This window comes from Myzus persicae, unplaced genomic scaffold (assembly GCF_001856785.1).
Source record: "Myzus persicae strain clone G006 unplaced genomic scaffold, MPER_G0061.0, whole genome shotgun sequence".
In the NCBI taxonomy this organism is placed as follows: Eukaryota; Metazoa; Arthropoda; class Insecta; order Hemiptera; family Aphididae; genus Myzus; species Myzus persicae.
This window is the reverse complement of record NW_019104033.1, coordinates 782,691-854,779: the sequence shown is the minus strand read 5'-3', so window position 1 is coordinate 854,779 and position 72,089 is coordinate 782,691. Positions and strand designations below refer to the sequence as shown.

Sequence of the window (72,089 nt, the reverse complement as noted above, 5' to 3'; positions counted from 1 at the left end):
AAGTTGCGGGAGTTATAATTGAAAACTAGAGGGGGACTTATGGGATGGATTAAGGGTATAAGTGAATAATTGCTAAATATAGAATCAATCTCAATTGAATACTTTAGAAATATATTAAGTTAGTTTACTTTACTCATGACATGACCCGAAAATGATTTTAAATATCTTTGGATGTGTGTCTGAGAGAGAAAACAAATAACATGTTATTAAATGAACTTCAAGAGTATAATCTATATTCCTATAATGTTACAGTAGAAAAAGTTGTTAAAAAAACACGAGAAGAAATATCAGATATCGAAGAAGTTGTTATGTCCCTGTTAGATATGCCCGTAGAATATTCTCTTGGACATTGTGTAGCGAAAGATATGCATATGAGCGCGGGCATCGCCATAGAGTTTAAGTTACTGAACAAACATTTTAAACGTAAAATATACAGTGATATTTATTTTTAGCTAATCTGTTGATTAATTATGATTTAGGAGGATCTACGGGTGTGTTGGACAGCTGATGGACCAAAGACCAAATGTTGGCACAGTTGCGTATTTGCAACACAAAAATCGATTTATTTATTATTTAATTACAAAGGAATATAGCAACAATAAACCAACATATAATAGTTTAACTGCTGCCATTAAAAAACTACGTGATTTAATTATAAAACACAATGTTAAAAAATTAGCTATCCCACGCATTGGTTGTGGTCTTGACAAATTAGACTGGCCAATAGTAAGAGGCATCATTCAAAATGTTTTTCAATACGTAGGATGTACTATCAAAATTTGTCATTTTACACATGTAAGTCTATTTAATTCAGCCTTAATAGAATACAATACTATGAAATAAAGTAACTAATGTTTTATTTTTTTACAGTATACGTCAAAAGAGTCAGAATTACTTAGAGTTCGACACCCAAGAATTGTAAAAGTCCGTACAGATATCAATGATATTCAAAAACGAGAATTTGAAAAATTGAACATAATATTGTACTCTCGGAAAACTTCGTTACCAGTGTATTGGGATCAACATTTTCAATCAGTTGATGAAAAATACTGCTTTAAGTCTCAATACTATAAGGACTATCAGATGGATCTTGAAGTTGGCCAGTGTTTGTTTTATAGCACATTAGAAGCTGCTATATTTATTATAATCACTAACAACGATATAACTGATCATTTTTCATACGAAAACCTAGAAAATGGGCTTAAAAGGGTTAAGATGTTCATTAAGAATGAGAGGCAGTTGCACCCAACATTCATACTTCATGAATTCCAGAATAATCATAATTTTGAAATTATTGTAAATAAAAAAATTGTATCTCTAATGAGTACTTCTTTCTTAGAACTAACTCCATGTGTAATTTTTGTAATACAAAACTAAAAAGGCAATATTCAGTTTTTCTCACTTTATTTATGCTTAGTTACCTACAATACATTTACATTAAGTTAGTTAATATAATTACATACTTTGATTTCATATTATATCTACAATCTACATAATATGAAGGACTTATGGGATTCATCTACATTTTCAAAATTAATGTTTTTTTTTTTGTAAAACTGTTCCAATGTAAATAAGTTTAATTTTTGAAAATAATGTGTTATTTTCAGAATTATAAACATTTGTCATTAGGTATAAGTTGTAACTCTGATAAGGGTCCTATGTGTGACATTAAGTGGTTTCAGTAGAATTTTATATGCAGATCCCCATACAAGGATGCCATATAAAAAATTTAAAAGACAGACTGGACAAATGCAAATTAAACTTTTTAGACTTTGGACGTCTAAGATATTACGTAGTTCTTAAAAAATAAAAAAGCATTACCTTAAACCTATTATAAGCATGTCATGAGGTTTCTGTTTTAATTTTTCATCAAATATCACACCTAAATATTTGGTTAAGCTAACGTTATAGATATATAATCACAGTTTTTATTGCATTCTTTAATTTTAATAATAATAATATATTTTTATTTTATTTAAACTTAGTTATAGGTACAATTAGTTTTGGCAGTTAGGTGACATGAAATATAAATAAATTACTTATACAAACAGAGAATAATAAAAAAAAATAAAATAAGAATAAAAATTTATGATTAAAATAGAAAAACCGGTATGGTTGTATGGTTAAAGAAAGATAACATTGGTATAATATGTTTTTGGTATCTTATATATTTTATTATAATTTGTGACTATCTGGTGAGTCTTGGCTAGATATTAGATAATGCAAAAGGAACAAGAACTGATTTTTTTACTAAACATTTAACTTTTTTTTATTATTATTATTATTATAAAGTGTTCCTGATATACATTAGCATTTAATGTGTCATCTGCACAGGCCTATATATCTAAATTTAATTAACATATTATATTGGGAATGATACAGGACATAGGTCCTAGCACTGTACCTTGAAGGATGCCATATTTAGTAGTACACGAATCATGTTATACACTATAATTTCTCTTTTACCTTCCGATGATTTACAGTCATTACCTTGTATGAACCTCTTAAAAGTGAACAAAATCGCAATTCTTATATAGGAATCTAGTTGGTAGAATACCTGCCTCCCAATAATTTTGAGTCATAGAACCTTGCAGGGAGTTTATATTTTATATTATGTAAGTATAATTCATATTAATGTAGATTTTATCAAAACTACACTGATTCATCTAATTATCTAACAATAAACTAAAAACATTTAACATATTGATAGAACATACTATTGATGTTAAATATTACCTGAAAATATATGAATAAGCAGCTAGATGCAGATGGAAATACCTATTGAATTATTCAATAAATTGTACACACAAAGCTACAAATAAAGTTTTTAAAGTTATTTATCAGTTCGGTCGTATCGCTCAACATGACCACACGCAGGTCGTTTCGTTACGCTCCGTTATCACTGTAGCGCGCTCGTTAATTTTATCGTCAATTAAATAGGTCGATATCGATACCAACAATTAATGTTATAATGAACAAAAATGGTCAGACTTCCAAACGGAATCTTTCAAATTCATCCATGTCACCTATTCACGAGGATAAAAAAACCAAAAAATTTATTTCACCAAATAGATACGCCGCTCTCTACCTCGAAGACACCGACTCAAAAGTAACTACCTCTCCATCCGATTGTTTTTCCGACGATCATATTGAACTAACTATTACCGATAACGATCAAGTAGACGACTTGCCGGCTCCTCCGCTCTATATCAAAAACATCAAAAACTACGCATCCTTCAACAATACATTAATAAATCTCACCGGCCCAAACGGCTTCACCTGTAAATCGTCGTCCCAATTCCTCATTGTTCAGCCTTCTGGGCGAGTCAACTTTAATAAAATTACTGAACATTTAAATGATACCAACGCTGAATTTCATTCTTTTCAACCTCGCGTTTATCGCTCATACAAGATCGCTATCAGAAATCTGCATTTCACCACCACAAGTACCGATATCGTTTCCGTTCTATCCAAACTTGGGCACTCAGTCGTGCGGGTGCAAAACGTCATAGACAAATTCAAACGCCCCCTCCCATTATTTTTCGTAGAGGTCTCTCCGAACGAAAATAATGCAGATATTCATAAAATCACGTCGTTACTAAACACTAAGGTAATAATTGAAAAACGGCACACAAAGTCAACGGGTCCACCACAATGCTTTAGATGTCAATCGTACGGTCACACTCGCAATTACTGCAACCACCCTGCTCGCTGCGTTAAATGTGGAGAGGGTCACCTTTCTGAGGAATGCACCAAAGAACGCTCCAGTCCTGCCAAATGCGCCCTCTGTTCAATGGACCACACAGCAAACTTCAGGGGCTGTCCAACTTTCAAAAAACTTTCAAAAAAATTACCTTCAAAGGCTGAGACTACCGACCATCCTAACAACTCTGTGCCTAAAACGTATGCAGAAGCAACTAAAACTCATAATACTCCCACAGAAAATATCTCCGTTATTTTCTCCCAATTCATATCTAATTTAAATACTCTTATCAGCCCACTCATCACACTCCTCTCCTCAGTCTTAAATGCACTTATTGCCAAAAATACTACCTAACATGTTTCTTATCGTTCTATTCATGATTTTCTTTCTTATCTTATCCAATTATACACTTTGCACTTTTCAGCAATATTATTCTTATATAATCGTTTTCATTATTAACTCACTATTTGCAATGATAATCAATTTTAATTGCTTACGTAATATTATATATTGTACAGTTCTTCGGAACTAATGTATCTTATTTATCTTGTAACTATTTGTATTTTATATTCTCAAATAATTGTTGAGCTATCATAGTTATACTAGAAGCTAATAAAAAAAATAAAAAAAAAATAAAAAAAAGTTATTTATTTAATAATTATTCTATGTTTTAAAATAAGTTAGTTAAAAAACAAAAAAATAATGAATGCAAAAGAGTTTCCAAGACAATTTGGAAATATTTAGAATAAGAGAGTTAACTCGAAAATGTGCATATCAGTGGCGTAAGTATTTAAAACAAATTAAAATGGTCTGCTGTTTTCCAGAAAATAAATGAACCGAACTCTATAAATTGACGTTTATACAAATTCCACAAAAGGTATACAATTATTGATAAATAAACTTATAAGCGACAAATAAATTTAGTCGTTAACCGAGTTATTCAACACTAGATTCATATTATAATTGTGTGAAACTACCCTTCTATACTAGGCCAACATTTAATTTATACATTATAGGTACATCATATCAATATAAATATTTATAAAAGCCAAGTGGGGTCACAAACATTTTATCCATAAGGGTTAATATTGAAGCTGCCCACCTAAACTTTCAAAACATTTTTAAAACCTGAATGCCCAAAAATAGTATTTTAGTGACACCACTGGGAAATCTGTGTAACACAAACCTCGTAATAATTATGATTATTCTTGATTAACTATTGACAAAATGTATCCATTTGTACTCTTTTATATACCAATGACATTATGACGCTGTTATAGACATACATTTCCCATAACAATATGTTGCAATATAATATGTTAAATATGATGTAATCCTATTTATTTTATGTTTAACAACAGTTATTACTTATTTGTAATATATATATTTTTTTTAATGCAGTTTCAAACATACATACAATCAGGCATATTAATATCAATGTAAATTCATCAGAATATAAGCAGTTTAAAAATTTAAAAATTGCATTTACCTGCCTAAACCTATGTATATAAATGTGAAAATGAAAACCTTTGAGGACTATATTCTCGGAAACTACTGAACCGATCTTTTTGGCATTTGATTGATTCTCTAACTTAATAAGCAAAGGAGTTATCAATTATTATAAATAATGGCCACGGACTTAAGATATATCTTAGTCCGTGATAATGGCCCGTTACGTAGACTAATATAACCTAAATATTGATTACATTTGAAATGGAAACCATTTAAAACTTAAACCGTGGTTATTGTAACTAATGATCCGTTATCACAATTTATAATCTGTGATTATTGATAAAGCGATTTTTGTATGGTTTTTTTTGGTTTTTTTACAGACTTTTAAAGCTCTCTATTAAACACTTAAAAATTCGTTATGTCGATCATTTAAATAGAATCTCCATAAAATTCTCTACCGATAAACTTTAGATTTCACAATTTCTCGTTCTCCTATGTGGGATTAATCTCATCCACAAACAGACAACCACAATAGTTCTGAAAAGAGTGCATACCTAATATTATAATATACATCTGTAATTTACTAATTTACTATGCGTTTATACCTATATTGTCCAACGTTAGTAAATTTCAAGGCATGTCATAATGTCATATACTCATTATAGTATTATAACAAAATACAATTAGTTATAATCATTTTTGAGACGTATACATCATTAATTTTGATGATTGAAATTTTAAGTTCATCAGTTGTATAAACAATTGGTCATGTTTAACTCTCTTAAATGGATTTACTATCGATGTGGTTATGTGAATAGGAAACTACTTCTAGGAAAACTACTGACATAGAAAGTTGCGTGTTGCCGGCGTAATTACCAACTAATGCATAAATATGTACCTAATAATTTTTAAAGTTAAATAAATCCATAAGATGTAGAATGTAGATGACGTTCACATAAGATAATATTATACTTTTAAGTTACCAAAATATCGGTTTAGGCCCTTCTAAAACGTACTCCCGGAATCGGGGGTCCTCGAATCCCCCCCTAGGTGTATTTTGGAAAAGGTTAAGTTTTTGTACGACGTTTCTGAAACTCGAGATTTGTATAGTTTGGAGGTCGGTGATCAAATTCGGCGTCCTGTGTCCTGAGATTGTGCGAGCAGTTTTTCTCCGTCTTTTGGGGGTTCAAAATTTTAAAATCTGCGTTCGTGTTTTTCAGCACGAAGTACTACGAACCCTTAGATTTTGGACGCTGCGAGCCGTTTGTGTAGTCGTACTTTATAGAGCACTTTACGCCTGAACGGTTGGCACCGAGATCGAGGTGTTCCGACTTTTGGTTCGGGAGTTATGATTTTTAAAGTGTTTTTTTGTACAAAGAAAATTATGAATTTACGTGTTTTTTAGATTTATTTTTTTCGTTTGATCACTACAAAAATCTAGAATCTGATTATTTGGCATACGAGGATTCAAAAAACCTCTATGGTCAAAGTACGTACGACCAATATTTCGCCCACAATCGTAGTAGCCAAAAGATAGAAAACAAATTATGCTATTTTACGTATTACCACGGCGTCTCCATGTGGAATACGTCTGTGTAACGTATAAAGTAATAAATGTCTTGAATTTTTTTTTCACACTTATTGTAGTAGGCGTGTAGCTCATTATTTATTAATGTAAATCGATAGGCATATAAGAATAAAATATTAATTAAAACCTATAAAATAATAGGCCAATTCACTCTATAACACATTATATTTGAGCTAATAAGTAATAACACAAAATGGGATGTAGGTATATATTTGGAAATAGGTGATAGCTCCTTAAATAATATGGGTTGTATTGTATTGAAATCTTTGAGGTTCAATGCAGTGACACCTCTATATCAAATTTCTGTTCTAAAAAATACAGCGTCTCGATTTTAAGTTTGAGAAATTAGCAAACCGAAATTTCCCACCATTTTTTTTTTTGAAAAATTTAAAATTTTGAACTCAACATTTACCCCCCAAATATTTGAGTTAATAAACGTTTAAAAACTGGAAACTGTTCTAGAGACACTTATGCTTCGACCCTTGAAGGTTTCATGAAGCTAGGAATTTTATTGAATGATTTAGGTTTTTAAATCGGTCTTTCAAATTAATATTATATCAAAAAAATAAAACCAGGACCGACTCGCCACGATCTGATTGCATATTCTGGTTGTCCAGTTCATTNTTTTGTTCTTCAAAAAATCTTCTAAAACCGGTTGTTCTAAAGAACTACCAGCATTATGCTTCAATGATCCATCATTGCATCTCATTAAAGTGTTTTTGTTCGCTGCATTATCAATGTGAATATGTGATCAATTTTCTTTAATATAGTTGAATGTTGTGTCTGAATAAAATGAAATAATATAACCTTTTACTTAACATTATAAGATTTGATAAATAATTTATTTAATTTTGGGCGCTGCGAGCCGTTTGTGTAGTCGTACTTTATAGAGCACTTTACGCCTGAACGATTGGCACCGAGATCGAGGTGATCCGACTTTTGGTTCGGGAGTTATGATTTTTAAAGTGTTTTTTTGTACTTAGAAAATTATGTATTTACGTGTTTTTTAAATTTATTTTTTTCGTTTGATCACTACAAAAATCTAGAATCTGATTATTTGGCGTACGAGGATTCAAAAAACCTCTATGGTCAAAGTACGTACGACCAATATTTCGCCCACAATCGTAGTAGCCAAAAGATAGAAAACAAATTATGCTATTTTACGTATTACCACGGCGTCTCCATGTGGTATACGTCTGTGTAACGTATAAAGTAATAAATGTTTTGAATTTTTTTTTCACACTTATTGTAGTAGGCGTGTAGCTCATTATTTATTAATGTAAATCGATAGGCATATAAGAATAAAATATTAATTAAAACCTATAAAATAATAGGCCAATTCACTCTATAACACATTATATTTGAGCTAATAAGTAATAACACAAAATGGGATGTAGGTATATATTTGGAAATAGGTGATAGCTCCTTAAATAATATGGGTTGTATTGTATTGAAATCTTTGAGGTTCAATGCAGTGACACCTCTATATCAAATTTCTGTTCTAAAAAATACAGCGTCTCGATTTTAAGTTTGAGAAATTAGCAAACCGAAATTTCCCACCATTTTTTTTTTTTTGAAAAATTTCAAATTTTGAACTCAACATTTACCCCCCTAATATTTGAGTTAATAAACGTTTAAAAACTGGAAACTGATCTAGAGACACTTCTGCTTCGATCCTTGAAAGTTTCATGAAGATAGGAATTTTATTGAATGATTTAGGTTTTTAAATCGGTTTTTCAAATTCCTATTATATCAAAAAAATAAAACCAGGACCGACTCGCCGCGATCTGATTGCATATTCTGGTTCTCCAGTTCATTACGAAAATTTGCATACTACTTAGAAAGTGGCGACGGACTTGTAAGTATTTTTAAAAAAATGTCTAAGTCCGTCGTTTTGTTCGCGTATTTTACGCGTATTTTACGCGTCTTACCGGGAGCTCCTGAAGTTTTCGCGGGCCGACTCGCTGCGATCGGATTGCATATTCTGGTTGTCCAGTTCATTACAAAAATTTGCATTCTACTTAGAAAGTGGCGACGGACTTGTAAGTATTTTTAAAAAAATGTCTAAGTCCGTCGTTCTGTTTGCGTATTTTACGCGTATTTTACGCGTCCTACCGGGAGCTCCGGAAGTTTTCGCGGGCCGACTTGTATGCCGTGACTACTACTGTGTTATGTAAAATGAATATTAATAAAACACGAATAAAACATTTTTAACCAATAGCAATCAATTACATATAAAAAAAATCATGTAATAATACTAATTATTAGGAATACTTTGTAATATTGCAACAAATGCTTTAATCCTTGTGACAACATTTCTTTGACAAAAGTTGTGTTAAAAATATTTATATGTCTTGTATTTATAGTTCAATTGTCTTGTAAGAATAATAAAAATATATTTATATTATTAAAACAAACTTTATGTTTTTCTTTAATTATAATTTCTTTCAATAACTATCAACTTTGTTGTTTCACATCTGCCAGGCATCCCACGACAAATTACTTTTTTTTGTTATGTATTTCTTGATATTTGAACAGTTTAAAAGTCTTGTAAACTTACTTCAGTTATCTCCTTCGCCAATTATTTAAAGAACAATTATTAACTATAATGGATTACCTGTATCTTCAATTAATATTTTTAAAGTTTGGGTTCAATTTTATTTTGTTTCAGGTTTAAATTACTTACACATAAATCTGATGTTATGGTATTTATTAAAGGCAACAAACAAGTTTCTTGCTGTGGATTTAGCAATCAGTTGATCCAAATATTAAATCAAATGGGGTAAGTATTAAAATCTAGTGTTATTTATAATTAGCATATTGAGGTTAGGTAATTATTTTTATACATTTTTCTTATATTTTTTATTTATTGTATTCATTATTATATATTTTCGATATTTTTAAGTACTTTTTGTAAATAATATATTCACTATCTTGTATAGTATGCTAGTTACAAATCTTAATAGTTCACCTTAGCCTTGTTTTTCTTAAATTTTTCATTAATTGTACATTTTATACGTTATTTGTTACATCTTACATACCTTCTATCTACATATTATGTAGATTTGATTTTATATAATTGCTTAATTGTTTCTAGGTACATTGTTTCGACAAACAATTAAAACCATTGAAAAAAACCAACTTAAACGGTAACTATAACAGTAACATTCAAACCACCAACTCAAATCATGTAAATCCTGTATAGTTTTAAAATTCCTATGATGTATTACATGCACTACTAATCAAAAACTTAACATTACATTAAAAAGATAATTATTCATCTTACAAAGGTACAGTCAGGTATGGATTGATTACCTCATTTTTGTAATTGTATACTGTTCAATTTTATAGTAATGATAAATGATGATAAAATTACTAATTCATACTATTTAAAAGTTTATTGCCGGGTCGTTTGAACAATTTATTAATTTAATGTCAATACAATTTAATGGGCTAAATAATGACCACGGCTAGGATTTGTATGTAATAACAAATTGTAAAACATGCATTTTATTTACCAAAATATGCATTTTAACTTTTATAAGATAAACACAAAAATATAGTTACAAAAAAAATATTTATTTATTGAAATACATCAGTAGTTGGCTATTTGTCTTAATATGATATTATTGAAAAATAAAATAAAAACATTTAGAAATAAAATTTATAATTCACATTCACTACGTGTGTTTTTTAAATTTTCAAAAATGAATGATCTTTCTCCGTCAAACTATTCAATCTTTTTNATTGATCCTGAGCCCGGCAACTGTGGCCATTAGCTATTAGTAGGTACTGTAGGTTTTTGTATTGATGGTTTGTAGGTTTTTGGAACGGTAGGGGGAACACGTGTGTGTTTGTTTTGGCAGAATTTCGAATGGGGCACCCGTAGGTTTCTGCCATGCCCCGGGGGTGGGGGATGGCAGCACTTGCTCTCCGGTCACCGCGACTTGTCCGGAGAAAAATGCCGCCCGGTGGCCGAGGATCGAACCGCGACCGGCTGCGTCGCAGCGGAAGAGTCAGACCACTCGGTCACCTCGTCCCCCATTCAATCTTTAATCGCATACCTATTGTACAATAGGATTAAATTTATAAAAATAAAATTTGTGTTTGACAAAAAAAACCAAGTTTTATACTTTTATCAGCAGAATTAGAATTAAATACTTAATATTAATATTAAATTATAAATATAAATTAGGAAATATACTATAAAACATGCATTTTTCCCCTCATTTTTCGCATTCTCATAATCAAAATATGCAATAATATTCATTTTATTCAATATATGCCTTAGTATGCATTTTTCCAAAATATGCAATAACATGCAAAATAAAAACACCACTATTTATCTCATCATGAGGTGATTCGTGGACATTATACTGACAAAATCAATAATCAGAAGTCGCAAAAAAAACATGCTGTTGCATACAAATCCTAGCCCTGATAATGACCTACTAAATCATGTAGAACTGTAGAAGGGACTATTAACTCACTATTTATTTATTAAATTTTTAGTAATTGTTCATGCAACTCGACACATATGTTTATATTATTTTTTTCTTCTCCGTAAGGCATAGTTTAATGATAAATAAGACAAATGTACACTAACGGTACACAACTAAAACAAGAATGTATACTAAATTATATTGAAACAAACTATGTGTTGAGCTCGAGACTATAAATAATATAAATTAGTTACTATTTCACATTGATTTTTAATATAATATTGAGTCATTAATAAAATTTTCAAAATAATTTGATTAATATTATAATAGTATTTATTTTTTCAATTTTAGTTAGCAAGATACACTAACTGATTTAAGCAGATGTATATCGAGATTTGAGGCCAATTAAGGGATTACTCTGTTTGGAAAACACTTTCTGAAAAACAATTCCTACTACCATTGTTTATCCGAGATAATCTAGAACAGTTCTTATTGTACTGAATCACTAGTGTGTCATTTTATTATTATAAAAGTTATTTTATCAATACTACCTATATTAATTTAGTCTATATATTATGGCCCTCAGCACAGGGAATCAATGCAAATAAATAATTATTTGATACTACTATTGTGTTCATAATTATTTAAGTTTTAATTTAATCAAAAAAAATTTTTTTGTTACATTGTTAAAACTTGAGATTAAAATAATACATTATATTTTACAATATTCTACTCTTTATTTTAAAGGACGGCAATAATATACATTTTTTATATTCAATTAATATTTAATTGGTTCCTTATTATATTATGTTACCCTAACATCCATTTACTTTGATGTACTTGCTCAAAGAGAGTATTTATTACTGTCTGGTTATGTATTCTGCTACTATTGAATTACTTTTTTCCTAATTTTTTTATTTTCATCACAATAGTTTCTCTATTTTAAAAAACAATTTATTGTGTAATTTATAATCTAAAGTGAAGTGTATTTTTAAATACTACATTGTACACTATCTTACCTTGGTCTTTAATTTCATATGGTTCACTATTTATTTTATTATTCATGTGTATACTGTTATCTATATTTGTATTGGCTTACTTTCTAAGACATCATAATTGATAAATAAATAATACTACATTGGTGATGGTTATTTTACACTTATATTAACAACATGTATGTTAATGCTTATGCTAATAATTTGTATGTGATATTTGTTTTTTGGTTAGGGTCTGCAAAAGAGAACTTCCAGATAAACGAGGATAATAGTGGCTACATGGACCACTCAATAGAGATATGTCGTCCTCAAATAAACTAGTTCAATTGAACGATTCACTTTATAGTACAATATTCAAAATTGAACTTAGGCACTGATTCATCAAAGACGGCATGCCGCGGCAGTTATGTTGATTGTGTATGCTTATAATAAGTTCTATGGAGTATGGTAATTAAGTAATAATCTCAGAGCTGTAGCAAGATTCATCAGCGTTCTTGGCCATTTAACATATTTCCTACTTAGTACATTTTTTATTTTTTTTTAAATATCTGATATTTAATTACTGTATTATCTGTATCATTAAATATTATATGACCCCGCTAAGTGTGTTATAATAATTCACAGTAATGAAAGGGTGGTAGGTGGTTTCATTTGAAAAGTAGAAGTTTGTATCCTTGCAGCAGGGCACTCCTAAGTAGGTAGAACAAAAAATATCACTATCAGGCATTTAAAAATATGGTTTTTATGTATACTTGAAAATTTTAAAAATCGAAATCAAATTGTTTGTACAGTAATTTTGAGTTCAAATTTGGACGATACTTTTGGATCTTATTTGAGCTATAAAAATAAAATATATTTTAAGTCATTGACTTAATTTAGCTTCTTTTTCATTTACGTATAACATTTTATTTGTGATTAAAAAGGATGAAAAATTTACTTATTTAAAATAATTCATATATTGTTGTCATGAATATATTAAAAAATTTATTTTCTTTATTTATTTTTGTAATTTATGTTAAGTCAAGATGTTGGTTTATAAATAAGTGTATAATGGGTTGCTTTAAATTTTATTTATTTACTTAAGATGAAATTGAAAATTAAATTTAATTTAATATTGTAAATTGAATTATTTAATTAATATTAAGAAAGATCTGAAATATGTACATATTGCCCATCATTCTTATTAAAAATAAGACAAGTCGTAACCAGTGGTCGAAGTGGGGGGAGGGGGATGACATCTCTCTACTTTTTTGTATTTACATTTTTCATCAAATACTATACAAGGTATGAAGAATGTTATGATGATATCAGGAAATCTGAATTGTAAGGCATCCCTCCACTTATCTTGAGCCATTTCGACCACTAATCGTAACGAAGTAAACGTACTGGAAAGTGTATTTAGAAAGATATTTTAGAAAGATATTAATACATACAATTTTCTCTGAATATTTGTGTTAGCATTTTCTATTCACCATATTATCAAAATATTTTTACTCATGTTGAACTCTTTACAAGCATATGAAATTTTTAATTATTATTTTTTTTTTCAATTTCAAAACCTTTTTAAAATATAACATATGGTTCCTCATAAGTTGTAGTTAGTGGAAATAAAAAAAAAGTTGAGCGTAAATCCACAATAACTTTTTATGAGCATCTGAATTTAAAATTTTGACAAAATACTTAAAAATCACGAAAATTAGCAAATTCTGTTGAATTGGAAATTTATAAAAAATTTCTTTTTAAATTTAATTCAAGATTTATTATAAGTTGGTCTACCTTAATCAAAAAAAAAATTCTCCCATAAAGTCAAATTAAATTTTTATGACAGTTAGAAGTTCAAGTTTTTACAACATTGGATATTCACTCGATTTCTCATGTAGCGATTTTCATATTTTAGTGTACCTAATTCAAAAACGAATAACTGTAGATACTTGAAATTTACACCATATGTTTATTTTATCAATGTACATACTTTATTACATTTTCAAACTGTTTCGATTCGTTTTGAACAATTTATTTTAATTATCTATAGAATTAGACATTTTTATTTAAAAAAAAAATATTTATTAAACTTTAATTTATTATAAATATATATTTTTTTAAATTAAATTGTATTAATCAATAATTAATTAGTAGTAATAATACCACAGGGGAGCGAACGTATAATAATATAAATGCCATAAAATACGACAAAGAGCCGACAAAGCCACAAAGGCACACGGGCATGGTACTCGAAAAATACATGCAGCTAACACGTGCACGTTGCACTAACTCCCACAAAGTGCCAAAATTGGCACGACGAAACGTCGGAAAGCGTAAAAAAATCAAGCTCGGCGGGTAAAGATTACCACGACGTAAAGCTATAGTTGTCTACTCGAAATAAAGCAGGGATCCAACTGGCCCAGCGTACAACTAAAATAGGTCATTAACGACGACACGTCCGGATAAGCACCGCGTACTTTCAAACTGTTTGAAATACAAAAACGTGGTAAAGAGAACACAGTATGGCACGCGGTCTTGGTACTCCTCGATATATATGTGGCAAACGAATGCACTAACGGCCGCAGAGTGCGAAAATTGGCACGAAAAAAACGTCAGCGGGTATAGATTAACACGGCGCAAAGGGCTGGCTGGCGAACTCACACAATTCGGACGGAATGTCCGATATCTAAGGGATTACGGTGTGTCGACTGGCAGTGTACAGAGATGGTGTGGGGCGAACTAATTGGTCAGTGGTTGCAGGACCAGGGTTTGACAAGAGTGAGGACGACACGTTATAAACTATATGATATTATGGGCTATATTATCACGGTTAAAGATATGAGGGGCATAGTGCCACAGGCCACAGCAAAGCATTATAGCTGGACGAACCTCTTCGTACGGATAAAAAAATAACAGTTTCGTCTAGGACTAACCATGCAGGTTACCTACTGATCCGTTGTTGCATCACTGCAACCATCGTCGGTTGCTGGATCCCGGAAATTATCCGTCTCGTGGACGTTTCGTCGAGCCATCTACAAACTCGGGCAAATGTAAACTGGGCCCGAAGTTACCTTTTTTGTTGTAAACTCGGCCCGAGAATTTTAGGTAATAAAAATAGGTAGATTGTAAACTCGGCCCGGAAATTTCAGGTAGTAAAATAAATCGATTGTAAACTCGGCCCGAAAACATACATAGGAGAAGATTCTATGTTTCCGCCTGAAATGTGGGCCAGTGCATCAGTTGAAACGTATTTAACAACAAATGCATGTGAATCATTTCATGCGCATTTTAATTCAAGTTTTAATTCCACTCACCCCAATATATATTCCGTCATTTCAAAATTAAAAGAAGTACAAACAGAAACGTACATTAAAATCAACAGCCTAGATGCACCATTTAAATTCCAAAATATAAAAACTAAAAAAAAAAAGAACTCTTAGAAAGAACACTTACAAAATATAAAAATAAAGATATATCAGTGAGTGAATATGTAAAATACATGGCTTTTTACTTAAAAAAACTAGATTTATATATTATTATACTAAAATTTTTCACTCATTATTTACACTACAATTTTACTTATTTATTTTTTATTATATTTTTACACATTTTTACACTTATACATTTATATAAATACATTTATTATTATTTTATTATCAATATTATAACATTTTAATTACATTTTTCATTTAAATAACGAATTTCATACTATGAATAATAATATGAAAATGAAAATAATTTTTGGAGGATAATGAGAACCGCCTCCTCGTAATGTCCTCTGGGTAATGCTAAATGTTTCTCAAAAATATTATAAGAAAAATCATGGTTTTTACATCTAAATAATTTTTACCTGAAAAAAACTCGGGCCGAGCTTACATCTAAATAATATTGACCTGAAAAAAACCCGGGCCGAGTTTACCATCGACCTTTTGAAAATGTTTTTTCCTGAGTTTACAATCTCTCACAAACCCTACTGCACCGCATACTAGCTAGGTGTATAGCTTAGTATATTTTCTAATAATTTAAATGTAATTGTGTGATAAATGATAATTTTTAAATTTAGTCTCAAAGTCTAAAAAACAATTACTTAATAATATAGTACTATTTATTCTAATTGGTCTATTTATTAGGTACTAGGTATATTTTTTTTTTGAAAACGTATGCAATTAATGTGTGATAAGTTGTAGTACATAGTTTATACTACTCCCCTAATTCCTGACATTATTATTTCGGTTAATATATCCTTTTGCACTATTTGTTATAAACACCAGTATGATAAAAAAAAGATATATATTTAGTCAATGAGGTAAACGTTTAAGGAATTTATAAATCAAGTTTGTAACTGTTGAATTACTTGAATTCAATTTCATATTGAATTGTTGTTATGATGTCGTCAATTAAATTATTCTTGTGATTAGCAAAAAAAAAAATCAGAAAATGAGTACCTACTTAAAACTTGAGTGTAAAATGGTTTTTAATTTTATAATTCAATATTTACAAATCGATTTTCGCATAATATGTAGTACATTTTTCGATATATCTACACAGTATTGAGTATACATGCTTATAACTTATAAGGTGAAACTTGAGGAACTCTATAAGTACTCAGACGCTCTAAAATGCTAGAATCTAAAGTTTTATTTTTGTGTTCATATTATTATAAATTAGTTATAATTCACAAACGTTGTGAAAGGTATTGTGTACTTACTCTGCATACGTTTAACTAAACCAGAAAAAACATGCAAATGCACGAAAGTCCTTGCTCTAGTTATAAACAACGACCATTTTTATTAATACATTATATTATAAAACATTTGGTAGAGACTAGAAAGTGATATCCTTATAAACTGTTACTTACTATCTAGGGTAGTTGAATACAGGATTATAATTTTAGGTAGATTCAAGTATAATTTATTATATAAACCTAGGTAATATACATACTTTGTAAGTTTTTATAAACACTTAATTGTTCACTCAATATATACGCAAGGCACGAGACAGACACGGAAAACAATTTTTTTCCTGCATCATAGAATTGCAATAATCATGGAGACGACTGCCAAACGACGCTATCGATCCAAGACACGTAGTTGGATACTCTTGTGTAGACACCGGGTGCGTTTGGTTCACCACACAGTTTTCCGAACGACGTAATACCCACTTGCGTGTACATACACTCGAATTCGGGATGAACGATCTGTAATGGCCCACCAGAATCACCCTAGACACATGCAACAATTAAAAAACCAATTACAAAACGATTTTAAGATTTTCAAAGATTAAAATAGGGATTGATTTAGATGGAATGCCAGGTGGACTAAACACATATTTTGTGAATACAATAGAAGCACTAATGATGACGACGAAATAGTGTTATTAGAAGCTCAAACATACAAGTAGGTATTATAGTAAAAAAAGGCATTGCGTTTACTTTGAAACGGAACGTCAGATATTTACTATTTTTGGAGTGATCTTCTATGTAGGTTTCAAGCTCTCTCTTAAGGAGGGTGAGGAGGAAAGCTTTGTCTAAAGAGGAAAGTCAAGACTCAATACACTATAAATATAGGTACTATTCGACCAAGGATAACGTGAACTTTCAGAAGAGACTTAAATTACAATATAAGTGGTGTAACGTCAAATTGGTTAAATGTTACAAAATGTATAAGATTATAGGTGTATAATTAGGTGTTACTTTTTAGAATGTCAAAAAACATGGTCCAATGATTTAAACTTCACAAATATATGATAGTATTCTGCAGTAGTTACTATTTCAATTCGATAGTTTTTTAGGTTAAATTTAACTAAAAATAAGTCGCCTAGATTTAATAAAACTGTACTTACTCAAGCTATTTAGTATACTAGCTATGTATATTGTATAATGTATAGGTATAGTATACATAATACATATTAATACATATAGATACAGAATATAATAGTTAAGTAGATATTCCTAATTATTTAAATTGTATTTTCATACTTGACAAGTGTCCTTGCCACCTTCTAATTTTCCAGCGCAAATTTGATTATTTGGATTTATTCCAAATTCTAAATTTGGACTTTTGGAAGACGAATAACTACGATTACATTCATTTTGTTTCACAAAATCTAATGATACTTTCATTAAAACATTACTCGTTTGACCAGCTGAAATTAAGAAATTAAAATGAATTATTAATCTATTGATCTATAAATCACTAAACAGTTTTAACAAGTCTATGAAGCCAATCGGCAATCACGTAGAGCACTAGAGCAGTAATATGACTTCTCACTTGTGGTAAACAACTAAATTTAAATTCAAATCCAAAATGTAAAATAAAAAGTTGCTTTAATATTATCACGCTACAATGTTATACCAATAAAATAACTCAAATAAGTCGATTAGAAGAAACCATACCATATAATTACTAATTGAAATTAAAAGAACTATTTTTTTCTTTATTAGCCTTTATAAAAAATTCGGCTCAACAATTGAAGTATCTTACAGCTAAAAAAAATAAAAAAAAATTCTTTAATCATATATATTTATATAAAATTAATTTAAACGTATTAAGAATATATGGTTGTATCGTATACCTACAAGTAATATTATTGTTCACATTTCATTTCATAATAAATTAATTTTGTTTTTGAAGTCATACTTCTGTAATCTGTATGTAGGGTAACAGAAAAGAAAGATGTTCACGACAGATTTGAGAGTGACTGTTACTATTCTGTTGCTTAGTATTATAAACGAACCATATTGTACAATATGTCAATAATTGAAATTAATTTTTGATTTTTAATTAATGGCCACAGACCATTGGGTAATCAGGGTACCGGATACCAACTGATTTTAATGCCGAAAATATTTTATAATATATTTTAAAAACAATTTGTTTTCTAATTTGTTAAAAATATATCGTCGAAGAAGCATAATATTTATTATGAATTTATGAATATTTTACTATGGAACGCATTAATTTTTCATCAACACACAACTTCGAAAGAAGTATAACTTCATCTGCACGTACTTGCAACATGCACAATTTGTATTGAAATGTTGAGTTATTAAAATTTTTAGTAGGATGGACCTCAAATATATATCAGTAGGTATGTACCTAATCTAATGTAATACATTGTCTGCAATATAGTTTTTATACATTCAGTTTTTCAGCGGAATATGATGCGTAGGTATCAACAAATTAAAAATTTTTTGAACATTTTACATAATAATAATCTTAGAGCTGCAAAAAAATTCGTAAAAACCTGAACTAGTTCTTCCCCAACCAATGGCGATTGCTTGTTTAGCTGTTAATTGTTCTTCGTTGTTTATGCAAGCTGGAAAGATAAATCGATTGAATTGAACCGGTGTGCTTAGCCGGTATAGACCGATGTCGTTGTACATCGACGGAGGTTTATAATTTGGATGCAAGACGCGCTGTACGATTTCGCGAACCTGAGGGTCTGCAGCACCTTCGTTGGAACCTAAGTCGTTGTCCCCTAGTAAGGCCCATTTAACTGGGCTTCTGAAGTAAGAATAATTATTGTATATTAAACATTCGCATTAAGATATACATGTATTAGATAAAACTAAAAATATAGTAGGTATAGTAAATTAGAATAATACAAGTAAATAAAACACTGTGTAGGTAAATACATTTGAAAGACAATTTGGTTTACATTTAATGCAAAAAACTACGAATTTTTCTTTCTGAAGCTATCAACCATGTTCTAATGATTTATTACGGTGTACGTGTACAATGGATATAGGTAAATGTTGAGTTAAGAAGTTGCCTACACACTGTGCAGTGTGCAGTATTAATACTTACTTGTTTCCAACTTCGGAACAGTGTGCTGCTGAAAGCACATAACGATCGCTAATCAATGATCCACCGCATGACCATACGACATTTTTTATGTTTTCTCCAAATCCTAAAATAACCTGAATATTTATGACTAATTATTACAAATATTACACACTCATTCCGTTTGTCACTATTTGAGGGCAGCATAATATGGAATATTCTATACCTATAAGTTATTTAATATTACTTAGATATACTGCAGTTAGACGATAACAGTAGAATTCCTTATCTTATATGCAGCAATAATATTGCTCTAAGTATAATACAACATTTTGAAATATATCGTGAAGCTCTTAGAAAAATAAATATTTTGTTCTGCCACATGTATACATTGTTTTTGTACGACAACAGTTCACGAAGCCGTCGAAAAAATGTAAGACAGGTAAGTGTAAAAAAATTATTGATTATAATAGAATCTAGAGTGTGCATTGCTCATATGCACGGTATGAATTATAATCGTAACGATATAACCACATTTGTATCATGAGCAATCGTAAGTTTATATTATATTATATGTTGCTTACTTAAATTAGATATTATTTATATTTTGAATTCAGAGTTACTTGCCATGTGAGGAAATTCCATTTCTTCGGCCTCGGTTCCGCCGACGATGGTAAGAATGTTTTCGCTGAAAATCTTTTTCGGTCGACAACCGCCAGAATCGATTGTTCCACCGCCTTTAGTCGTCAACGAATAGTATTCTCTACACACTACACGAAATCGAAATGCTGGGAGTTGGTACTCGGTTTTAAATGTTAATGTCGATAATAATAAATAATAATAATAATAATTAGGTTTCACTCGCTTTCGGTGGAATTTCTACTGGGGGCTTCTTGAGAATTTGGACAGCACACGATCGGAGTCCGTCCGCGGAATCTACAAATCTTTGGATACGCCGCATGGTCTTTAGCCGCACGAAGAACCACCGGACATTGGTCGATCGCCTTACACGTGTAATTGTCGTTGGTCTTGGTGATCACTTTGCAAAACTCGTCTACGAGTTGAAATAAAACGGTATGAACATATTGTATCAATTCAGAAACGTCAATATTACCGTCTTTCCGGTCCCAGGACTGCGAATCGGCGGAGTACGCGAAAATCAAACACCATACGACTGCGCGTTTCGACATGTCAAGAACGAGAAAACGCACACACAATAAACGGTAGATCATAGGTACCTACTATGTATGCGAATCACAAATGCACCGATGGCTTACGGTTATATATGTATATAAATAGGCAATGTGCTCTATAATTATTGCAGTTTTCAATCGTAAGCTATTCCGAACCAATCTCTCCGAACAGACCGGTTTGCCTATCTCATATCGTCGGAGAAGTGGTCGATTGGATTTTTTCAATATCCTCCTTTTGCAATACAATGTTAATTATTACATATCATATTATTAATATGTCACACAGAAAGATGTTTTATTATACACACGAAGTCCTTGGGTTTTTTTTTATGAGAAGATTTAAGACAACATTTTCCTAGAAATCACATAACGCATCGTAACGCGTAATATCGAGTAGTGATACAGAGCTTTTGGACAGTTATAAATGTTATAGTAACCATTTTATTTTACCCGTAGACTAATGCCCGTGAATTAAACACTTCCTAAACTCCTTAAACTACGTAGATTTTTAATACAGTTATTCTGGAAAAATATAAAATACATGTTTAAAATTACATCCAATTATAATAACTATTTTATTTTTTTAACCAATAGCAACAATATATAAACTAAAAAATAATAGTTTTTTGTGTGTCAACTTTACTCATAATGTATGAATTACAGGGTAAATACTAAATAGTAGGTAATAAAATGTAGTAGATGGCACATATTTTTAAATATTTTAATAATAATCATTACATTGAGAAAAATGTTAAAAAGTGAGCAAGTGATAAATTTTTTGATTTAAGTTTAGTTATATACCTAACTGTGTTACCCATATAAATATAAAATAAATATTATTGTAAGTATTTAGGCTAAGGGTTCAAACATCGATGCCTCTTCTAGTAAAATTCATGTTATTGATTTTCTTTCTTCTAAATGTTTATACAATTTATTTATTGTAAATACAAACAAATATGAGACTACCTAACCTTGTAAGTATTAATTTTATTTAATAATGTAAAAATTATTTAGGTTAGAACAGAACGCAAGTATAATTATATGTAGACCACAAACAATGTTTAATGGGGCCGACCACATCTTCAATAATTTTATTTTTGAAATGACTTATCATTATTGTGCTTATAAGCAAAAAAGATTAACATGAAATAGTAATGCAAGGTATACGTATAATAAGTTCCAAAAAAAACACAATTTTACTATTAAACTCAACATGACGTGTTTTAAACTTCATCATCAATCACCTGGACGCAAGTTAAATTTAAATTATGATTGTGTTTTTCTTCATATATACGACAAATGAAGATATTAGTAACCGTAAAAAGATCCGCTCTTAGTGTTTTATTTTTATGGTATTTTACAGTATCATGTATATTTTATAACTCATACTTATTAAGACTTAAATTTCGGAAATGAAATTAGAATTGATTAATAAAAAGTATAAAAACGAATTAGGTACCTATCGTTAAACAAACAATTGGGACTTACATAAAATACAAGTATATAATTTCTATTAATTAACAAAACGAATAAATCATTTAATTTATTTCAAATGACCGTTAATATTAAAATAAAAAGATTGTATTAGTTGTTTATTCTATCCAAAATCCAATCCATGTAGGAAGCTACTCTTGTGTACACTCCAGGATGACCTGGATCTCCACATTCCGCAAAACCATAAGAAACAACGCCAATCAAATAAAATTGATTTCTCTTTGACCACATTAAAGGACCTCCGGAATCGCCCTGAAACAAATTTGAATAAAATATAATACTTAGTAAGTACTTTTGATAAAATTTAACAAAAATAAAATAAACTTAATACCCGACAAGAGTCTTTTCCACCTTCTGGATATCCAGCACATATCACCTTGTCATCGATTACGCTTTTATAATTTGAATATGCCTGTTTACATTGTGTTATATTCGATATAGGAATTTGAACTTCCATCAAAGACGTCGAAGTCTTCTCATCTAAATTATTGTACTACTTAGTTTTACAAGCATAACATATGTAACCATTAAATTCAATGCATATGAGTATAGCCACGACAGAATGTAATAAATGTATAATATCACGAACTTACTTACTAAACTTAACTATAAAATAACTTTTTTTTAACCATCTTTAATTATTATACATTTTTATAGATGACATTTTGGATGATTCAGATGATTTTTTGGAATGTGTGTCTTTAAAATAGTGCAATGTTCCCTGCATAATTTAATTTGTTTTAAAAATAAAAATTTACATGTACACTAATTAAAGACAAACATTTATGTTTTTTACTAAGTTGATGCACTATTTAAAATAAATAAAAGCTCAAGTAAACGATTTACTACTGATACGAACTGGCAACTGTGGTTTAATAAATATTAAATACCTACATATATTTGACTTTTCAGAAATAAATTATTCCTATGTTATCCTATGGATAATATAATATTTTTATTACTTGTTTGAGGCGAAGCATTGATGCTTCCCCAGCCGACAACAAATGGTATATTTTTTGATTTTTCAACATTGTCCATATCCAGTAATGCTGGTAAACAAATCGGTTGGATCAATTCTACAAAAATAAATTAATCGTTGATACATCATATAATAATCTATAAATACTACAAAGAAGATATATTTTAATTCGTGTTTATAAACTATTTAACTATGTAGTATTTTATTTGATGTATGTTATGTTAAGTAGGTATAATACAATTATTTTATAAAATATATGATAATTATAATTTAAAGATAAATTAAATCTTCAATAACATAATAGACCTTTGCCATGGTTACATCTAATGGCTGACAGGCAATGGTACATAATACAAAAATTATATCTGATGAAATCTCTAAACTCACCATTAAAGGTAACACTATTTTTCAATACCAGTATTGCAATGTTATTGATGATTTTTTTTGAATCGTATCCCTCGTGGTTTACAATACGTTTGATCGGAACATCTAATGGCAATGCCCCGTCATCGACCATGGGATCCAAATCCAACTCACCTAAGCGTGCCACGGTCCTATAATACATTAAACAATTAATTTTAAAAAGGTGCTCATTCATCAGTTCTTCACAAGTGGTAAATACATTTTATTTTCAAAATGTGATTTAAAATACATTTATGAACAGAAGTTAACAACTAAGAACTAATTTGGTTTATTATGATTTACCTACTTACAATACTTTTGACCCAGTGTTGGTCACGCATGTGGAGGCAGTTAAAACGTGTGTATTGGAAATTAATGTACCGCCACAATGCCACTCAATAGAATCATTTTTTTTTTGTGAATTTTTGTATCCTAGGGCTACCATCCATGGCCAAGCACCTGGGAACTCGTTATTATTCAATAAAAACAAAGATTGGGTCATTCAATCGTATAGGTACTAAATCATTTTAGATTATATTAAATTAGGTACCTAAGTATAGAATAAAAATAATTTAGCTGAAAGCTATTACTTATAACATATTCTTACCTAATTGAGATTCACTTCCTCCAAGTATTCTAAAGTTTGGGGCCATTCTTTTGCCACATGTGGTTTGCGCTGTAAATTTAGATGAAGTTACATTGCCTTTTTCTTTTATAATATTTTTATCCTTAGGTTTTGTTGATGCGAACTCTAAATTAGAAGCAATTAACTTTATTTGACCTTTTGGCACAGTTGAATCTGAAATTATGATAGCAAATAAGAATAATACTTAAAAATATCAATAACAACAATAATTTAAACTCACTCCTGGACTCTGTATGACTATTGATTATATATGTATCCAATGTTATATTATTATTAGCAAATTCTATGGATGTTAATTTTTGATCTAATGGTATTTAGTAAGTTCATATAAGTAAATTATAATACTATTGAAATTTTACTTAACCTTGGAGTATTTACAAATCAGTTATAGGTACTATAATGTACTTACACAGTCATTCTAAGTTTTAATCCTAATGAAAAAATAAACTTACAACACCAGCCCGTGCAGGTTTAGAAGATGTACAATCCCACCCCTTCACCCATTTAATATTTTTTTTTGAATTTACACTAAAGACAATCGTTATAGTGAACTGTATTCGATTCTAAGAAACTTTACAAGATGCAGTATTATAATATGTTTTTATTATTAGTTATTATATATAAAAACATAAACTCTATTAAAAAATTTAATGTTTATTTGAAATTTCTTGAATATTAAATTTCCGAAATTGTACATCAATAATCGTCCCTTATCATAATGGAGAGATCGGTTTTTTGATATGTTCGATTTAGTTATATTCAGATAGACTATGTAATACACTATACAGTAGGACTGTTAACCAAGAATCATGAAAAATGACACATGTTTCTTTTAAATATTATTATATTAATAACTATCATTAACGATAATAGGTATTATTTGCTATCAGCTATGATGGTTTTATGATTTGTTTTTTATTTAACAAGTTTCATGTTATTACAAATAATAACATCTAGAATGCGTATCTGATATAGCCATAAGGTACCTATCAAAACAAACATTTCACTATATTTAATGTTATATACTTATATGAATGACGAATCATTATAAATTATATTGATTCCTTATAAATTATATAGCAGGTAAACATATTGAAGTAAACTATATTCCTATTACAAAATATGTTGAAATGTTTGGCACATATAAATACTAAAATACAAAATAATAATATAAAACATTTTATTTAGGTTCTTGTATTATGTTAGAGATAATGAAGTAAACAATCGCTACTTAATGACTCGTTTCGTTAAAAATAGATGATTGTTAAAATATATTTTCAAATCATGAAATATATATTACAATTTTATATTTCTTGACGTTTTCAAGCACTACAATCGTCAATATTACTCACCATTATAGGGCAGTGACGTTATCATTCCGATCATGAGAGTCACGAAAATTAAATATTGTTCTTTCCTCATATTAAAACTGTAAATCAAAATTATTTCTATTATCAAGTATGAACATTATAACCCCCTTAATAAACTATGATTATATACATGACTAGCTGCATACAACTTGAATCCAAATTTTCTTTTAGGACGAATTGAGTCCTGATATTTTAGGTACCTATATCTATAGTATATAATATACTAATCGAGTCACTTAAAATTTCAAATGCGATGTTTAAATTGAATTTTTATATTTGTAGACATTTTTCGTGATTAACATAGGCATATATTCATACTCGTTATCAAAGTTACACAAATAATATGAACGATATCATGTTATACGAGTCATCTCATAAACGTATATTATGATTGATTTTTTTGTTTTACTCAAAAAAATCCTCGGACTAAGTTAGCATATCTTTCGTTTATACCTAAGACTCAATAAGTACATTATTTTTGCCTATTCACGTATATTGGGACTCAATTGGTATACAGTAATATAGATATAGTAGCCTCCCAAAAGAAAATTAAAATATCATCACAAAATAGATAGGTAGTAATTATCGTCGTTGTTCGATATTATCACTATACGCACAACCGGCCAATGTCATAATTGTAAAATAATAATTTTATCCAATTATAAGATATAGAGAACTACGATTTAGACTAAAGATAACGATAAGGCGAAGTGATGAAATATTCGATTGGATAGTGAGAACCTATCAAAAAACCATGATGATACCTATCTATTTTTTCAAGGATAATATTATTATGTTGAACAATTTACTATTTATAGATTACATCAATTTCATTACTTCCCATTTCCTGATATTTGTATACTATCAATATATTCGGTCTTAAAAATTCAAATAAATCTTAAATTGCTAATTTTCTATTTTTTAATAGATGATATTTATAAATGCAAAATAGACAAGGTTAATTTTGCATTTTATCTTCATGTGTTTTCTCTCAATTCTTATACTAAATAAACAATAGTCAATATCTACTAATAGTGTTATGTATTAAGTTATAACATTTAATTACCTTGGTATAGTATTTGTCTAAAAATATCTCTTATAATTATATACATGAATTATTATTCCACAGTATAGAACATTTTGCGAGGTATTTTTTTACGTTATTTATTCGAAGATACACGATGACTACTTTTTTTATTATTTTATTGAAACATATATATGAATATTTAAGTAGGATACAATAGAAATAAGAATATAAGATACCCGAGTAGATTTTTCTTCTCCGTGGACGATCTCGACGTTTGTATTTGTATACTTCTCGATGGGCATCAAGTCTGTTGTCAACAGAGTAGCCAGACAAGCCAAAATCAATGAATATTTTATAATGAATATAATGATTACAATTTACAAACTATCAACAACTGCTTCGAAGAACGCCGTCTGAAATGTTATTACGGACAAACAGCTTGTTATTGTAAACCGCTGTAGGCGAATTCGTGTACGTGAACACCTTGTAGGTACACTGCTATTTTGGAGGGGTGATACTATTTTTCTGGTTGTTAAACTCGAAATTTTGGTTGGACTACAGTTATGGATAATTAGAGAGGGGAGTAATAATTACATGATTAAATTATCGTGGCCATATCATCTTGTAAATATTATCTTCACAACGTTATCCACGTCGAAATTCTCAGATATATTATGTGAGTACTTGAATAATTTTATTTATATTTATATGTTGGTACTTCTACAGGTAACAAATTAATTAAAACAATATCTATAAATACATTAAAAAATTATGGAGTTAAATTTAATAGACATTTGGTTGTGAGTCCATCGCTATAATTAATAGTATATGCTGCCACGTTGGAACCAACATTAGCATATTATCTTAAACATGAAACATTTTATTTTGCAGTAGGTATACTCATCGGAAAGATCAATTATCTGTTTTTTATTTTTCATGAAAGTTTTTTTAACGAACACTCACAGTTTTAAAACCATCGTCACATAGGTAAATATCATAGAAGACCGGACTGCACTCTAACCTAAACATTTTTTTTTTTAATGTGATGTATTACCTATAACTTTCCAAATAAATGATATCTGTTAGCGAGTTCAACTCAATACTGTTTTAACTGTAGTAGAATTAAAGGCAATACCATAAAATACAATAGTATTAAGTATTATCAAATAACCTTGTGTTTAATTTTCAGCTCTATGAAATATAAATAAAATAAGGAAAAATTACACTTTAAACGATCAGTATTCATTTCCTTGTTTTGTTCTCCGTAATTTGTAATTCCGAAATGTATTATATTAAAATCATGAATAATATTATTATTATAAAATCTGTAGGATTATATAATTGTTGGAGTGACTTTATCGACAAAGCACCTACCTACGTCCAATCAATTATAATCAATTTGAGATGAATAATTAAATAGTTTCAAAATTAAATAGAGTATAATGTCTATGGAGTAATAAAATATTAAATTAAACTATATACTTATACTTAGGTCATTTCTAATACTAGTAGAGATGCTTATAAACTAATCAGTCATCATGGTAATTATTGGTATTGAAAATCATTAAATGTAGACACTAAACATGTTATATAGGGTAGGTTGTAGGTAGTTTTTTCGTGTATTATTTACTTTTCACCTCAATAGTTGGTACTATAATAGTAATTAAACCCAAAAAGTTAACAAGTAGGTAAGCCCAATCTGCTATGAAATAGGAGTCGAGTCACTCGATTTGAGAGCACATCAAAATTAAGTAGGTAGATTAAATTTGAATTCAATGATTAATAATTACATACCTAAAACAATTCATTGCATACAGTGTCATACACCATAAGACCATATTACTAAATATATTGTATGATGATACATTTATTTTGCAATTATTATATTAATTTGTTTTACTATTTTACATTTTTAATTTAGTATAAATAGACAATATCTTAAAATGTATTACTTACTAAATTTAAATATTTTGAAAATTCCATTGTGTAGGTTCCTATCTAGTATCTATTATAAAATAAAATATAATAGGTAAATAAAAATGTCAACTACTAACCTAACCTTTGGAATGATTACAAAATAACTAAAATTGTGAAAATATATATTTATAATTTGAGTTTCAGTAAAAACTACCTATGATGAACCTTGTATCAATTTTTCAAGCCTTAGCAATACATTTTGTACATTTTATGCATTTTTTTTTTACTATACAATATAATTTTTAAATGTTAATTATTTTGACGAATTTTGCCTAAATATGAACTAAACATGTGTCAATATGTATCATTAATTTTTTTGAACAGCAAAAATAACAATTTATGAGGAACTTAATTGTAATAAATTGTAAAGACTGAACTTAAAGGTTTTGATCAATAATTATAGAAAAATGAATAAAAATAAATGAAACACTTAAAATATCTATAAATAACTCAAAAAGAGGAAACACATTTTAAAAATTATACCATGTATAGAAAATGCTAATAAGTAATCATCTTATAAGAGAAAATTGTTCTTAGTATGAATATTAAATACCTACCTTAAACTTGACATTACAAACCTGATTTTAATTACTGTATTCGTCCTTCATTTGTTCATAATCCCATTATAAAGGTTTTTTTTTCAATTTCAGGTACAGGGTAGTGTTATAACGAAAAATAAAAATATATAAAAGGTTGTTTTTGTAAAATATATAAGTCATAACCTCGCTGCAATGATCTCTCCTGGTTATTGAATTACGATCGAAAGTGTTAAAATTATTAATAAGTTCACATAAAGAAAATCTCCAAGCTCTAAAAAATTTGTGAAAAAAAGTTGTAGCGCAATTCTGCTGTTACTGTCTTGCCGTGGTCGTGTTGTTGTGATTAAGATAATAATATTCACACATTCATATATAATATTGTAAAATCTAAAACCTGTTTTTTATGTGTGATGTTGGCCGCAGCATACTATGACGTAGTGAAACCTTTTATTCTTAAATATTATTATGTTATGGTAGGATGACCATATTATATATTAATAGGAAAAAAAACGGGACAAATAATTCGGTAAAAATATTGTTTTGTATATTTTGTTTCGACGAGCTTAAAAATCAATGTACATTATGGTACTTCATTTGTCATTAGTCATTATATATTACTAGGTTGACATTGTTTTTACCCATTTCAATCAACGAACAAACTCCTATTCTCAAGTTAATTTAATTTGAATAGTTAAATCCAAATTTAAAACTCATTTATGAACCAATGAAATCGTTCAAATCATTCAAATCATTCAAATTTCAAATACATAAATATTGAAAAACATTTTCATCTAAATCCAAATAAAAATTATTATTATACATATTATGTCATATAGCTATAAAATAAATTAAGTTAATATTAAAATATATAATTTATGTAGGTAAAATATCTGTCCACAAGGAAAATCTACGCGGTATAAACGTGTAGAGTCTATGCAGAGTAAACTGTAGATACATTTTAAAGGTTTCTTTAAAACAAGTTGATGGACTAACATTAAAATTGGTAGTTTCAATTTATAAAATTCAGTTAGGTACTGTTTATTTTCTCTAAGATCCAGTCCACGAATGAGGTAACTCTGGTGTATACTCCCGGTTGATTTGGTTCACCACACAATACAAATCCGTAAGAAACTATTCCCATTAAATAGTACTGACCGTCTTTTGGCCACATTAAAGGACCTCCAGCATCACCCTATGACCAATTGGAAATAAACAGACGAACATACCTATTTTATATGTACAAAGCAAAAAAGTCAAATACCCCACAAGAGTCTTTTCCGCCTTCCTGGTATCCAGCGCATAAAACGCGGTCGTCAATCACATTGTATCCACCAGAATACGCTTCTTTACATTTTGAGATGTCCGTTAATGGCATTTGAACTTCCATTAAAGCTGTATTGCGTGATTCACCTGAAAAAAACACGATAGTTTTATTTTATACACACCGATTTGGTGATTGCACTATAGATATGACAAGGCATTTGTTTAGTAAATTTTAAATATAAACATCACATACAATTTTTTTGTATGGTCTCCCTATTACCTACTCTTTTCAAATTTTTTCTTAATTTCAATTATTAGATTTAAGCCATGAAAATAATACTGATCAATTATGCAAATTATGTATGTTTATAAATATTAAAATATAAGTTACAATTCATAATAATATACTGCAATGATATAAATCTATATCAATACACCAATAAATTGTGATTTAATATATTTAAATGATATTTGAAGAATGTCCGAAAAAAAACATTCCATCAAAATGCAGTCGATATTATGGTCGAACGTTTTTTTATGATGTAAGAAAGTAAAAAGTATACACGATATATAAGATCATAATTCGAATAGTATTCCTACTAAATAGTAAAAATTTAAACTAAAAAAGGTACAGACTTAGTTAGTAATATTAAAGTTAGATTTTATGGTTTCTGGTAATTGTAATGTATTTTTACTGGAGAAAAACAGTTCTTGCGTGGAACCCCAGCCCACAACAAATGGCATAAGTTTCGTCATATCAGCATGTTTCATCTCCAATTGGATTGGCAAACATATTGGTTGGATGAAATCTGCACAAAAATTGCAATTAATGCACATTATGGTGGTAATAATATTATATTGAATAACGGAACTGTACACAATATTACATAAATATATCCGATGTATGTTATATGTACTATGTCCTCTATATAGTGCATTCGTATGCAGTTCTATTTATAAATAATAAGTAATCATTTTTGTCAAGATAACCAACATACAAATCACGTTAAAAATATATTTTAACATAATGATTCATAATGACAAGCAAAAAAAAACTTACCACTAAAGGAAACACTATTTTTTAATTTCAGTATTGCAATGTCATTGGTGTTTTCTCGAGGGTTGTACATCTCGTGTATTTTAATATCATCGATTGGAACATCTAACGGCGTCGCACCATCGTTGACATTGAGATCTAAATCCAAATCCCCCAAGCGCGCCACAGTTCTAAAATATTAATTTGAAAAAAAAATGTATACATTAAAAAAAAACTGTACACCAGTCACCTTTCATTTTATATTAATTTGATTAGTACGACATAACGATTAAGATAACGTATGTTAATGAATGCCGCAATTACTTACAACCTTACAGTCTTTCGATTAGCCACACATTGCGCTGCTGTCAGTACGTGTGTATTGGTAATCAAAGTACCACCACATAGCCAATATAATTCATGACTTCTTCCATTGACCTCTTGGTATCCCATAGCTACTATCCAAGGCCAAGTACCTATAAAATGTATGTGAGTAAGCTTTTCAGTAATTTTCTACTTCACGATGTGTTATCACACTAGGGCACAATAAGCGTAGTAAACATACTTAATAAACACAAATAAATTGCAGTTAATTATTTTAATGATGTTCAAACCTAAAACAGATTGACTCCCTCCGAAAATTCGATTGCTGATAGGATTGCTATGACCACATGTTCCTTGTGATGGCAATTTCGATGGTTTATGTGTCTTGATGTCGCTAGTAGTCTCTTCTATTGGTTTCGATTCATCCGAAAATGCATTTTCCAAAGGACAGCATACTTTTGTAATTCCAGCTTCGTGTCCACAAAAGGATTTCTTCAGGAAGGCCATGACAGAAGGAATGTGTCTCTGGCTTTCCAGCAACTCTCTTAACTTTTTGCAATGCTTAATATTCATACAAATGCCATTTTCATTGTGTGGTGTACTGCATTCTAGAGTTAAGGAAAATCAACAATCGCATCTGAGTATCTGACAACGAGTTTCAAGCTCGAATTACCTTAATACAATTTTTAAAAAAAACTTACCATTGCTGGGATTAGCAGTATTTGCTCCGAGTATGAATGTCATCATGAAAATAAAATACTGTTCTTTCCTCATGTTAACCTGTAAATGATAAACTATTGCGTTGTGAAGTGAACACCACAAGCCATATTATATTTTAATTGAACAACAAATTTGAATTTCTTAAAGTTTCTATTACATGTGACGTCAGGTTTCATTCTCAACCATCATTACTTTATAAGAGAATACATTTTAAAAAGTGGTCTAACTTCTCTGTGTAAGTGTCGAGTGCACCTCGTCAATGCTTAAAGATTGTGTTGAATTTGAACTTATAGAAAAATAATTTCATATTACGATTTTAAGCGTAAACTCAACTATAGTCAGCTTATATTTTTAAGTATATTTTATATCTGTACAGTATCAATGTGTTTTACTTTATTAATAATATTGTAAGTTAGACAGTAACTTGAAATAAATCTATACATTTTTTAAATGTCATTGAGTATGGTAAAATATAATAAGGATATTTCTCCAAGAAAATCACGGTATCCATTTTCCTTAAAATATCTATAAAAAATGGTGCATAATATATATTTTTAATTTAAAATGGCTATAAAAACATTTTATGTGTGATTTTGTATAACATTTTCAAGTTTCTCGACAAAGCCTAAACATTTTTTTCAACACTAAAAAACACATTTGAAAATATCAAATACCTACCTATAACAACTCAAAATTAGTTTTAATGTTTTGAAAATTTTATAGAATATACTTAGTAAATATTATAAGTACACGACAAGTAACAGTAGAAAGTTTCAAGCTTCTTCAGTTAAAACTTCGTCCACTCAGAAACTAAAATTAATCAAAATTTACTAGATAGGTATTAGGTACTCATTCAGTAGTAGGAAGTTAAAGTACATGTACACGTCATATTATCGTCATAAACACAATACAGATATATATTTATTATTTATGTACATTTTTTGTACGTCATATTTTGATAAATTCTATACAAATAAATTAAAACCGATAGACACAATTTTTAAAACCATTTACATTAACATATATATAAATACTCTAGTATATAAAAAACATGGCAATGTTCCAATCATTTTCACGTTCAATTATAATGATATCTCCTGTGGGAAACATTAAGAGAAAAACATCCTGAAAAAACCTTTCACGTTGTACAGTTAATTTATACAAATATACTGAGATGCCTCACAATATAATACCTATATACGCATGTATTATTTACGATTATATTGTAAACCAGTTTCATATGGTTCTACTAATAATATTATTCATCGTTTTTCAACAGTTTATCATATTGTAACTTTGAACATTTGATGGATCCTAAATATAATTATTACACTAAATACACACTATAAAATTTACTTAGACAAAATATACACACTCGGCACTTGTCGTTTCCGCACAAAATATGTTTATTATTTATTATTAAAGGCCATACAGCGGTCAGTTAGACAGCCACCATTCACCATCAGCACGAGCGAAATCAAATATAAAATTACTAACAGCTCCAATATACATTACAGTAAAGTACTATTTAAAATATACTTTTAAAGATTCTGTCCCTGGACACCCTCCTCCCTCATAACTAGTATTATACTAAATAATAAAAATACTTATATTCTCCATCATGTTTATCTTATTTGCTTATTGTACATCCTATTCTACAGATCGTAAATTTTCTATTTTAAATTTAAAATATATATATATATATAAATAATTTTTCGAAATTTGTTAACCATAGATACGAATCTTTTTATTGATAATATGGTAGTAAAAATCTCTTACGCAAATAATCAAACCTATTTAAGGAAAACGTATCCCTAATGAATAGAAATCTTTCCTGTATAACTAAAATCGTAATGAGGTTCTCCGACTACGATACAATATTATTGTATTAAAATACAAACTTTGATAAAAATTATAAATTCAAACAATACATTATTTCGTTGTAAGTGGGTTAGTGTATAATCAAGGGTGACCATATATATAGAAAAAAAAACTGGACAACATTTTATTTTAAACACATATTTAACAAATTTTGACAATTTAATTGTTATTTTTAATATATTTAAGCGTGTTTCCGTTTATTTTAAGTAAATACATTTTGATAGATTACATTATTAATTTTTATTGTTAAGAGTGTACCCATACAAAATATAGTACGAAGCATAGTAACGTGCTTTTTTTTTTTGTATAGTAACCTTTTTGAAGTTAAGGTATTTGGTTACTCAACATTAAGAGTAAAATAATAAATGTAAAGTCATTGTTAAATCTTAAAATTTTATAAATCAACATTTTCAAAGTTATTTAAATACAATTTTAGTTGCATATTTTAGTTATTTTAGGTGCATATGTTCAATAATTTTAGTGCAATAAATATCGAACCCTATTTATAACTATTAAATTAAATTTTATTAATATTGCACTGTAAAAATATTGGTTTGTATACTGCGTTTTGAGTATAGGTATTTTTTACACACGTATAATAATCAAAAAATACCCAACGGGATTACCACGAAGACCATTTTCTATGAACAGAACATAAAAAGCTTTAAGTTTTTCATGACAATCGTGTTTTGAACGGGGTATATGGTCATCGGTCACCCTTAGCCCTTGGGTATCCCTATTTTTCACACTACACCCAAAGCACAATTATTCTCGTTGATTAAGATTAGTATCAACCGTAAAATTAAATAATAACGACCTAACGCAGTTTATATTAAGTTTATATTTTGTATTTATTAGCGTAATATTAGATCCAAAATGTTCGCTTAGAAATACTCGACATTAAAATTAGATTATTATAACGATTTAGGCAACCAGTTCTTAATATAATATTCTATTATTCATCGGCTGTCGAGAAGACACTAGAACAAACCGGTATTTGTTCATCGCATAGTTAAAGGATTTAAATTAATTAAAAAACTATATTATACCTGAATCGATGGTTTTCTTCCGTCCTATGGGTATAACGTCTTTAATATATTTTAATCGGGCACCTAATAGGATGCGTTAGTATGGATAACTGTGTAACAAGACAATCCGAATCTTCGTTTATGGTTATATTAAAATCGCAAATGAGTATGTAGCAGAACAGGTATGCAAGAGACCGCCATGTGACGTCACAAATAGAGTCTGCAATGACGAGATCGCGTGTGGGAAGAGCGAGTTTAAGGAGGAGTTGCAGTTTTTATTTGAAAAGAAAAATCTTGGTTTTTTTTTAATAGGGGTGGTTGTAAAACAATTCATTATTACAATGCATTTTCCTTAATTTTCAATAGAATATTTTAAGAACTAAGAACATTACTTATTGGCTAGTAATTACTAATTATAATAACATAATATTATGAAATCAATAATCATTGAGACCTATTTTAGATTTTGAGCAAAGTAATGAATGTATTGACTTTACACCTTTACAGCTATAAGTTTTTTGTGTCTTGAAATACTTTTAAATTAACCACATATCAAATGTTTGAAATCAAAAAAAAAGTAACTGTGATGAAAAAAATATAAAGCAATTAATAAATTACGATTATAATAATAACTTACAATAATAATACTTATTTTGATGGTTGTATGGCAAAATTAAAATAACGAATTATGTTTGCAAACAATTTTGTAGATTTTTATCCCAAATTTTTTTTAGGAGCGCCTCATTAGATGACAGATTTAATGTATCAAAAGATATCTGAAAGAAAAAAAATATTTGGCTCTTTTAAATTAAATTTATAACAATAATTATTTCAATTCAAAGTAATAATACATTTACTAAACTTTAGAGGACCATAATTAATAAACTAGTGAACCGAAATTGATGGGTTGACTATCAAAATTTTCAAGAAAAACAGCTTTATCAGAATCCATTAAAAATATAGTGGTTACCATTTAAAAAAAATAAAGTTGATTTTGCTATTCGAACACCCGTGGGTTCAAAAGTTTTGAAATAATTATAAAAAAATTCCCTGTTAAAAATAAAAAAATAAATATTTGTTTGTTTTTTCTTAAATCCCATGTCATCGATCCATAGTCATGAAAAAGCCCAGCTTACATTGAAATAAGATATGCACCTGGTATATATAGGTATAAATAACTTAAATAAATCTTAGACGATCTAGCTTTATGGTAACCTTAGTTACCAAAGAATTTTTTTTATTATAATATTACAATTTTATCAAACTTTCCTATTTTACTTATCATTTTGTTTTTCCCAATTATTTTAAAAGAATAATTATAATAATATTAAAAAATACGAAGAATTTTCTATTTTTACCTCCCAAAAGTACCAACTAAATCTAATTTGCTACTAGAAAGTAGAAACTTTCATCAAAGTTAATGATGAGAGAATTTTGTCTTCTAGAAATAAAAACGTGTGATTGTTACAAGCAGACCTGTGAAATCTGAAACTTTTTACGTAGTTTTATCAATTATAATAATTTGATAATATATTGTGGGTTTTCAACCAAAATACAACAATGTATTGCAACGCAGTATAAATAATATTGGTTGAAATTTTATGGTTTTACTTACATACCTACCTCTGGGCTTTGACACCTCTGTAGGTATATGTCTGAATAAATCACTATACAGACTTCAAAGTTGAATAACTTTTTATCTTCTTTCCTAGTTTCCAAAAAATTCCAAAGATTTTCCAACAATGCTTTATGAATATTGTTGGTTAAGTTTTAAAAATGTTAGTTGGCACTACAGATTTTAAAGCTAAATAACTTTTAAAAAAGCTCCCAACAAATTTCAACGGGCACGAAAAATTTGTTTCTGAGAAAATCACAGGTGAGAAAATTCTAAAAACTGACGAGCAAATGTTAGCAAACACGATCATTAGCTTGAAGATTCTATATCACAATGTGTTGAGCAATGATTCGTGAATTTATCTCCGTCTCTAGAAAAAATGGTTTTGAAAAAACTTCGTGTGTACTTTTAATTTTAGCAAATTTATTTGCTAAATATCTATGCAGTTTTGAGTAATGGATGGAGTTGGGCCTAACTTAACGGACGTACAATTAAAATCAATTCTGTTGTCTTAAATTTGTGCCGACTATAAACAATCTATAAACAATTCAATATAATTTTTACTTTGTAGATTTGAATGAAAACTTTAGTTATTTGAGTATGGTTTTAAATACTATACAACGCAACTCTATTTTATGTGTTAGTATTTACCATTCAAATGCGCATGTTTATTTTCTACCGTATAATATTACTAAAGGTTGACAATTTTCACTAGATAAAGACATACTATTTACCCAAATAGTTACTCTAGATGTTACATAATGTAAAAGGTTCAAAGCTTACCAATGCTAAAATGTATAAAATTCTTATAAAATTAAAAGTTTTTTTATTTTCAGAATCATTCTTATACTAGTCTAAATAAAAAAATTCCAATAATTTGTATAAATAATTTATCATGTTTCATATGTACTGTCAAAAGTAAAACTAAATAATAAATTTAAAATACATTTCTGACTGGCTGACATTTCATGACATAATTACATAAATAAATCATTAAAACTGACTTCTTAACGCAGATAAATATGATTAATATTAAATAAGTTGTCAGTTTTGAGTTTAGGGAACTCAGTTTTCGTTTACTTTCTCAACAATCCAATCAATATATGAAGGTACCCTGGTGTACACGCCTGGGAATCCTGGTTGGCCACATATTGTTAACCCGTAAGACACTATACCCATCAAAAAGTATTGTTTTCCTTTTGGCATCATTAATGGACCTCCCGAATCACCCTGCAACCAATTAAACATTTCTGTATTGCTCAATTTTTATATTGAATTAAATTAACCAATTACCCGACATGAATCTTTTCCTCCCTCTGGATATCCAGCACATAACACTCTGTCATCAATTACAGCTTTTTGTTTTGAATATGCTTGTTTACATTCCGCAGTTCTCGTCATTGGAACTTGAACTTCCATCAAAGTAGTTGTGGGTGGATAGCCTAAATAAATAGAGTATTTATATTATACATTTTACTATATTTTAGTTTATTACAGAAATTTATTGGCATTTGGCGGTGACCATTACAACGATCTTGTAAATATCAAATCCTTTCTGTGAAATATATCTTATTCAATTCTAACAATTACTAACAATATCCAGATCACGATTAAATAAACGGTACCTACACGCCTAATTGCAAGTTCTAAAAGAAAAATCTTGAAAAATAATTTTTCATACTCCTATAGTTTTTCTTAGTATGAAAAAAGTCTAACGACAATGTTGGACAAAATAAGATATGCAAATATAAAAATATAACGTTTTCGATAAAATATTATATGAAGCTTTTTCTTCGACCTATTTTATGTAGATTTTAGGTATTTTTACTAATTTATACTTACTGGGAGGTGTACTGGGGTTAGGTTGAGTAGTACCCCAACCAGCAATAAAAGGCAAACTTCTCGACATATCCGCGTTTTTCATAGTTGGAGTGATTGGTAAACAAATGGGTTGTATAAATACTAAACAAAATACACAATATACTTAGTACATACCAACATTGACAGTATTATAGTTTCATTTTACAGACACGTTATAATTATTCATCTTAAATTGCGCATCTGGCCTTAGCAAATGAGTGTTAAGACTTCCATACAGTGAATAAAACGCATACTGCACTTCTGCAGATTCGGTAATGAACACAGAGATTGATTAAAAACTCACCGTTAAAAGCAACACTATTTTTTAACTTCACCAATGCTATGTCACTGGTAAGTTCTTGTGGGTGGTATCTCGCATGTATGACGATACGATCTACTGGAACATCTATCGGACTTGCACCGTCTTCGACCGTGGGATCCAAATCCAACTCACCTAATCGTACAGTAGTCCTGAGAAATCAAAATATTAGTACATGCTATTAACATGCCTATGGTTTATTACAATAAATTTATTCAGGGATTAAATTAATTTGCTTACAGTTTCACAGCGACATTGAATACGCAGTGTGCAGCTGTTAGCACGTGTGTATTTGATATCAATGTGCCACCGCAAAGCCACTGTACAGCGCGATTGTTTCGATTTGTTCCCTGATAGCCGAGGGCTGCCATCCAAGGCCAAGCTCCTAAATAATAATATAAGTTAATAGTTAGTATAAAGATTCAGTCGACCGGCGACAACTTATTGTTTTAACTCGACAATGGTATACTGAATACAATCAATTATACGAGTAGGTATAATAATGTTAACTTAACTAATTTTTAATTTATAACTATTTCGAACCTAATTCCGCTGGGGTCCCTCCAATAATTCGACTGCGGGTGACGTTGGTCATTCCGCACCTAGATTGAGATGGTAATTTTGCCGCACCGTTGTTCGTTGTCCCAATATTGTTCATTACGTTTGGTACTACCGGCGGCGTCGGCATTGTTGCCGGTGCTTTTGGTGCTACAGGAGCTGCCGGTGCAACATTATTTTCCAGAGGACAGCACACTTTTGTACTTTTGCCTTCAAATCCACAAAAAGATTTCTTAAGGAAGACTAAAACGGCCGGCACTTGTCTTTGAGTTTCTAATAGGGTTAGTAACTTTGGGCAACGCTTAATGTCGATACAAACACCATTTTCATAATTTGGAGTGTTGCATCCTGTTGATGAGAATAAAAACAAGTATTAGTATTATTATTGTAATGTTTAATTGTTCCCACTGTTGGGGATGACCTGTAAGCATATTAATCATACTATTTAGATACGCTGAATTAAAAATCGTTGTAAGAGTTGAGTTATATTAACAAATTGTAACGATTTGTTAACCATCAACAAACTATAGTTTGTACATTTAATAAAAACCATTTTAGTTCTACTAAAAATGTACTACTTATTCATTTTAATTATTTTTTTGGCATCGATGACGCTGCCTGAACTGCTTAAGCATTACATTGACACATGCATTTTAATTTAACGAATTATTTGCTGTAGCGAAACAGTTTAAAAATAGCAGATTTTCATACATTTGTTTCCAAAAGATTAGGAAGTAATAGAAAGGATGAAAGTTAAAGTGATATACTGATATATCCATATCGGTGATATGGGTTTTAGTTTCACGATTTTCCGTTGACAGGTTGAAATAGCAAACAGATTTTTTTCATGTTAGAAACTTAAAACACATCTTTCTCGGCACTGGTGCTATAGTTTATCAGTCTTTCTGATTCTGAGCGGAGTGATCGTTGTATTGATTTACAAAGGTGAGCGTGTGTTTTTTTTAATCTAAAACACTTCTTATAGCAGAGGAAAGTGGTTCAATGTCTTATAAGCGGTAGTTTCTGTTTGGATCTAGTTTATTAAGAATTTAGTGTTTACGCAACACCTGCTTTTGACAAATTAAAATTGTTTTTTTTTTTCAAAAATTTACTACTTGGGTACCGGTAGAGACTTGACATTTTCATCAAATATTTATAAAAACATTTTGAAGAGTTTAAAGTAATTTTAAAAATATCTTAGCTATTTTCGTTACATTTATTGACGCTTGAAATATTTTCAATGTGTATATTTTAATATTTTTTTAACGATAATCATATTATACTTATTAGTTATTAGTCTCAAACCATGAGAATTCAATAACAGGTTTCTGGTAAATTTTTTGTACAGCAATTAATAAATATTGAATATATATATATATATATATTATAAACTATATAGTCCAAATTTTTTTTCTAAGTTTTTAAAGTTATAATTTTTTTACGAAATTTGATTTTAATTTGAATGATTTTTATTATTTTGTTATTATATTAATTTTAGAAACTTGAAACGTCCCACTATTTAAATAGTATTTTCTATGCACGATACAATTTTTAAAATATTGTTAAGTCTAAACTCTAAATGTGAACTATGTTTAGAAATTTTAAACTATTTTTAGTTTAGTTGTAGGGTAGGTATATACGGTTCCTCATAAGTTGTTCTTATAACAGTTATTTAAAAAAAAACAAAAATAAATATTATATGATTTATTGTTTTGTAGACATTTGAATTTCGAATGTTGACCAAATTGAATATTTACAAAAAATGACGATTTTTCCTTTAACGAGTTAAGTAAATTTGTTGAGATTAAAAAAAATATACGGGACTTAAGACTTTTCACCATTACGATTATTGTTTAATTCTATACAGTATACACAATGAAACTTGCATAATATTTGGACTAATTTTAAGTTATAATATAATCTTTTTACACCGTTGTACGTCGGTATTGACTTAAAGCTAATAGTGTCTAACACCAATATTATATTATGATAATATATTATAATAATTACAAGGTACATAAATATCCATTAGTTTTGATAACATTCATATTAATTTTCGGTATTACTAAAAGTAATGTAATTAATAAATATATACATTTTGAAGTCTTAAGCAATAGACACACCATCTCCGTTTAGAATCGTTTTTTTTACATTCAATGATCTATATTTTTTAATTAAATTCAAATTTAATATACCTATAAATAATTAATAATGACTCATTACAGTGACCTATTCAGTGACTAGGTATATGCCCAAAACCTATCAAACCTAAACCGTACTGCAACAGAGTGATTTCTACTTTTTTGATTCTATCCTATTAATCCTATTTATGTATTATTTTTAATTTTTTAAACATTTAGAACTCGTAAAAAATAGAAATAAGTCTAGTAAAATCAACAAACTTACACTAGTAACTTATTAATTAATTGTAAGTCTGATAAAATATCCGCGGTTTATTAGTTAAATGGTTTTGACTTTGACTTTGAACCTAGTTTGGATTTATTTATTAATTATTATATTTGATTTAGAGTAAAATTATATGTACATCGAATTGGGATCTAATAGATTTTTCGCCGAATTTTAATTGACTTTTTTTAACAATACCTATATTATTGTTATACATAATAACTTTGCGAACTAATTTGACTAAGCTGGACAATGATTGGATATAGATAGCAAATGATAGTTGGTGTATTTTCGAACGTGATTCGCGCTGCTTCCTGATATCTCAATTTGAAATTTCCATCAAAATCAGTTGAATATATAATTATTTGAGTATATAAGCTACATTCAGCTCTCATATTTATTTAAAAATATAATTTCTTTCATTAAGGGCATAAGTACGATGATTTAATGCATGCATTTACTTCGTCTACCAATGTCAACAGAAGTTTGTATGTCCGCAGGACATTCCTTAGAAAGTACAACAAATTTCAAGTTTTTGAAAATATGATCCTTAAGTAAATTTAAAAGTTCCAAAAATCAAATTTTAATAACTTCATTGTTGAAGAATAAGGGGGTTAATATAATATTGGCGAATCACCACGTACATAGGTACGTATACAACACGAATATTGTATATTTTATTAAACTACATATCATTGTATAGAATTGATTTATTTTAGTATATTTTTTAAAGTGACTCACCATTACTGGACTGAGATGTTGCCATTCCAAGCATGCATGTTAAGATAATAAAACATTTTTCTTTTCTCATGTTTAAACTGAAAACGAAAAACAATTGTATTACTAATGTCAGCTGATAGTATTATAAACACGAATATAATATCTACCTAGTAATCAAACAAAGATTATTTAACTTTACAGGCATAATAATAAAGACTATCAAAAGCTACTTTAAAATTAAAATTATTTGTTTTTATTTTATAATAATTGGGTGGTCTTAACTCTTAGAATATAAAAGTCAGCACTTAGCACAGTAGCACACCGAGTGTAAGTAGGGATCTAGTAAAAGAATTATAAACATAAAAACACATTATAATTCAATAATAATAATTTATTCGTTTGGAGAAAACGATCAGAAACAACATTTTTAATAATAACTGATATACTTAAATTATATCTAATAGATTCATAAACAAAAATATATTAAAATGATCTATTATAAGTTATAATTTAGGAGACTTTCAATAAATGCACCAATCAATGTATATTATGCATGCGCATGCTACTAATTTAGTACAACTGACAAATTCGGTAAAATTGAGAAAATCGCTACATATACTTACTGAACCCGCCTTAATGGTAATATAACGAAATTACGAATACAGCAAAATATAATAAATTATGGACGATGTAAAAATATTTACAGGTAGAGTAAATAATATTGTTTGGCGTAAATAATAGGCAAATAATGTACACCAACGACCAACAGTGTTCATTGATGTTGAACAAAGACGTTACTTAGTCTTATCAATACAAATGCAAAACCTTCTTTAATTTTTATGTTGATGTTATAAGTGATAATTTTGAGTGTAAAAATACGTTTCGATAAACTTGCAACTGTATAGTATTAATTTATGATTTACCATAAATAAATAAACAGAAAAATATATTAAAAGTACAGCCGATTTTGATGATAAAAATTATTATTGACTATTATTGATTAACCTCATATGCTTTGATATTACAAACCAGTTTTATAGCTACAAATTTGTCCTTCAATCGTTATTTTCATGAAATATTTCCACTATTTATGTGCTAATAAGTTATTTGTGTTTAACAAAGTGATTATCATCTATCTTATAATATAGTTATACCATTTATACGAACAACAAACATGAATATAGAGTAAGATAATAATGCGAATTCGATTTACCAACTCTTGGATAATTTTTTTAAGGGGTGGGTATGTAAACTGTAAGTAATATAGCACTGCAGTATTACAATTATACCGACGTAGGTAGAATAAAATCAGTTTTCGATTTTTATAAATTTCGTTGGTTTGTTTGCGGTTTTATTAAACTATATTTATTTCAGATTGAGAATATTATTTCTTAAATGTTTGGCATAGAACTGCGTAATACAATAATGTCCAAGCGTTTTTTTTTAATGATTTATGTCGAGTATACTAATATTAAGCCATGTCAGTACTTACTGGTTCAATATTACTTGTATGCGATCGTTAGCTAGCAGTGTTATTCCTCGTGGGTGGAGACGGAAATTATTATACCTATTATGTATTGTTATTATTCGCTAATAGTTTTTACGTTGAACAATACTATCCAAAATACACATAAGCAACTAAAAATCGAAATACTGCGTGTTCATGAATCGATTCCTCGGCTTTCTGATAAATGTATGACTATTTACTGATTTATATACTTCTATTGATCACCGTAAAGTATTATACGTGTACCTACCGATATCGGTGCGGCAAACTGTGGGATACAACGATACGATTTCCGTATTACACAGTTTTATATATGCTGCAAATTATTATTATTATTATTAAACGACCGGCGGGTTTAACCGGTATGAAGAACACCGGTTGATATGTGACGTCGCAAATGTTGTGTATATAATTATTATACGGCCAATGGCAGATTCGCGTAGGTACTTATAACCAGCACCATGGGTTCGCCGATACTCCACAGATTTTGGAGGGGGTGAAGATATTTTGTTTTCTTCTGCCGGGAGGAATTTATAGATTTTTTTGGTTTTGTTTTACGGTGGTGCACAGCAAAAACGTGACGGAGAAGCCACATTATAAATTATGATAAACGGAGAATATGCTTGGATATAAAAACAGACGACATTGTGAATTACAAGGAAACATCTCAATATCCACCCTCTACGAATATTATACTCACAAATATAAAATGTTCAATTGATCTATGTATTGTTTATGCAGGGCTCCGGACTTAAATCTCTGGAATTATGACTTTTTAAAATGCTTATTTCAGCTTTTATCAGTGATTTTTCAAAAAAAATGCTCATTTCCAGTTTGTTTGATAATTTTTGATTTTTTTATCAGTTTTTCTACTTTTTTATGGTTTTAAAAATCTCAGAAAACATTTGATCATTCAATTCAATAATGACGGTAAAATTTAATTAATTAACTAACTTTTTTTCAACTACCTATTTATAAATATCGTTTTCATTTTATTTTTCAGAAAAACCCTCTGAAAATCCATAAAACCTCTAAGTCTCGAAAGTAAAATCAAATGTTTTTTTGTTTTATAGATAAAGATTTTTTTTTGATTTTTTAGTTATAATTTTTTACTTTTTTTAAAAATATTTTTGCTTATATTTAAGTATTTTAAATGCTTATTTGAGTGGTTATAATGATGTTTTTAAGAGCTTATTTTAATGACTTTAAGTGCTGTAAGTCCCAAGCCCTGGTTATATGTATCTATCCCCGATCAACCTCCATCGTAGAAGCGTCCCTAGACACTTTTTAAGGGGGGGCGAACCTATAAATTACAATTTTGATCATTGTTATTTTGTTGACAATTGGAGTAATTTTATACATAATAAATTGTTATGGATGGCGAATGTCTCTTCAGCCCCTCCCCCCTAACCTTGGGAACGCACCTGGTCCAAAATATTTATAAGTTTATAATAATATTCCAGTATTGTAGTCTGTTGTAGAAACGATTTGATCCCACAAATTTTTGCCATTTTTGTTTCATCGCCCATGAGCAATGTGGTGGTTTGGTTCATTATTAAAAAAATAATACTACTATGCATTAAAATATTATATTACCCACCTACATATTGTTTATATGACAGAGCAAAATCAATGGGATGTGTAACCACTTCAAGGTTTATCTTTATCTTTATTGAAAGAATTACACGAGTTTAATATTATATTTAAATTTAACCATAAAAAGTAGGTACTTACTAAGTAGTTAGTTGGCAATCTGTATTAAATTGTAAACTTTATAATTTAAATACTAATAATGAATAACTATAATATTATAAACAGTATAACTAAGTACCTACCGTAGTTAATTTTATAAAATGAGTATTGAAAGATTGTGAAGTGAATTTTATATTTTGTTACTAGCTATATCAATATACAACACGGTATAGTTTCCGAGCATTTTTTAAATTTGCAAAAAATGTACAATTTTAACGTCGAAAAATGCAAAGTAAAAATAGGTAATCATGATAGAGTATATAAAAAATTAAGAATCTAATTTTTAGTTTGGAAACCATTTAAGTTGTTAGCAAGTCTCGGGGTAAACGAGTTAAAAAGGTTAGGTTAAGTTAATTTTAACTTTAAAAAGAATATAATAATAATTAAACTTAAGTCAATAAATTGTTTCCCTAAAAAATTTTCGTTCACTAGTTTCAATAATGTGCTGTTAGTTTTGATATTAAAGTGAATTGAGCTATTATAAAATTTAAAGGTAAGATTATTATCTAGTAGTCCACTTAGGTTCTCATTGATATTATTTTTAAGTAAATTATGAACTTTTTGTAACTGTATATTTTAAAATTATCATAACTTACTTATAAATATAATAATATCAATAAAAACCTACTTGGGGCCCTAGGTAATAAACTTACCTTTAAATTGTATAATAGGTTAATTCACTCTAATAATATCAAAACTAACAGCACACTGTTGAAACTGGTGAACGAAAATGTGATGCCATACGTGATACGTGTGTATGATGGAGACAACACATGCGGGTAGGACGTCTTTTCAAGTTAAAAGTTATATGAAAATGTTCAAGATTGCGTACATCGATTAAGATCATCTGCAATCGTGTTTCACCACTACAGGTACTTATTAAGTACATATAGGTACTTATATAAACAGATTATTTTATTGAAATTACCACGGCTTATGCGCCTTATTTTAATTAGACGATTTAATTCATTAATTTTATTACAGTTTATTATTTACTATAGATATGTATATTAATATGATTTCTTACATGTGTACAGCTGGCAAGAATGAGTAATTTTTCTTGAGGTGAGTTCAGGCATCAGGAGATGAAAATCCACAGAGCCAATTAACTCAAAACAAGAAATTACTTTAAAACACTTTTTAAATTGTATGAAACTGTATTAATTAGATATCTTGCAAAAAGTAGTAGAGGTCAACGTAACTAAGTTGAGGCTTAGTTATTATAACTGGCTCTGAACAGAGTATGTTATTTGAGGTAGACTAAGCTTCTGGGAACAGACTGATTGTATAGTATTGAAATTGGGTTCTACTTACATCATTGAACTTTCGTAATTGACACTTGTTCGGCTTCAAATTTTTGTTGTTTATTTGAGAAGGAACTTAGATACAAAATTGAAAATGTGTTATTATTAATTATAATATTAACATGACTTTCTTAAGTGTTATATATAATGTTGACTATAGGTACAATAGTACATGGTACCTACAGTTATTTTATTAGGTTTAGTTCACTCGTTTAAGGGGGACATATTTAATGTAAAATAAGTTATGAAGTCTTGTGGCGTAATAATATGGATATCATTACAGTGCTATGTATTGTTTAGTGTATAGCTTAATATTTTTTTTGTATTATTATTCATGATACAACTTCAACAGTTAAGGTGTTTATCTTGCAACAAAAAATGAGAGCCTTTAGTTACATAATATAGTAAAACCATAGTTCCTAAACTTAGCTTGAACATATTAATTTGTTTTTGATTACAATACTGAATACATAATAGAATTGGTCCTTAAATTAGGTTGTACATATCAATTTGTAATAGAAGTGTAATTATTTTATTGGTGTTGTCATAGGTTGTACTGAGGGTTTTCGAAGAGGTTGTCTAGCAAATCTAGACTTTTTCTGGTATATATATGATTACGACACTGGTCAAAGAGGTGCTTGACTGTAAGAGGTTCTCCGCAGGTTTGGCACGTTGCAGGTTCTTCTCTGCGCATATAGCTTAATATTATAGTAATTAGTAGTTCGTATTGAGGCAGTTTGTAAGCATAAAATAATAATACGAGCATTATGCATATTGTATAGTTTAGGAGAAAATTGTTGATTCACATAGAATGGTGCTCAAATGTAATAGTTATATAAGACAAGCACAAAAAAAATATTTTGCTATAGGTACATATCAAGTACATAACAAAAATAACGTACTTATCTACTTTCGTTTAATTTTTTTAAGCCCAAATTATTTATCATTAATTAATTATCTTATTCTGTTTTTATATATTAGGTATTGACAGTGGTGAACTTTGATATGAGAGCTCACTGGCATAGTGGCAGAAGTTAATGTTAAATGTATGGTGGCGAGTTATCAAAATAAATAACCAGCTATTGTTCCTTCTGAAAATTAAAATATATAGATATAACTATAGAAAAAAATATTAGATCAAAAACCACTGACGTCATCGGTATTTGCGGGGGATTTTCCGGTAGAAACTAAAAAAGTAAAAAGCGAAACCACATTAGCAATTTACCGTGTTTAAAAAATCTACTGAAATTATACATACACACACAACACACACACCTATTCATTATAATAATGTATGATATTAATCAATACCGTTTGTGAATGTCCTGAAGTGATTTTTGAGATCAAAAAACCATCACGTACACGGTCATCGAGTCCTGCCATCAGATCTTTTCGTACTGCACTAAGCCGTCTCCGGTAGTTCTGTTTCTAACAGCGTACTTCAAATACACCTGGTTCTAAGTCCAGAGGCGCCGAAAATGGGTTTCATATATAAGACACGCCATGGTGTCTTGGGCGTGGTAAGTTCGTGTCGTTCTCCGATAGTTATAACTTATATTGATTGTATATACATTGGTAATAATGTAGTATAGGTACTATGTATAATGTTGGGAAATTTCGATCTTCATTATGGTATAGAATCGTACGAAACCACGGTATAAAAGTAATAACCACTACTATTTGCATCCTTCAAAAATCCATCAAGCAGCTGTCACCTTCGAGCGCAAATCGATTTCGTCCGTACGATTATCGTATAATATTATGCTCGTTTGACGGTGAACGCCAATCATTATTAATTATTACACCTATTTACTATAACTTATAAGCAATAACTAATAATCATTCAACGTTACTACGTCTGCTATATTGTATCGAACGGTCCGTCGGTAGGTGCTAGGTACATATATCCAATACATCGGTATATCACTTAGGCACGATCGATCGATTCGCAAATAATGTCATATTATTAATAATAATACATTAATACCATATATCGTTCAATAGATGTCGAGAATTTCTACTCTTCTACACCGGAAATAATTGAACACATAAGTACGTTGCGCTTCTTCGTCATCGTCGTGAAAAACTGGTTTAAGGTGTCAGTATAAGGGACTCGAATATTATTGCTATGACGTTGCGGCCATCATTGTGCGCATTGGACCAATAGTTTACGATTTTATAATACTAAGAAACGAATTTGCACTTTTCGACTACAAATTAACCGCAGAAACTATATATCATGTAATGTACTATAATGTATATAACGATTAAATTAATAATAATGTATTTAGATGGTAAGTATACAATTACCATCTAAACCACACTCAATATAAAAGTAGTAGTTTTGTTTTGTCAGCAATTAATATGCGCATTATATCGTGTAGTTATTGGAAAATTCAAAATATTCGCTAATGAAAATATAAATTAACGACTTTTGTATTGAGTATAGGTCTAGGTGGTGAGTTTACCAATACACTATTATTAATTTAATCGTTTTCCACCAAGTTTGGAGAAACCCAACTGGGAAATTCCTCGGGAGAATCGAAATATTGTTCTTGTCGTTATAATTGAAAAATATACGACACACGTTATCTCCCGATGTCTAATGCATATATTGTAATAACTACTAATACACACAATTGTATGATACCTATCTATAATAATAATAATATGTAATATTATAGCACCTATATACCAGACACTTGCCTACTTATTATTATTAACCAACGCGCTTACGAGAAACGTCAATGTCGTCCAATAATATCATAAACGCGAATCAATTACTATTATTAGAATGGAAGAAGGGCGGCTAACGACTTAAAATGCATTAAAAAAATTGTTCACTTTTTTGTTTAATATGTCTGTCTATTAAAAATCTAAAAAATTAACAAATTATTTTGGATATTAGACTTCATAGTATTTTTAATTTAAACTTTTAAGGTTTAAAAATCAGAAGCATTGTCCCTCCGAAGTTCCTAAGGAGTTAAGGTAATTTAAAAATATCATTAATATTGAGCATAGTTGTACGTGTATTATAAAGCGTTTCGAGTTCAAATTGTTTGGTTTTTTTGCATACCAACCTACCAACAATAATTTATTGAATTTTTGAAACACAAACAGATTATAGGTATGCAACAGAAACAAGCTATCCGGTTTTTATAATTTATTTTTAAGATAATGACAGTCACGACTCACGGTTGCCGTTCACGAAAACGCTGTTTGAAAATTAGAAATTGTTTTCTGTCAAAATATTTATAACTATTACAAAGAAAAATATATTATTCTACATAGTACCTACCTACTTGTTATGGATATTTTGTACGATTTTTTAAAGGAAAATATTACGATTATTTTTTATTTGTTTTTAGAGGGGGGCTTAATAAACTTTTAAGTGGACTAAGCCACCGACCATAATTTCTAGCAACGGATTATAGGTAAGCTAATTAAATACTAGTTACAACGATGAAACGAAATCGCAAACTGAACATGGTTTATTACCTAGTTATTTTAATGTATTATAACTAATTTATAAGATATAGGACACCATTATTATGCCAGTAAGTATTAATTATGTGCAAACTATAAGTATTGTACATTTGTACCTACCTACAGAATTAAAAAAAAAATAAACAAATATAAGCAAGACTGCAAGAGTACCTATACCTACTACTAAAATGCTCTAACTGGATACAAAATTAAAGTCATTATTTCATGACTTGAGTTAATGAAAAACAGAAGCAACTAAAATATACCAACCAATGTTGAATGGCAGAAAAAAAATCAAAAATGTAGATACCTACGTGGTACCTACTAAAAATGCATTAGGTATATAAATCTTCCCGTATATTGTCTTATATATATATATATATTAATCTATAGCGGGGGTGGGCAATTGGCTGCCCTCGAGCCTTTTTTATCTGGCCAAAGCTACATTTTCAAATTACATCATACAATTTTAAGTTTACCATCTATAATCTATAATCTATTTAACACCAATTAAAATGTATATTTTGAATGACTTTTTTTGCATTCTATGCACTGGCCCGCTAGTTTTTAATTTTCTAAAAATTGGCCCTCTATAGTAACTTTGAGTTGCCCATCCCTGAGGCCCTGACCTACTTATTGTGTAGTGTCACCCCTGCAGATAATTAAGAAATACGATATTGGTACACTTTTATAAGTACCATTTTATTCCATGTCACTTCTCGATATAGTATTATTGGTTACGGAAGAATATATACGCCTAAGCATTTGAACAGTTATCACAATCAAAGTAACTGAAAAATAGCTCAGTTTGTATTACAGTTATCCATTTCATTATACATTTATACCTAATTAATAAATATGTAGTACTCATAATATATATTTACTATTTGAGAAATATTTAAAATAATATTTTATACATACTAATTGTACCTACTTAAAATAAAAATATTTAGGATGTATAATAAAATAATTTTATAAAATATTAATGTAAACTAGGGTGAGAAGCCAGATATTTTTTATAGGAACAACGAATTCTTTTTTTAATACTAAATGAAAGAGGAATTGAATAAATTCCTATTTATACTAAAGAAACGAGGAAATGCTCGGATTCCAATATAAAAAGAACGTTGACAACACTGTATTTTATTAAGTAACTGACAACAGACAAATTACACAATTATTTAATATTTTCGTTGAAATATTTATGTTCCATATTTTTAAACTAAAAAATTTAATCTCATAAATGACGTAAGCTAAGTAGGTACTTATTTGTATTCTATACGGAAACTAGTTGAATATAGTTTGATAAAATCCATTGAAATAGAATGTTTTTGAAAATTCCGATCGTTAAATGTTGTATATTACCTATGTAGTACATACGTACTGTTTATACTTAAATATAATATACATGCATAGGTAGCTGTCGCTATGTATAATATATATTATGCTAATTATCTCGATCGTGACGAAACGTGTAAAACCAGAAGTTGGTAGAGTATAAAAAACCACTTACCTGTCATATACGGGGAATTTGCTCGAGTTTTATTCGTACAAAATATTGTATTACACTCTTTCCTACATATACCTATTACCATAAATTATGCCATGTAATATTTCATATTTATTACTGGTTTATCTGATACATATTATTTTAACGAATTGAGATCTGTCAGTACCTATAATCAGTGTCATCATTTGGACCAAATTAGATACGTAATTTATGAAAAAATAACATTTTTAGTTACTTTGTTGTAATTTAAAAATGAGTTCTTGAAACTTTCATTTTTCGTATGCAATGGTAAAATATCAATTAATTCAAATTTAACACATCCATAATCTATTACAGTGACCCACACGACATCTATTATAATGTACGTACTCACTTACCCCGTAGTGCTCCTTTTTTTTCATTTGTGATTGTAAACAGACTTTTTTCAGACGCTTAAACAAGCACGTAGCTAAGGTGGAGCCAGTGAGTGCCTGACCCCCCCTATAATGTGTACGGCCCACCCAAAGTATTCAGTGAGACCCATTATCATACGGCGGCTTTTAATTTATACCACCCAAAAATGATGAAATTAGGAGTTCCACCCAACTAATGAATATCTTCTGGCTGTGTGCCAGGCGCTTAAGACCGGGATCCCACGGCGAGTCGAGTAGCGGGGAACGTGTAGTATCGCGATATTATGACAAGCGGCACGTGCCGTGGGATCCGGCTTGACGCCCATTTCCGAGATGAGAAGACCGACAATAATCGTCGGGCAGACACGCGCATCATCGACGGCAATAAGGCTCGAGAACTGTACCGCTCTGGCTCTCTATACCTAGTCTATACCAGTCAACGGGTAACAACACTAACAACACACTCCACGCGCCGTCAGATCCTAGCTAAATTGGGTTTTCCCTGTAACTCCTAAAAATTGTTTGAAATAAAAAAAGTTACGTACTCAAGCGTGTTATGAGTATATTATATTAAATTATGAATAAGATAATTCCCTAAAAAAAAGGTTTTCGATGGAAAATGATTACTATCTATAACAATATTGGGTGGGCCCGTCACACAGTAATTCCCAAATTGTCAAGACAATCTACCGCTGGGTGTGAGGTCCTCTTAGGCTGGGGTCATACTATCTTTTTTTACTTCCGTTGTTGAATTCTACGATTACTGATGCCGACGGTCACACGTTCAACGTTCCTCAGATTTGACGTCCTTTTGAGGTCGCCTACGTCCGATGCACACTATACACATTAAACGTCTGATAGCGTTTGACTCTTACTTTAAAGTTACTTAATACTTATTAGTCATTAGTAAGTTTTACATCAGCCATTTCAATTTCTTTCTACATTAAACTATTATTAAGTTAATATTAGTTTAATGGTTAGGCAGAATCTATAATACGACTGCCGACTTCTACAGTTCCAAGCAAAAATGCCTGTATTCCGTCAGTGGTTCTGCATACGAAATAACACGCATGATTGAATTTGGCTCTCCGATTGGCTTACACATTTGGAGGAAAAGCTTAAAATTAAAATTATTAATTATATTTTAAATATAACAATAATATTAAAAACGATAAGCATAAAGGTTATGAATTATAATTGCTATACAACAATAGTCTTAGATAATAGAATATTGGGTGATAAAGCTTCCAGTACGAAATTGCATGGACTTGTACAAAAAGAGGCATAACATCACCAACTTAAAACTCATCCAGTACACTTGCTTCTAGTAGAAACACAAGGATAAGGCGCATATAATAAACATGAAAATAATTTTATTACAAAAAAAAAATTCTAATGAAAAATACAACAGTGCCCAATAAAGTCTAATTTCAAATACCACAAGATATAGTTACAGTATTGGAAGGTTTAAAAACTTGATTGGCTAATAATGTAAAAAAGTTAAGCAAATCTACTCATGAAAATGTACTTAAATTTAAAAATAGATTGGATAAAGTAAATTCAATACGATTTTGGCAACTTCAAGTTCTGTGACAATACCATTACAGCAGAGATGGTGCAGCTATTAGAGTACAGCTGACTACAATTTCTAGGCGAAGACTAGGGATAATAAGAGGTAGCCAGCGTTTACCATCAGGTAATTCATAATATAAGACAGATAAAACAATAATATTGTCTTGACAAATACATTAAAATACAAAATACAAAATTGACCCATACAAAAGTAAAAAAACAATGATGTTATCATTATATGATATTATATTGTTATAAAATACAACAGAACCATTTTTTTCTATTATCAAAGACTATTGTTATATAGCAATTATAATTCATATCGTTATTAATATAATTGTTTTATTAAAAAAAAAAAAATTAATAATTTTAATTTTAACTCCAAATGTGTAGCTAGTCGGAGGGCCATATTCAATCATGGGATTTATTTTGTGTGTGGAATAGTAACATACACTGTCATAAGAAATTGCCCAAACTTTTGGACTCAAGTTATCTGTTAGTTATTAGTCATAACCAAAGGAGTGCAGACAGTACAATAAGTAGAGTTCGGAGATTTGGACTCAATTTTTCTAGAATGTGTTTTTTTGATATATTATTTGTATCCTAAAAGATAATTTAATAGTTAGGTACATAAGAAAATAATATACAGTGAAACTTTCATGGATACCTCAGTAAGTTTTTAGGACCAAACTAAAAACTTCTCCTAACTGAACTCTCTGAATAGCAGTTACCAAGACTGTCCAGTATTTAGAGGTTTCACATTGTCAAATTATATTGATACAGTAATTTCAATTCCAACTATTCGTTTGGGACCCAAACATTCCATCAATGAATACAATAAGTAAGTTGTGCCTGTGAGACACAAGTAATGGCGCTGTTGTAATATTATACAATATTATCAAGCATAAAAAAATCTTACAAGACGCAAGTAATATGCAGCTGATGATACTTGGGAACAAATGAAAAATACTCTGGTGATAGATTATTTTAATATATTTTAACAATAAAAATGAATAAATAGTTGAACGATTTTTATTTTCAAAATAACTTTAATGCGTTTCAGTTGTATAAAAGATTATTACTTATTTCTTCTCATAAAACACAAATATATTAACTGTATAAACATCAAACGAGAACACTTGAAGCAGAAATGCCCAGATAACTATATTTACTACAAGTTCAATCAGAGTTTTGTGTATTAATATTCAGAAATAGAATAGTTTCCTAAATAAGAAATATTGTCAAAAATAAACTTAAAGATATAATAATAGTAAATAGTAATGAATGTAATAGAATGTAATAATATAATGAGGAATAAAATATTGTATACGCTTGCAGTTTGCATGCTTGGTTAAATTGGTGGTTAATAATATTATTGGCTTATGATGGTTTGTAAAGCCCAATGAAAGCATTACAATTTGGACACGAATGCTTACTGTTCTTAAAGCTATCCATGCATAATGGCAGACATGAACAAACAAAACACCTAGAAAAAAGATGTACATTACTTAGCATACCTATCTTATCTTAGTTATTATTATTGACTATCATTTGTGTAAGTTAATTAATATAATTAACATACTTATGAGCATGAGTTGATTGCAAATATAAAATTTAAATAATAACAGAGACAAATATAGTATCATTTTATTAAACTCTGTCCCACGAGAAAAACATGTTAATTTTGTGCTTGTAGAAAGATGTTGAATCCCATTCATGCAGTCAACGGTCACTGACAACTTATTTGAAATAGGATGGATTCGACCAGTTTTCGTTATGGAAATGCATATTCTCTCGTGGAACAAGAACATAGTATTATCTAATGAATAATAGCTTAAGTGCATTATTAATTTCTATGATAATTAAGTTTTATAAGAAAAGTTATTATAATTTAAATAATAATATTCACAATGTAGTTATTAATATTTTTTTCTACACACCCAACAATAAACAGCAACATGCAACAAACAAAAGCAGTAGATGATGCCTCTTCTTCAACTTTTGTCCTCACTAATGCTTTACATGTTGGACATGTCAACTGCACTGATCTTGGACCCAATGGTGGTACTAAAATAATTAAATAACATGAATATAATAGCATTATGCAATGTAACTATTGTTACTCTCATAACATTTCCTTCCTTAAAAATATCATCTCTTCAAATATTCATTCCCCCTACTATTTAACTTGTTGATTTTAAAGTGCTTTCAAGTCTTATTCAGCATAAAACTTCTTTTAACATTCTTCTCTCCTCAATCAAACCAATTATAATATATAATATCAAATTAAGCAACTTATGGAATAATAAAATTAGAAAAAAGGACACCTCTTTCATCAATATTTAAATCCAGATGTACCTAAGCTCACACTTGTTGTTCTAATATTTTCATCATAAGTGAATGAATCATATTTACTTGGCACAAGCCTGTTATATATTATATATTATAAAAAGCAAATTGGCCAGGAAAAAGATTGTAAAAAAAAAAATAGAAAGGTCCTCATTTCCAAGTCCAATAAATGGCTGAAGAGAGAATTAGACAGATAGTCAGAGAAGAATGAGAAAATGGAGCAGTTTTTAATGAAATGTGTTTGAACTCTGAAGTGATACTATTAATAAGGAAGCAGAATTAAATACAATATCAATGGAGTTTGAAATGAATTTGAAGATAAATACTCAATTGGGTGGGTCACATTAATAATCGATTTAATAATTTTACTCATATCTCTATGTTTTGGCGAATTGTTATCAAATACAGGTATTCCATGAATCGTCTAGTTTTAGTTGGGTATTGTAATAGACTAGAATCGGTAAAGAGTTCAAGAATCTAAATATATCACTTACAGATTTCCGGATTTCCTTGGACAATGACCACTCGAGTTGGCTGTGGAGCTCCCATGGTTGATGAAGAATATGAATGGCCTCCGATATCACCCTGATTGTAGGTCTCATACTTCGGAGCATTCATTGAGTCGAAGTAAGATGGCGGAGCTGATGGCAAATCATGTTCTTTGTTCACTTGTGGATACATGGCGACTGTAATAAATGAAATACAATTTATCATGGATATGTTGACATTGTTGTTGTTAAGGGTGTCTCTAAGGGGAGGTTTCTCCTCAACGTTAATTAAATGTAAATATATAATATGCAATTAATAATTATAATCATAACAGTGTAAATTGTTTTTATTTCAAATAAAAATAAATAAATAGTTACGACTTATGGCAGTTTATAAAACTTACAATAGTATGACTACAATATTACGATTAATGGAGTTCGACACTCAATCGTGGTCGTTGCCTAATAGTAAAATATATTATCACAGAATAAAATATTATTATGTAACAATAATTACGAAATAACGGTGTAAGTAACGGTGTTGACGTGACTCACCCAAACAAAATAAAATTAAAGATGCTTTTTATAAAATTGATAAAAGCCTATCAAGGATTGACCGGAGAGTATCACCTGTTGGCTGTTGTGCGTACAACTCGTGAAAGTCACTGGATTACTGGAATGTTACGATTTACGATTAGTCAGTACACGGGCCGTGTAACACGGCAGTGTAGTACACACTGGTTCACTAAATACGCATATATATAGTGAACTAAATAAAATACGCCTGGCCCGTCCTCGGTGAGGTTTGGTGTGATTGTGTGAACGAGAACGCTGTTGTGAGCGTTGTGACTTGTAGTGGCGTTATCTCTTTTCCCATATTATTTTTTATTAGGTACTTGTTAGCTACTCATGCCTACGTAATTTTTTTTTGCGTCTTAGCCTGTCGACGTGTCGCGGCTCGGACTGCCGTTTTCGCATGATCTATGTGAGTAGCCATGTGTCATCGCAAATATCAATACGTCACTCCGTAAAATAAGATTATGTCACTCACTCGAGACACAGCTGCTCGCCAGTGGCTCGAATGAAATAACGATTGAAACAAATTCCAGAAATACGAATACGATAATACCTACGATATATTTTAATATATATAAATTATCGATTATCGGCTGACGTATGTTCAACGACATCCGCTCGCAAAAACTCATGTTTGGCGATCCGACCCAATAATAGAGCTAGGTATGCGAAAATAAATAAATAAGTAAATATGTGACTCAAAAATCAATTACAGATGTCGAGTACCTACTATCTAATCGAGACGGTTCTTAAATTTTGCGGAATGGGAGTTGCGTGGTTACAAGTCTTAATTCACTATTTTACTATAATAGAGAATTTAGTTAAGTAGTTCGTAACTTCGTTCTGAGCGTCATTAGAAACTATTTACTGATACGAACGAGAAACCGGAAAATTGAATGGGAACACTGTTGATTATTTTGTTATTATTATTGTTGCTGATTAATTTATTTCCTAAATAAATTATCAACAAGTTTCAATAATAATAACTATGAAAACATTGAAAACACGACATTACATTCATGAAGATTAGAGATATTATTATTGGTCTCCGTGAATCATGATATTATAACAATCGCTTATCGCAGTTACTAGTTAGGGTGTAATATATATCCATTATCAGGGGCGGCTCCACTGCTCCATTGACATATTGACATGGTCTGAGGGGGGGGGAGGGGTTGACCATAATTTTCAAACAATTTTTGTTATTATATTATTGTAATATGTTTCTTTAGGTAATTTTGATTTTAACATTAAACAATTATCTTAGAAATACGGGCATGGGAATGGACCACGGCCCCTAGCCCCCCCCCCTCTTGGAGCCGCTTCGGTCCATTATCAACAAAAATGAACAACAAACAGTACTGAAAGTCTAGAAACAATAATATAGTTGGAAGGTATGAGAGGTAAATCCTCCTAAATGTACTCAATGAGCGGGTTATGGGGGCTTTTAGTTCTTGTCAATACTTGCGCTATCTAGGTTTCCAATACAAGAAACTAATAAATCAATATTACGAATTAAGGTAATAATATATATCCCGCCTTTTTTATGCTTCGTAAAATATATAATACCTATTATTGCTATTAAACGTCAATACGTCATATATTTTAAATATGATATGAATACATGTATACTATACATAATATATTGTGTATTGTGTTATAACTTATAACTTATAAGTTATAATTACCGACTATAAATTATTATGATCAAATTTTGGAGGGAACGGATTCCTAGAACGAATTCCTTTTTATAAAAAAAGAACTAGAAAATAGACGAGTTCTTTTTGTCAAGGAAAAATAACGAAATTTTTCGTTACTTTCGAGTTTCAATATACACAAAAATGTAAATAATTTAAAATTAAAATATGTTTTTTCTTAACGTGTATATTGCAATTATAGTGATCGTTATCGAGTATCGAATTTAATGGTATAATATAAAATTAATTTATATTGTTTAAAAAATAATAAATTTAGATGAATAGAAGAAAAAAAATATATTCAATATTATATTCTTAATTTAAATAGTAAATTATATATGTACTTGTAAGTATGTATAAGTATAAATATGAAAAAATGCATTGATGATTAAATTAGAATTTTTTTTTTTTAAGAAACAATGAACGAAACAAATTCCTTTTTTATAAGGAAATTTTCAAACACTTATAGTAATATAGTTCATAATTATAAACTGTTTTATATTGAGTCATTAGGTAATTAATAATAAAATATAGAACCTACAGTCAAAAAATATCAGTCTTAGGTATATATACTACACTTAAACAAAAATTACTCAACTATAAAAATAATAATATTATATTTCAATTCAAAACAGGCGTTACTAACTATAATATTAGTTCATTGCTCAAGTCAAGCGCGGATCCAGAGCAAAGANGCACAATTTTTTGTTAATGTAAAATTACAATATTGGAATGACTTTCCACCATGAACTAAGATAGCAATATCTTAGTGTGTGCACCCCAGAACGATACGTATAATAATACATGTAATTTGAAATATAGTACTATCAGGATTTGTAGAATTATTGAAAAAAATTGGGAAATAATATGTCTGCTGGGGCTGGGGCCCTCGCCCCTGGGCCCCTGGAATTCGTCGCTGGCTCAAGTTTAATACAAAGGTAATGAATACACCAATGAGTAATAAGTAATAAGTATTAATGTATTATGCTTTTTCGAATTAAAATCAACAGAATATTTTTAAAATATAAAATAGTACAATTGTATATTTGTATGACACTCACGTGGACTTTTTTTTCGTTTGCTTCTTTTCCGCCTGTCGGCTGTATAATATATAATTATATATTACAGCCGGAAATATAATTAAGTAATTATATTTCATAGTCTATGTTTGATGACTTGATGTTCAACTTTTTCAATAGATAGTTTTATGCTGAATAATAAATATTAATGGTAATTGTTGTAATTTTAATTTTAATCTAAATTTATTTTAAAATACACACAATTATGGTGAGGTGTTTTGTAATAAATTGTCTTTCACATTAAGAAAAAAATAAAAAAAATTCACTTTTTACTTTACCAAAAAATCCAAATATTCGTAAAGAATGGATCAACATTTTCTCTAAAGTAAAATATGGTAAAGATATGTTATTAAGAGGACGCGACACCCGTCGTGCTGTCTCCGCCTTACAAACGTCCAACATAGTAAGACTGTTTTGCGTGAAATAGAATCACTCAAGCTGCAGCATGTAGTCTAAGTTAAGCAACTAATTTTTCACACTATTAAGAGGAAAACATTTACTGTGCAACATAATTATTATTTTTTCGATATCACAAATACAAAAAAAGTTATTCAAGTTTGAAATAATGAGTTTTTAAATAATAAGAACTCTTCTTGTATTCTTAATATGGAAAAAAAAACGATGTAGCGGAAAAAATGTTCTCTTGTTTATAGTGTGAAAAATTGGTTGCTTAGATTGGACTACAGCTTGAGTAGTTCTATTTTACGCAAAACAGTTTTAGCTATATGTTGTACGTTTGTAAGACCGATACAAGAAACGCGAGTGTCCTCTTAATATCACATATTGTGTGAAAGTTACATTTCAAATTTCAATCCATCTAATATATCTCGAATTCTCGGACATATTCGTATTGGAACCGTACTAATTCTGGAGCAACTCTAGAATCATCTACAACAGCTAAAACTAAAGAGGTTTAAATGAAATACTTGATTGAAATGTATATGTTTAATTGTTCTTACATTATAGTTATCTAGGTACCTACTTAAACAGCTAAAAAAATTTATCATTTTCAGGATTTTTACATAGAAGTTTAGAACCAAAACACTAATGCAACTCCAATAAGTTGGCAGGTTTGCTGGTAAGTATATTTTACCACACAGGTTATTCTTTTTTTTTAATAATGAATTCGCCTTTATTTATTTGATTAGGTGGTTTTCATTGACTCGTTTTAAAGGTTGTTGGAAAATTAATCCAACATAAGTTTGCCTTTTGTTGGAATTATTTTTATGAACAAACAGCGGTTACATTTTATTTCTTAAAATATGAATGTATTCAAGAAGTAAAAGCTGTAATTAAAAGACAAATTGTTTGAACATCAAAATCTATTATACATTTTTATGCTTATGAAAAATGTATTGATTAAAAACAACTTTTAACTGACTTACGATATCCATTTAATCTAAAAGGCTTAGAAAAAGTTATCACAATGTTTTCCCAAAAACAACTTTGTATGGGTGGACCAAATGTTCTAAATTATCCAGGTTAATAATAATATAAATGTTTTTAATGTTTATTTCACAAAAATTAAATGTGCTATAATATCATGTACCTATACAATTCAATGTAACATAAATAATTTTATTGAAAGCCGAAATTTATTACCAATAGAAATTCTATTCAGGATCATATAATCATGATTACGGTGTATTTTATGTGTTATGTGCATTGTGTGAAATGAGAATCCAACAATATTGGTGTCCTTATAAGTTACAACTACAGTTACCTACCTATGTTTGTTATGTGATACTATTTAATTAAATTCATTTACAAACCTATTGAATATTGATATATTTGTTTATTTTATGTTCTATTATATTTAATTATGTACAGTGGCGTACCCACCGTACCCAGGGGGGGGGGGGAGCTAAGCGGGCGTGAAAAACAAACAAAAAATTAAGGATAAACAGATTTGTGTACTCATAACTAGTTTTTGAAAAAAAACGTTCTTCTTTAGTGTAACTTATGACTCAACTAAAAAATAACCCTATGTATAAGGACAATTTCACTGAATGTTTATATAAGACATTTTTATTATCTTAACATTTTCAAAATATTGGGACTCTTTGAGCTATTTATAAGCATGAGAAAAATCGAGTTGTATAAGTTTTTTTTTAATTATTGTCGTATTCGTTTTTAAGTTATTTATAGACATTAGGCATTTTTTTTAGTTTTTTACTCTATAAATGTCAATAAAATTATATTCATTATGTTAAAAAGGTAAACTTGATACAAGGCTAATGATATATTGTTACAATAGCAGTTGAAAAATATTTAAAATATTATAGATGATTTATTTTTTATAAGCATTAAGCATTTAACTTTAAATTTTAACAATATAATCTAACCTAACCTTGCTTATCAAGTGCTTATCAGTTATCACTCAATAATCATCTATGAACAAACCTCGGAAAGATAGAGATAACTGACTTAAAATGTTATTCAAATGTTATTTTGTTTTGAATTTGTGATTATTTTTTGAATTTTAATAATTTTATCTTTTTTAATTGTGTCTCGGATTTTGATTTGTATTTTATTGTATTTTTCAATACGCTTGTAAATTACTGACTTTAATTCAATCCTAACTTTTAGTTTTGTATTCATCACTAAGCTTATAATGGATCCTGAACAAAATTTTGATAAATTCTGTCTTAAACGAATTTTGATGAATGATACACATCGCAAAATGATTGCTGTTGAAGGCAATTTTGAAGGACATACAGAACCCGTTGTTGTTGTTATGGAAAAATATGCTTTTGATGAAGCTTCTGTTTTAAATGTGTGCAACGCCCAGACTAAATTCAAAAAAAATGTGGATAATGATGTTTATAAATCACTAAGTTGTGTGCCACAATATGATGGTAAATTTAAAAATACATTCTTATATGAAAATATATTATTTTTTGATGTCAATTATTGAAATATTTATTTTAATTTATAGAAAACATTCCTTCCAATAAAATGGATATAATATACCCTGCGACAGACAAACATATTTTAAAATTTTCGAGTCAACCCATGTATTTTGTGCAAGAAACTGAAGAAATGTATCAAACTATAACTCTACATCATATCTTGAATAACAGTTTTTCACTACAAGTGAGTTTTCTATCAAAAATCAAAATATTATATTTTTTAAATCAAAATTATCAATTTTATATTCATTCAGTGGCTATACAATTGCTTAGAGTATAAATCAGAAAAAGAAAGAATAACATATGATACGGCTTCTGAAAATCAAAAAGATGATGAAGATAATGGCTTTTTACTGCTACCAGACTTAAAATGGTCCGGCAAATTGAATGAATTGTACTTGTTAGCAATTATCAAAAAGAGAAACATTAAGTCACTAAGAGATTTAACGATTGATCATTTACCGTTATTAAAAAATATTTTAACCAAAGGATCAGTATGTAACTATCTTTATGAGTAATTTTATGTGTTCCATCCTGAACAACATTTTATATTAAACTGTTTTTCAGGCTGCTATTTATAAATTATATGGAATTCAACAATCTCAATTACGCATTTATGTCCATTATCAACCATCATTCTATCATTTTCATGTTCACTTTACATACTTGATGCATGTACCTCCAGGTTTGTTGGTTTTTTAATTTATACCTTGAAATGTAAACTAACAAATTTAATACTAATCTATTCCCTAAAATGAACTATAATACCTTCAACTGTAGTATAGTCTCCACAATTCTTAAAAAGGAAAAAAATGTATATGTATGTTGACTGTAAAGTGAGGATTGATTATCTTTATAATCTTATTGATCAAAAAGTATGTTAATCTACAGTTCAATTTGTTATGTATATAGTGTTCAGCAGTTGTAATGTAACTTGTAAGGTATATTTTTTTTGCCTTAGCTCATTATGATAAAGGGGTAAGAAAAAAGCTTCATTAAAAATACTAATTACTATTGAAATTAGATGATACAAATTTAAAAAAAAGTTAAGGGGACTGTAGACTGCATACTTATTTTTAATGATGTAAAATGTATACTAAATAATTTATATTTAATTTTATCCTAAGTAGAAAATAATATTATTTATTATTATTTGTAACTTGCATTTATTCAACACATAATTAACAACAAAATGTACTTATTAATATTTATTTATATAATTTGTGCATTTATATTATTTAATAGGAATAAATGTCGGAAAAGCTCATTTACTTACAACGATAATTAATAATATTGAAATGCAAGGCAACTTCTATCAAAAAGCCACATTAGATTATGTTATTAAGGAAAGTGATCCGTTGTTTAATCTATTTGAAGAAAAAGGTAATACAATTATTAAACTATTAAAGATGTATTTATTTTTAATTTAAATGCATTACAATGTATATTTAATGATTTGTGTTTTTTAATTTATCATATTAATATAACTACACTTTGCAGTTGCCACTAATTAAATAAAGAAACTGGTATTTAGTCGATTGCCTGATGAATCTGTAGAATTTTGTTTGGGTGGATATTATGTCTATATATTAATTGTGTGTATTTACATGTGCACCTATTAAAAATTAATTATTTATTCTGCCAAGTGATGATAAGCATACAACATTTCCAAATAAAACTCATGTACACCACAATTTAAAATTATATCTTGAATTGTAGTGTACACTAATGTTCATATTTTACTTGTGTACAATGGCATGTCTCAAAATACCATTGTAGCAATTTGAATATATTTTTCTCCTTAAAACATTGCTAACAGTAGGTATTCCACTAAAATAAAATATAATATTTGGTACCCTCTCCCCGTTCAAAAACCAAATTCGGGTGGGAACTATTTATCACAATACTGCCACCTGTTCTCGTATCGTTTATTCATCAACATAATATATAAGTTATTATAGGTGAGGGACCCTCTAACCACCTAGAAAAGCTAGCCTTCAGCCCACAATTATTTGGTACCCTATATTTTATGAAAATACACGTAATCTATTCACTTGATTTGATTGAAATTAAAAGCAGCCCTTTTTAAGGGAAAGTTAAAAATGCTTTCAGTGTTCTGTGATGAATGAATTAAATAAGAAGTAACCACGTATTAAATAACAATTTGTATAAAGTTGCTACAAAAGTCTAAAATGTTATATACCTGTAATCTTAGCATAGAAAATTATGAAAGCCCTTAGTTAAACTTTCTCTATGTAACAAATTATCAGCCTTCCCTCCCCTACTAGCTGTGGCATCAACTATTAAATTCTATTAATTAAGATAGTAAATAATAAAATCAAATTGTTTGGTTGTAACTTTAGATATACATAATTAATAAGTCTACTTAATTAGTATTAATATTTAAAATTTAAAATTTAATGATATTAATATTTTAAACGATATGTTTGTAGGAATTCTTCGTAGAGCCAAACCTATTGATGAAATTAACAATGTATAAAACAGCAACTTAATATCTATATATTTTAAGTAAGTAATTAACCTATACTTATTTGTTAGATGTATTTCATTCATTGTTTTTCTAATTTCTAATTTCTATTGAAATATTTAATAATTTTTTCAGACTTCAAATCAGTCATTTACATTTTGTGTTATATATGTTTTAATAAATAATATTATAAAATGTATCAAAATTATTGTACTCATAACAACAAACGTGTGATATAAGCATACATTCTTATACTGATTTAAAATATTAATAGTTAATGAAAAGTTTAGTTAATGATTATAAAATTAGTACTTATTTTATAGTTGTAATATTTAAATAATGCATGATTAAATAATACATAGCACAATACTACAATAGTACATCCTTATTATGTCAAATTTTGTGTAATCTCAAACTCAATTGAAATCTCCTTGAAATAATTATCATTAGAATATTATTACAATAGTCAATAATACTCAGATCTTGAACTTTTGTTTGTTTCTCTTGAGTTTCGACATAACGAGAGTTTACTGTACTAATTTTACATTAATTTTGTATCATAATTTATGAGTTTATGTTCTTATGTAACAAGACAAGTAACTAGTAACTACTGCAATTAAATATGGTATTATTGGCTCTTTTCAATTTAACGTTATATGCTTGTAATTTTTAAGTATAGGAAATAATACAATTTGTTACAATAATAATTGGTAACAGTGTGGTGAAAACCAAAATATGATCTATTGTGGTTTGATTAGTATGTATCATACATTTATACCTAATTACAAAAATCAAAATGGCATAAAGGTTTCTGGTAGCAGCTAATGAAAATAGTGCTACTAAACATATCATAATTTGTTACAATTTACAACACAAAATTAGAAATCTCTAAAATGGATTTCTTTTAAATTTTATGACAGATAATTTCTCAAAAATACAATGTTATTTAAATCTTTTTCCATACAAGGGAGGTTAGCTATTCTAATGTTAATGATACTCCACTAATAACTTTTTCTTTGGTCTATCTCTGAATTAGAAGTAGTCAGGTAACTTGAATCACTCAAATTGTTCAAAGTTCCAAAAATCTAAACAAACATTTTTGGTTTGATGTTGAACGAAGGGTTCAGTTTGAGTTTAACACCATACAATATTGTTCGGTTTAATATATGATTAATAATTTGGTTGAGTTTGCCCCACTTCTACTCCAAACTTTTCCCGTTCTATATTAAATCATATTTTCTCAGTATCCTTCTTCATACAAACTAAACATTTTAGCTTATTAGAAATCTCTCATTTTTCAAACTATTTATACAACTCTCAAACTCAAACTACTAAATATTAATATCAATAATCACCTGTAACAATCTTTTACTTTACTAATGATGATGTTGGGATTTTACTGATTATAGTTTTGAAATATATAGTTCAATCACTGAATGTTTATCTCTTTTAAAAGTCTTTACTCTATTCATTATTCCACACAAATAAAATTTTAAAATATGATGAAATGAGATAAAACTTTAAATTTCCATAGTTTTATTGTGATATCATCAAAATGTGATATTTAGTTACTATATTATTTAAATTAAAAAAATAATAGCTGCAAAACATCAATACTTAGACAGTTTAATTTTGTTATAGGTTCAAACTTGATATAAAAAAACTGCTCCTTAATATTTACTAAAATTAAACATTTCAACATAACATTTTTTTTTTTAATCAAAACTCAATATTTATATAATACGTATTTTGCTTGTATAATAATGATTTAACTAAGAGAGAAACACAAAGACTTTTAAACAATATTTGTATTTAATAATTAAATACAATTAATAACGTCATAGTCAATTAATGTATAGTAACTAATAAGGTTTGTAGTAAGTAATAAAATTCAAAATGTTGTTATAAAGTGTTCAATGTTTATATTTTATTTTATAGCATATGTACTATGTTGATTTATTAAAACCATTTTAATTTTACACCTGAACTCAAATACTTTCTAGTTAGGATGTAATGTTTAAATTTGTAGTATGGAATAGTGCCTAATGTTAAGTAAGTACCTACTAACAAAACATATTTTTGTATTGTACTTACCAAGTTAGCTATCTCCAACCAAATAAATATACAGCTATATCAAACACTAAAATAAATAATACTTAATAGTAGGAACCGGGTTCCTACACATTTGGAGTAAGTGTAATTTTGTTTAGGAAGAAAGGTTAACATTTTATTTTAGCTACAGCAATCAATTAACAACTCCTAGCAAGTTTCTACTTAATTGAACACTATTATAACAATACAAAATAAACTGTTGTGTATTTACATTCTTTTTTGATTAAGAACTCAACAAAAAGTGCTAGAATGCACCACTGATCATAATTACACACAATATACCTAAAAAATAAAGCAGATAACAGAATTTTCTAATATTTAGTTAGATATCTGTATACTCTTTGTCACTATTGTTAAAAACAATACAAAATAATTTAAATGCGTCAATACAATTTTCATTTACTATTCATTACCTGGGTAAATTTTTAAGCAATCAAATATTTGCCTATTTGCAATAAATTTTTTTTCTATAGAAAAATAGATAGTATATTATAGGAGTGTTGAATGGACACAAAAAATATTAAATAAATAATTATTTCAAAAGTAAAAATTTACCTTCAAATTCAGCACAATAACATAATACCTAAACCTCTGGTGCTGCAAAAATGCATATATTATTGTTACTTTTTCAATTTGTTTGAGAATAAACAGTCTGTGAATAACTATTTCTACAATAACTGTATATGAACAGGAGATAATAACATGGCTAGAAAGACTTGAACAAGAAAAGATAAGTACTCACGTGAGTCTGAGCAACACTGTATGAACATAAGTAATTTTAATTGATTGTTTAATTATTGAGGCCTCTTCACCATCTACTAACAATAGTATTCTGGTTGAGTTTTCAATAAGGTATCGGTCAAGAAATTAGAGGATTGTGGATTGTGATAGAATGAATAACATCAAAGGAATCTTTTGTAAAGAATGGTAGCTGTTATGGTGATGATATTGATGATCAGGTCCGAAGAGGTTTCATTAAAAGCATATTTAGGTATTAGGTGCATTGGTTAATTGACGGAGACAAAGAATTGGAAGGCTTAGATTTTTTAAGTTAGAAGTATTTGCATCAGCCCAAAAATAACATGTTTAAATGTAATAAATATTAGTAACAAGTATTAATTTTTTAGCTTTTACTGTAAGTAAGAACATATTCAAAATGTATTTTTTTTATTGAGGTGAGTTTACTTTTATAAATTGAATACCTAATATATCTACTTAGATTGTAATTTTCAGCGATAAGTGATAGAAGCCTCTATTTGTATATGCAGTACCTATCTACAAAACCGTAAGTACTTGTTCACTATATACAAATGTATAACATGTGTTTGTATCAAAGGTCATTACATAATTAGTAATTACATACCATACAAAAGCAACTGAATAAACTGTTTCATAATTCAAATCCAGAAACCTAGTTTTGGGATTTCATAAATTCACAAATCACATTAGGTATTCGGGCATACCTTTATCGGTGCATAATCATTTATTATTTCATCATGGGTTAATTTTTTTTAATGAATACTCAATGCTATGTATTTACATTTTGTGTGTTCAGAATGCGTATAAAATAGAGATAGGTACCTACTATAAATAAGTAGATGTATACATATTATATTTAGTATTTACAAATCATCAGCTAATATACTCGAATGTTTTTAAAATGTAGATATATGAATGTATTTGTTCGAAAAGTAAATTAAAGAGTTACGAAGTCAAAGTTATTTAGATATTGCATAGCTTCTGAAATATAATTAGACTATAAATGTACAAGAATAGAATATTTGTACCAAAATGTTTGATATTTTCCTAAACTGATTAATTTCATACATTAGGGTAAAATAAATTTCCTATTTATAAAGTTACTAGGATGTATATATGAGGACTGAGGAGTTATGAATTATCACAATAACATAATGAATGAATTAAATTGTCAAATTTAGATATAAAAATAAATAAATAACACAGAAGTTATAAACCCATAGCCAATTATTCAGAATAGGTAGGTACCTACAAGGCGCAGTTTAGAATTATGTTTTATATTTTTTTCGGACATTTGAACACAATATTAATTTTGATACATTTTTTTTTTAACAAAAGTAAATCAAGATTTAATTTTAGAACATAACACGACCTGCTCTCATTTACTTTTAGATATTTCAATACATATAAAGTAATTTTATAAATTTGAATACCATACTTCAAATATTACATGCATTAATATTATACGAGTGTTGTTTAGTATAAACTAAAAAAAAAGTATTCATGTTTATTAAATTTTGATAAATCTATTAAAAAATATATATTTCAGTTAATGTAGTAAATAAATAATATCAAGATATCTTCCAAAAAATTGATTTTGGTTACATATTTACAGTTTAAGTAAGTACATTATTACTGTATTTTGTTTTTAGAACTATAAACATATTATTAAACTAATAAAAATGAAATAAATAATATCAAATTTAATTTTTTTTAAAGCAGCACTTAGTGTTATGTAAATAAAAAATACCCAGATGAATTTCAGTTCAATTTTCACCAATAACAAAATTGATCTGAGAATTTTTTTTATCAAAACTGGTTTTTTTTTGTAATGCTAACTTTAAAAAAAATGATTAGTTTGATTTATATTATAAATCTCATTTCTTTTAAATAATTTGCCTAATTATTATTACATTTTATTAAAACTCGTCTAAAAATATTTTATAAAAATAAAAAATCTGAAACAAGCATAATATAACTAATCTAGGCTATATAATCTACATTTGCTCAGTTAAAAACTCATTAAACACAATATCTAGACATATATATATTCTAAAAAATAAATACATTATATTTAGATAGTGGAGGTAGATTTGTTTTAATACAAATGTTGAAAGATTAATTTAAAAATTGAGAAAATAATTAGTCAATTGCAGAAAAATGTCTAGAACTGTTCATTGCATACATGTTGTACCTACTATTATACTAGAAAAGAGATATTTTTTTTTTCAAATGCAATGCAATAAAATAATGTAAACTTAAAATTGAAAAACACCATTGAATTAAAAAAAACTTTCTAAAATGAATCTGGTAAGGCACATTGTTGATCTACAATTCTAGTAATAAATAACATTTTAACTAAAAATATGAGCACAAGACATATAGAAATAACCAGGTTGTAAATTTTAAAATGGTTTTTTATACTTGATGGAAAAAATTATACTAATAAATAGGTGTAACAACTTATTACTGTCCAATCACTTGTTCATTTTTTGTTTTTCCTTTTTTTTTAGAAAATGTTGATACATTTTCTTCTACAACTTAATTCTAATAAATAAAACACCTATATAAATATACATAGTAATTGATTGATATATCTACTCTACTTAATTCGTATTAGAGGACACAAGGTCACACACTTAAAAATTCTATGATTACAAACATTAAAATTTGTTTTAAATTATAATAAAATATAATATTAAGTTTAGAACACTGTCTTATTTGGAATGATGAGATTTATTGAAGATCCGATTTTGTAATCGGCGCTAATTATCTCTTTTGTTGTATATTATATTATATATCA

General features: G+C 28.7%; 7 protein-coding genes across 13 annotated transcripts in view; 2 read left to right on the top strand and 5 right to left on the bottom strand.

The window, feature by feature from the left end:
• LOC111037831 overlaps positions 1–1,377 on the top strand; it is a 2,252-nt gene extending 875 nt beyond the window's left edge. Inside the window, exons 4-6 of the mRNA XM_022320616.1 lie at positions 253–400; positions 480–795; positions 871–1,377. Coding sequence (XP_022176308.1) covers positions 253–400; positions 480–795; positions 871–1,377 — 971 coding nt within the window. The remainder of the gene's footprint in view (positions 1–252; positions 401–479; positions 796–870) is intronic.
• Positions 1,378–16,986: 15,609 nt separating this feature from the next.
• LOC111037838 (serine protease snake-like) lies at positions 16,987–22,034 on the bottom strand. Its single transcript, XM_022320627.1, has 8 exons — positions 22,008–22,034; positions 21,061–21,184; positions 20,812–21,000; positions 20,574–20,716; positions 19,971–20,083; positions 19,408–19,667; positions 18,140–18,306; positions 16,987–17,383 (listed from the first exon to the last, which is right to left on the bottom strand). The coding sequence occupies exons 1-8, from the start codon at positions 22,032–22,034 to the stop codon at positions 17,207–17,209; spliced, it is 1,200 nt and encodes a 399-aa protein (XP_022176319.1). The 3' UTR covers positions 16,987–17,206.
• A 254-nt stretch (positions 22,035–22,288) lies between these two features.
• On the bottom strand, positions 22,289–29,907 carry LOC111037841 (venom protease-like). 4 transcript variants are annotated; one of them, XM_022320632.1, is made up of 8 exons: positions 29,613–29,907; positions 26,013–26,089; positions 24,622–24,813; positions 24,326–24,473; positions 24,000–24,166; positions 23,596–23,709; positions 22,965–23,113; positions 22,289–22,885 (listed from the first exon to the last, which is right to left on the bottom strand). In XM_022320632.1, the coding sequence occupies exons 2-8, from the start codon at positions 26,080–26,082 to the stop codon at positions 22,724–22,726; spliced, it is 1,002 nt and encodes a 333-aa protein (XP_022176324.1). In that variant the 5' UTR covers positions 26,083–26,089; positions 29,613–29,907; the 3' UTR covers positions 22,289–22,723. The 4 variants fall into 4 exon arrangements, with proteins under 4 accessions (XP_022176324.1, XP_022176323.1, XP_022176325.1 ...); XM_022320631.1 differs by lacking the exon at positions 29,613–29,907 and adding an exon at positions 27,294–27,648; XM_022320633.1 differs by lacking the exon at positions 29,613–29,907 and adding an exon at positions 27,097–27,235.
• A 188-nt stretch (positions 29,908–30,095) lies between these two features.
• Positions 30,096–45,108, bottom strand: LOC111037836 (transmembrane protease serine 9-like). Its single transcript, XM_022320626.1, has 16 exons — positions 44,796–45,108; positions 43,325–43,401; positions 40,163–40,525; positions 39,860–40,004; positions 39,605–39,771; positions 39,283–39,402; positions 38,734–38,882; positions 38,509–38,670; positions 35,847–35,870; positions 32,898–32,976; positions 32,487–32,804; positions 32,201–32,348; positions 31,897–32,063; positions 31,532–31,645; positions 30,835–30,983; positions 30,096–30,765 (listed from the first exon to the last, which is right to left on the bottom strand). Exons 2-16 carry the CDS (start codon positions 43,392–43,394, stop codon positions 30,601–30,603), a joined length of 2,340 nt encoding a protein of 779 aa, XP_022176318.1. The 5' UTR covers positions 43,395–43,401; positions 44,796–45,108; the 3' UTR covers positions 30,096–30,600.
• Positions 45,109–55,804: 10,696 nt separating this feature from the next.
• On the bottom strand, positions 55,805–58,568 carry LOC111037842 (lipopolysaccharide-induced tumor necrosis factor-alpha factor homolog). 3 transcript variants are annotated; one of them, XM_022320637.1, is made up of 4 exons: positions 58,219–58,568; positions 57,670–57,861; positions 56,767–56,893; positions 55,805–56,312 (listed from the first exon to the last, which is right to left on the bottom strand). In XM_022320637.1, the coding sequence occupies exons 2-4, from the start codon at positions 57,854–57,856 to the stop codon at positions 56,207–56,209; spliced, it is 420 nt and encodes a 139-aa protein (XP_022176329.1). In that variant the 5' UTR covers positions 57,857–57,861; positions 58,219–58,568; the 3' UTR covers positions 55,805–56,206. The 3 variants fall into 3 exon arrangements, with proteins under 3 accessions (XP_022176329.1, XP_022176327.1, XP_022176328.1); XM_022320635.1 differs by having other exon boundaries at positions 58,294–58,562; XM_022320636.1 differs by lacking the exon at positions 58,219–58,568 and adding an exon at positions 58,068–58,212.
• Positions 58,569–63,444: 4,876 nt separating this feature from the next.
• LOC111037849 (m7GpppX diphosphatase) lies at positions 63,445–67,036 on the top strand. Its single transcript, XM_022320649.1, has 7 exons — positions 63,445–63,873; positions 63,954–64,111; positions 64,182–64,421; positions 64,495–64,612; positions 65,173–65,310; positions 66,381–66,456; positions 66,551–67,036. Exons 1-6 carry the CDS (start codon positions 63,630–63,632, stop codon positions 66,425–66,427), a joined length of 945 nt encoding a protein of 314 aa, XP_022176341.1. The 5' UTR covers positions 63,445–63,629; the 3' UTR covers positions 66,428–66,456; positions 66,551–67,036.
• Positions 67,037–71,612: 4,576 nt separating this feature from the next.
• LOC111037847 (sialin-like) overlaps positions 71,613–72,089 on the bottom strand; it is a 23,497-nt gene continuing 23,020 nt past the window's right edge. For both annotated transcript variants that reach the window (XM_022320647.1, XM_022320648.1), the window contains exon 10: positions 71,613–72,089. This exon is cut by the window's right edge and continues 305 nt beyond it. The gene's annotated coding sequence lies outside the window, so the exon portion shown is untranslated.

What these genes read in the sequence shown, in the direction of transcription:
- LOC111037841 (XM_022320632.1), bottom strand. Translation starts at nt 26,082, where the DNA reads ATGAGGAAAGAACAATATTTAATTTTCGTGACTCTCATGATCGGAATG. An exon ending in AGGAAGTGAATCTCAATTAG is followed by an intron (nt 24,474 to 24,621) that starts GTAAGAATATGT and finishes ACGAGTTCCCAG; the next exon opens with GTGCTTGGCCATGGATGGTA. An exon ending in AAATAGTGTTACCTTTAATG is followed by an intron (nt 23,710 to 23,999) that starts GTGAGTTTAGAG and finishes TTATTTTTGTAG; the next exon opens with AATTGATCCAACCGATTTGT.
- LOC111037838 (XM_022320627.1), bottom strand. Translation starts at nt 22,034, where the DNA reads ATGAATTTTACTAGAAGAGGCATCGAT. An exon ending in CAGTAGAAATTCCACCGAAA is followed by an intron (nt 20,717 to 20,811) that starts GCGAGTGAAACC and finishes GATTTCGTGTAG; the next exon opens with TGTGTAGAGAATACTATTCG. An exon ending in AAATGGAATTTCCTCACATG is followed by an intron (nt 20,084 to 20,573) that starts GCAAGTAACTCT and finishes ATAAATATTCAG; the next exon opens with GTTATTTTAGGATTTGGAGA.
- LOC111037842 (XM_022320637.1), bottom strand. Translation starts at nt 57,856, where the DNA reads ATGTATCCACAAGTGAACAAAGAACATGATTTGCCATCAGCTCCGCCA. An exon ending in CCAAGGAAATCCGGAAATCT is followed by an intron (nt 56,894 to 57,669) that starts GTAAGTGATATA and finishes TAATTATTTTAG; the next exon opens with TACCACCATTGGGTCCAAGA. An exon ending in ATGTTGCTGTTTATTGTTGG is followed by an intron (nt 56,313 to 56,766) that starts GTGTGTAGAAAA and finishes TCTTTTTTCTAG; the next exon opens with GTGTTTTGTTTGTTCATGTC.
- LOC111037849 (XM_022320649.1), top strand. Translation starts at nt 63,630, where the DNA reads ATGGATCCTGAACAAAATTTTGATAAATTCTGTCTTAAACGAATTTTG. An exon ending in ATATTTTAACCAAAGGATCA is followed by an intron (nt 64,422 to 64,494) that starts GTATGTAACTAT and finishes ACTGTTTTTCAG; the next exon opens with GCTGCTATTTATAAATTATA. An exon ending in TAATCTATTTGAAGAAAAAG is followed by an intron (nt 65,311 to 66,380) that starts GTAATACAATTA and finishes ATATGTTTGTAG; the next exon opens with GAATTCTTCGTAGAGCCAAA.
- LOC111037836 (XM_022320626.1), bottom strand. Translation starts at nt 43,394, where the DNA reads ATGAGAAAAGAAAAATGTTTTATTATCTTAACATGCATGCTTGGAATG. An exon ending in TTGAGAAAGTAAACGAAAAC is followed by an intron (nt 35,871 to 38,508) that starts TGAGTTCCCTAA and finishes TTATACCCATAG; the next exon opens with GACGGAAGAAAACCATCGAT. An exon ending in GCAAGAACTGTTTTTCTCCA is followed by an intron (nt 30,984 to 31,531) that starts GTAAAAATACAT and finishes TGTTTTTTTCAG; the next exon opens with GTGAATCACGCAATACAGCT.